General features: G+C 37.6%; 2 protein-coding genes across 4 annotated transcripts; one reads left to right on the top strand and one right to left on the bottom strand.

Annotated features, from left to right (window-relative positions):
- The first annotated feature begins 7,162 nt into the window (after positions 1-7,162).
- On the top strand, positions 7,163-27,911 carry GUF1 (GTP binding elongation factor GUF1). Of its 3 annotated transcripts, XR_010606096.1 has the most exons (18): positions 7,163-7,570; positions 8,596-8,707; positions 10,285-10,433; positions 10,641-10,721; positions 11,929-12,006; positions 12,247-12,330; positions 12,828-12,892; positions 13,898-14,101; positions 15,650-15,789; positions 17,060-17,183; positions 17,563-17,695; positions 19,211-19,354; positions 20,374-20,507; positions 23,499-23,600; positions 25,569-25,688; positions 26,595-26,631; positions 27,019-27,221; positions 27,613-27,700. XR_010606096.1 is itself a non-coding variant. In XM_065633353.1 (17 exons), the coding sequence occupies exons 1-17, from the start codon at positions 7,433-7,435 to the stop codon at positions 27,748-27,750; spliced, it is 1,983 nt and encodes a 660-aa protein (XP_065489425.1). In that variant the 5' UTR covers positions 7,163-7,432; the 3' UTR covers positions 27,751-27,911. The 3 variants fall into 3 exon arrangements, 2 of the variants coding, with proteins under 2 accessions (XP_065489425.1, XP_065489426.1); XM_065633353.1 differs by lacking the exon at positions 27,019-27,221 and having other exon boundaries at positions 27,613-27,911; XM_065633354.1 differs by lacking the exons at positions 10,641-10,721; positions 27,019-27,221 and having other exon boundaries at positions 27,613-27,911.
- A 4,721-nt stretch (positions 27,912-32,632) lies between these two features.
- On the bottom strand, positions 32,633-40,634 carry GNPDA2 (glucosamine-6-phosphate deaminase 2). The gene is made up of 7 exons (XM_065633355.1): positions 40,490-40,634; positions 38,837-39,004; positions 38,430-38,527; positions 37,753-37,935; positions 37,235-37,419; positions 36,965-37,139; positions 32,633-33,593 (listed from the first exon to the last, which is right to left on the bottom strand). The coding sequence occupies exons 2-7, from the start codon at positions 38,962-38,964 to the stop codon at positions 33,535-33,537; spliced, it is 828 nt and encodes a 275-aa protein (XP_065489427.1). The 5' UTR covers positions 38,965-39,004; positions 40,490-40,634; the 3' UTR covers positions 32,633-33,534.
- Positions 40,635-54,003: the final 13,369 nt, after the last annotated feature.

The following is a 54,003-nucleotide window of genomic DNA, read 5'->3' as shown; positions in this document are numbered from 1 at the left end:
TACTTACAAATTTGTAAAATCTTAAGTATTTGGGCTTAGACTCTCCATGCCTTTTATTTTCAAGTGAAGAAAATTCAGCGGAAAAAAATGCTAGCTGTTTTCTGAAAATCATTTTAGGGGAAGAAAAAAAAAAAGAATATATATATATATATATATGGTTTACAAAAGTATTTGATCAAGTATGAAAATGAATGAGCAGAACTAACTCAAGTGATAGTTGTAAAGAGAATCTCACTCCCAATGCTTTCAAACTTTTCAGACTTCACAGTTAGCATTTGCTTAGCCCAGGTTTTATGTGTTGTTATGCTATATCACAGTAGGCATTATAAGAGCTGGATATAGAAATAAGATAAAATTTATTGGCTAAAAGCCAACAGCTGAAGTTCAACAAACATGGGGTCAAGGAATTTTTTCTTCTCAACATAGAAAAGATCCATGGTAGAATAAATAAATAGCAAATAAATACTACAACTATAGGTGTACAAATATCAGAGCCCAAAATGCTAATGGGTGAATTGCTTTTGGAAGTTCTTACTAAAATGGTGCTATTCATTATTAACTTTATTTTAGCATTAAGTTAAGGAGAAAAAGAAAAAAAAATTAAAACAGTTTTGCTAGGATAACTAAGAAAAGAAAAAATGTAAAAGTTTTATGGCAAGGTTTACCAGAACACTTGCTGTGTATCAGTTTATTTCTTCAAAAAAAAAAACCTTTCTGAAAGACAAAAAAGCCTGTCATGAATTGTATTGTTAAACAGTTCTTACTTATTGCTATAGATTGAAGAAGTACCCAGAAATATATAATGTAATTTTCAAACAGAGACATTCATTTATCTGGCTGGACAAGTCATACAACATAGATATTGCTAGCTCATGGGAAACTTATATAGACTCAAAAGTTAAGCACAATGCTAGAGAAGGCACGTATCCTTCAATTGCCATTGAAACGAAAAAGTAGGGATACAACTGTCATTCACAAGATACAGTGTTTTAAAACCCAAATCCTCAAAGCTGTCCTTCTGGAATACTTTAATACTTATGTATAATATAAGCAATCCTTTCTGCTCTGCTCAGAAACATTTTCTTGCAACTCTTCTTAGGCAATAACCATCAAAAAGATTTAATTGTCCTTTCTCCACAGCTGGATGGATCTAGCTTTCTAATACAGACATATTAATGAGAGAGAAGAGCAATTAAAATTTGGATTTATCACCTGATCTATGTCTGGAGGGAATTTAATAGAAATAGCAAGGAACATGGATTTTGTTCCTCCAGCTATGGTTCATATGCCCTGCTGAATTACTGTTTTCATCTTCAGGACTGTCCCATATTTTGGGACCTCATGTTTAAACACCTACAAAGTGCTAAATCACCTTTTTTGCTTCCAGTAAATAAGTTAAGAAGAGATCGTGAGGCACTAGAGTTAAAGAGGATGTAACAAATGGCAACAAAAACTATGAAAGGGATGGAGGCTGGGGTTGTTCATGCTGGAGAGAAGACAAAGAGGGGCAGGACCAAAGGCGAGGGGAATACACTGCCAGTCCCGCATGCTCCCAGAAATAGCACCTCCTGCTACTGCTGCTGAAGGAAAAGCACTGGGCTGGGCAAACCACTCATCTCACCCAATGAAGTGTCATTTATGTTCCTAATGCTTTCAGCTACTGTGGTAAGTTATCTTACAGTATACATTTAATCAATGGAAAGATAGAAGTGAGATATGTCTATTGAGTTATGTAAGGTTTTATTCTATTAGATGTATGTGGAAATTAAAATGAGGTCATTTTTTGTGGATAATGCAATTAGCTATATTAACCCATACATATGTCTTCTTTGATTTTCTCAACTTTAAGAAATACTAGTGTTCCCATAAATCTCCAGCTTCCTGATACCACTGTATGCTATGTTTACAAAGTATGAACTACTCTGCAAGGTTTCACAGATGCTTTTCTGAGAGAAAAACCTAGCAGCCCCCAGTTCACTGTAGTGTTGACGTATATTATATGGTTGTGAGAGTGTCTGAGATGGCAGCAAGGCAACGATGAAACTTAAGATTTGCACTACAGAAATCCATCAGATATGTCCTGCATGGGTAACCGCATTGCCAAGCGCACAGGCCATGCAAACACAGGTTGGCTAGCCTTCCCTTTTCTAGAAGAACCTAAACTCATTCACCTTACACTTTGGCAAAGCTATTTTCTAAACGTCTTAGTATTATTGTTCCTGTCCTCTGGAGTTTCTACATTTGGTCAGAAACCTTTTGAAGCTGTGCTGCTTAATCAGAACACAAGTTATGAGAAAATGTTATTTCTTTGTGAGGCCTGTCATAGGAAAGTACTGAGTCCTTGAGACATCCGTATTGAGGGAAGCAGAATGACTGCAGTATTGCATTTCTACAATACTCCTAGTTAATGCAATTGTGACTCTGACTGTTTTTGTAACTACCAAATATGAAGGAAGAGTTAATCTCAGGTAGCAGTTGGGCAGCAGAATGGAATGGACTCAACTATATAAGACAAAAGACATTGGAGTGGGGAGAAAAGGGGAGAAGAAAAAAATGGGCCTATGATACAGAGCTCTGCAATCCAGAACACCAACAAACATCGTGCTTGCTGTCCAAAGAGCCACAGGGCAGTCAATGAAGTCAGAAGCCATGCTGGTTAAACAAACCATGAGTCATAGAAGGGAAGGTATAAGAAACAAATAATCCAGAAATGAAAAAAAAAAAACCCAAGCAAGTAGAGATACTTGCTCAGAGCGTTGTTTAGCAGAGTTAAAAATGGTACATGCGGACTTTTTAATGTTTTCAGGGAATGAAATCCAGTCCTTAGGAGAAAAAACCTCCAATCATATCAATCCATTAGGTGATTACATTAAAAATAATATTTATTATACAGAAGTTAATTTCTGTCAAAATACAAACCAGAAATATTTATGTATGTATGTTACATGATAACATGGGTTGAGTTCTTTACATTCTAATAGCAATACCAGAAAAATGTTGCAGACTTAGATATTAAAATCACTGTCCCCAGATAATTTGCATACAAAACTTTAAGGAGTGCTGCCTAAAAAGCTCTGTGCACCACTGGCACTGTTTTTCAGTAACTCTGGAAACACTCTGTCAGTTCCAGAACAGTGATAGAGAGCAAATGTGTTTTAGTTTTTAAAGGGGGCAATTATAGACCTGTCAGCTGGATGTCGATCATTTGCAAAATAATAGAATGGATGCTACAGGATTATAATGAAGAATTAAGGAGGATAATGTTGTTAATGCCAATCAATCTGGATGTGTGAAAAAATATATCCCATCTCAGTAACTTCATTTCTTATTTAAAATGAGGTTACAAGTTAGATTGACATGTGGTAGATAACACTCTCAATATAAAATATGTAGATTTCTATATGGTATGTGACTTTGATATCAAACATGCGATATTTGATGAAGTTGCAACAAAACAACTTTTACACTGCAAATCAAATGGATTAGTCTACTTGTTCAGTCTCAGCCAGTAGAAGTCTGGCAGAATTTTTCCTTGGCTATATACATTTCCTTGGCTGTATACATTTTAAGAATTCTGCCTGGTACCTCTGGGAAACAAAGTTATTTGTAATAGACTTAAAAATAAGGTAAAGATTGAGGATTTTTTAGATAATGAAAAGGACAAGTCACTGATGCAAAGCAATCTGACTTGTATAATATTGTAAGGTGGGCATAATAAAACCAAGTATTTATGATGTAGCCAAAGTCAAGTCACATATTTTGGAACAAAGAAAGCAATCTCTGCTTACATGGTGGCAGCATCAGCTTCAGAAACCTTGCAGAAAAGCAATTATTTTTGGACACATAAATAGGTAAATAATGAGAAAAGGGAAGGCTCTGCTACTAGCCTTCTCATTAAAAACCATTTGTAGAGAATAACAAGAATATCACGGGAAAATAAATTAATTGGGAAATAAAGAAAGAAAAACAATAAAAGAAATGTAATTCTACCCACCCAACCTCAGGGAATTTAGCCTGGCTTACAAAGAGATTAAGGGAGGCCTACGGATCAGGTAAGAATTTACACAGGACAGAAACTTTCATGATGGTCTTTTAAGTCTTGGCAACGGGCAGCTGATAAGCGAGTAATTCAGAACAGAAATAAATCCACTTTTTTAAAGATTTAAAACTTGGCAGCTCTTAAGAGTCATCGTCCCATGTGAAAAAAGATTCTGCATCACTGACAGCCTTCTAAATCAAGACTCCTTGCTTTTTATTAATAATCATATTCTAGTGCAAAGAAGAATTCAATCCAGAAAGTCTTAAAAAATCTATTACACACATGTGAATCATAAAGGGCATCTTCCATTTTTTGGTCTTTCTGTCCAGATACATAAGACACTTTTTCAGTGTTTCAAAATGTCTAGACTGAATTTTAGTTCAAGGTCATACCTCCTGTAAGAAAACGTACATTATTAAATATATGCTTTATCTATTCAGCATGCTATAATAGATCACTTACAAAATATCCTCGAAAATTTGGAACATTCCTGTAAAACTAATTTGATAATACAAGGGTGAAAACACACTTTAAAATGCCATGTTTCTATGCAGAAGATATTTCATTAGAAATAAAACTCATCTCATCATTAATCTCTACTGTTCAAGCATTTTTGTTAATATGTAGTTTGTTAAAATGATGCAACCTGTTAAATATGTTTGAACTATTTTGTAAACACAAATGCTAACAGAATGTAAACAAAAGCTAACAGAAATCTATCTAATATTCATTAAGCCTTCTCAATAAAATCTTAAAATAGGCAATTTTCCATTAGACTGGTAAACTCAGGCAAAGCTGCTAATCACAGTCTGTATACTGAGAATTTATAACAATGTGGGGGAGAGGAAGGGAATTAAATATTCTTGATCACTGCTTATTAAAATATGTTGGAATTATGAACCCAGGGAAGTAAACAGAATATAGTTCTAAAATACTGGCATTCTAGCAAGTAGAATATAGAAGATGTCTTAGCAACAAAGTTTCCACTACAAAGAAAATTAGCAATTCTTCTGTTTTGTATTTCATTATATACTCTTTTTCTTCTGCAGGCCATGGCCTAGGAACATGGAATTGGGCATCACTTACAGAAAAAAGGAAACATTCTGTTTTTTTCTTCTTATTATACAGACTATAATAATCTCAGGCGTTTTCTTTCACAGACTAAATCACCGCTCTTTCACTCTGTTTCTGCTGTTGCTTTTGAAGATTAGACAGGAAGATTCTACATACCTTTTCTGCTCTATTTTTAAGGCAAGAAATACATATGTGTCTTCTATTATGTCAGCTTGGCTACAACTGAAATGTTAGACCATCATCACAAGAAAGTGCCAAGAAATGAAAGTTTAAGCTGCATTTTCAAGCCAAATTGGAGAAGAGCTTGACATATTACAGTAACGTGAGCTTTCAAAGTCAAGGAAAGGCTCCAAAACAGAAACCCACCATCAGCCTGAAGCAAAATACTAACTGCAGCCACTGCTGTCCCTTTGGACCGTGCTCCTTTCATCGTAACTTTGGTTAAGAAAGGTCTAGAGCAGACACAATGGCAACGTGGACATCACACCTGGCATTTTTTGATTGTAAAAGAAAAAAAAAAGGGAAAAAAAGGGAGAAAAGGAAAAAAAGGTAAATAAGGGGAAAAAAAGAGATAAAAAGGAAAAGGATTTGCTAGTTTTTGTCCTCCCAAGAACAATAAGGGCTTGTCAAACTCAGATAATCTGAGGAAAACTGGATAACTCATATCCTGGCTAAGAAACAGGCAGACCAGGTTAGTTAACAGAGCTGTCTGTACAGGCAACTCACTCTGCCATGCAGACACATATTTAGAAGATGACTGTTGGGGACCTGTCCTATAATATGTTTAGTTTAGGAGTTCCAAGGCTGAAATTCATTAACCTTGGGTTTGGGTTGGATTTTTTTTCAGGGTAAATTTTGTCCTTTTAATTCAGTTCATTACTATGCAATGTAAAGTCTGTGAATTTGGCTTGGGAGAACAGATTTTACAGAAAGGGGAAATTTCTGCTAATGTTATATTAATGGAGTCACTCCTTTTCAGCATCTGCTGGCAGCAGCGCTTCTCAGTGACAGGAAGGGGTTTTGTCACGGATAGACCATTTCCACAGTAACTACTTGCAGAGAATACAAATCTGTGATTTCATTTAACCATGCTTGTGTAACAGAAATCCTCACAAATGAGATAAAGTAGACCACCCACCTCACCACCCACTTTTTTTTTTTTTTTTTATACCACCATGGAATCTTGTTCTATTTCTACATTTCCACAGTCTCACAGTGCTACCAAAAATTGCTTCCAAACGAGGTGCATTGCTGATGGAACAGCAAGTGGTACACTGCCTGCTGTGTTTCACAGACACCACGGATCACCGATCTGCTCAGCCTTGTGCATGCATACGTCTATAGATTAGACTGGCAAAATTTACCTGCATTTTATCAGCTCACATTTTACTATTGGGGAAATGTTTCTTTACCTTTTATATTATTCACTGCATTATGGTATGCCATTCCGTTCTGTGCAACTGTCACACTTAGGGAAGTTTAGCAGATGACTGCAGAATGCTCACTTGTACAGTTCTGTCAGTTTATGGAAACACGTACAGCATGTCAAGCAGGGAGCACGTTTGTTTTTATTGAACACAACTGCCAGGAAATAACACAGAGCACTGACTGATATGCAATTATGACAGAATTACATTGTCTGCAACTCAAATGATTATTGATATGACGTTTAATGTTGCGTCCAGGTGTAGCCATAAGATGACACTTGGGAATCAGAAAAGAAATTCACACTCACATTTTGTTTTCACATTTTCAGTCACGAATCTGTAAGTATTTGAATTCACCATTTTACGTGGTTTGCTTCCATGTTGCTAATGATGGGTACATTTAATTTATCCTCATTATACCTAATGGCTTTTGAAGTACATGAAACTTTAATTGTGCGCATACATCCATCACATTTTGACACATAAATGGATCACCTGGAAATTCATGGTTTTGGTACTGATTTGCTGCCCTGTAAGTGCTTCAACGCTTGTTATTCTGCTGGACTGGACAACCTCCCCACCGCGGAGCTCTGACCACTTCCGCCCTTGCGCGGGAGCGCTTCCGGCGCGTGAGGTGCTGCGTTTCACGGGGCGACTGCTCGTGTGCGCCTCGTGCCGTGGGAGTTCCCTCTCCTCCCGCGCGGGCGGCGGGTTGCTAGGCGACCCTGCGGCGGGATCGCGCGGGGAGCGCGGGAAGGGAAGAGGGGAGGGCGCCGTTGAGGGGCCGTTAGGGCCGCCCCGCGGTGAGGGGAGCGGAAGCGGGAGGCGATGGGGGCCGAGGCTGCCGAGCGCCCGTCCGCACAGTGAGCGGGTGACCTCAGCCCCGAGCACCATGGCTCTCGTCGGCAGGACGGCGACGTGGTGGGCCCGGCTGCGGAGCCCTCGCCCCGCTGCCGCCCCGCTCTGCCTTCCGCCCTGGCGGCCCGCGGGGCTGGCGGCGGGCGGGCGGCTGTACAGCTCCCGCGGCAGGGTGAGTCCGCGGGGTGCCCGGGAGGGGCGGGTGCGGGGAGTCGTTTCGCCTGCTCGCGGTTGGGCCGCAGGCAGTCCCCAGAGGCGGCGGTCAGGTGCGTGGGAGGTGGCCTCGCCGGACGGGCGGTGTCGCCCTGGAGTGGCCATGTCTCGCCGCAGGGGTGTTTGCGTCCCGTTGGCAGGAGGAGGACGTGCGGTTCCAAACTGAGGCATCCTGCCAGGGACACTGCAGATAGTGCTGCTTAATGCTGTGTATTGATGCTAGCAAAGAACTCCGAGGCTGCTTTTCTGCCTGGCCCGGAGCTGCTTGCATAGCTTGTGAGATGAGCTTTGTGTATCTCTTAACATTGGTGACCAGAGATTTTCAGTGTTGCTGATTGCTGTTAGAGGTCTCTGATGAGGTTCCTGATGCTGAAAGCTTTGAAAAGCAAAGAAGCCACTTCTTCAGAGTGTCATATTACTTGGAATGAGTAGTAATAACACAAGAAGTTTTTTACTGTTGGACCTTGCTGTGTGTGAACCACGGAAGCTGGGCTACTCTTCTGTTTTTTTTTTTTTAATTTAGCCAAAACACGTGTTACCTCTAGCTTCCTTTCCCAGAAAGTCTGCTTGTCCTTATGATAAGGTCACTGTTACCTGAGCTGCTGGGTAATGTATTCTTGTCAAGCTTGTGAAGAATAATGTCCTTAACTGTCCCCTGAATCCAGCTTTCTTAATCATTAGGTTTAGTAGTTTAACAAACTTGAAACTGTTTTAAGTTTTCCAACTCCCTATATTCATAAGAACATACTACCTTTCACAACACTTTCCAGCATACTTAGTGATTATTCAGAGTAATAAATACATACATGTGTATGACTAAAATGAAATGCTAGCATTTTAAACAGTGATGACAATTTAATTTTTTTATCTCTAGTCACTATGTCTCTTGCAGAGAAAAGAGTTAATTATTTTTTAAAATTATTTTTATCTATTATACACAGAGACTGTAACCATGGTTTATGAAGATAAATATCTGTTTTTCAGGAAAAATTAGATATGTCAATGTATCCTGTTGAAAGCATCAGAAACTTCAGTATTATAGCTCATGTAGATCATGGCAAAAGTACACTGGCAGACAGATTGTTGGAAATTACAGGTAAGTGTTCTAATTATGCTACCTTCTCTTGACACATAAGATGAAGTTTAAGTTTCTGTAGCTTTGATTATTACTAAAATGTCTAATACCTTTGCTCTTCTAGTAGCAGGTTGCTTATGCTTTTAGGCTGCCAGTTGTGTAGTGTTACGGATGTGAATATGATGGACTTTTTGATTGCAATCTGCCTACAAGTAGGGATAAGGAAGCGTGTAATTCACTCAAGCAAGTATATATTTTAGAGAGAGACTGAAAAGGGGTGTACTTCCTTGGACAAGATGGTACTCCTTTCATTCCTGACCAATCATCCATTAGACCAGTGCACAGCAAATTCATGATGTCTACTGCTGCTGTTTGGGGTGGAGAGAAGGAGACTGTCATGACCTAGGAGTTCTGCCAGAGTAGTTTTCAAAAGTGTTATTTAAACAGAGAGGAACTTCAGCTGCTTTTGCTTAGATGAAGGTAAAGATAGGTCTGCTTGTGAGCAAGCCATAAGCAACTGCCTTTCATGGTGGTGAGGCTCGCTGGTACCAAACTTGATATGATGCTGCATAGTAAGTTTTAGAAATGTACAGCCCTGTGTTGGTTTAGATTTAGTGTGTAGAATAATTTCTAGTAATTCAGTGTAAATTCCATGGATTATACTATATGGACTTGCTTTTTCCTTCACTCTAAGTATTGGTGAAGTTGGCTACTTTCATCTTCAGCAGTATTTATTTTGTGCTCACAGGAGTGCTGCTTGGACTTCAGTGTTTTTATTTCTGTGTTATTGTTGAGGATCAGGAAAACTTTCCCCCTTTAAAGTGAAAGCGAGAAACTGAAGTGCTAAAGGGTATTCGTAACTATAAGTGACTCTGAAACTAGGGTTTCCTTGGAAGAGAGAGACAGGAGTTGTCTTAGAAGGTTCTCTAAGGTGAGCTGTAAAGCGATTGTTCTGTCTCCCAAGAGGAGACTAATTTCAGGGCACATCTTAAATTGCTACTCAGAAATACTCTTTGGAAGGATCTTGCTTTTTTTACTTAAGGGGTGCTGTGGTGGATGCACTCAACAGGTGAGCAAAACAAAACCTGGGAGACAAGCTTTTGATCAAAGTTATTCTTTAGAGTTACCTCCTGTGTGTCACTAGGAGCAATTTTACCTGATGGAGTTTTGAATGGGGGTCTGTCAAGCTCTGTGATAATGCTCTTTTTGTACTTGAGTTTGGCACTGGTTGGAGCCATGGGCTATAGAGCTGCTCTCCAGTGATAAGAGGTGAAGTTTCTCTAAAGATCAAAATTATTTAGCAGTGAATGGAATCCTTACTACTTCTTAATTTCTGATTTAGACTTACAAGATGTTCTGTATCCTGCTTATTCAGTAAAGTATTTTATATAACTTCATATGTAAAAAATTATTTAACAAACATTGAGTTGAAGCATAATTTTATTTTTAAATTAAAATCTAAATTTAACTTAAAAAAAATGGAAAAGCTTCATTTGCAGCTGCAAGTCCCATGTTCTCCTGGTTAATGGCATTTTCAAGAATTATTTATTTTGAGAGCTAATGTACTAAATGAGGTAATAAAACCTTTTTTGTCTTAGGAACAATTGCTAAGACTGACTATAATAAACAAGTGCTGGATAAACTGCAAGTGGAACGCGAAAGAGGAATTACAGTTAAAGCACAATCTGCATCTCTCTTTTACAATCATGAAGGAGTTAACTACCTCTTAAATCTTATTGACACACCGGTAAGTTAAGTATAAACAGTCTTTAAATCATAGGAAGCTAAATGTATTTATATTTAAAAGTAGGAGATTTATGGCTTCTTGTCTTTATTAAATTTCTTTTTTTTTAAGAGTTATAAACAGATACACAAATTAAAACATCATAGTATAGAAATCTTTGCAAAAGATTCTAGAAGTAGCTGAAATTGTAAACATTTATTTTCTCCACAGGGCCATGTAGATTTCAGCTATGAAGTGTCACGATCACTGTCTGCCTGTCAAGGTGTCATACTTGTAGTGGATGCAAATGAGGTGGAGTTCTCAATTCTTATTTTCTACTTAGAATTTCAGCAATTTCTTTAAGCAAGCTACAGAGATGAATAAGTTTGTTTTGTTTTTTTTAATTTTTCCATCAGTGTTTTTGCGTCTCATCTATCCACATAAAAGTACTATATTATGTTGCAAAAGAAGAGTAATGGGAGTTTTAAAAAAATTCTAGAGACAAATACTTGTGTGTTGATAGATAGATACTGCAGTTCCCTGATAAAGCAATAAAAGCATAGCATTAATAAGAATCAGATTCTACTTTTTTACAGTGTATGAACTTTGCAAATATCAGTCTGGAGAACTTTTGGCTATAGTGCAAATACCCAGTTGAGTACCTTCAGTTTCTTCTTGGAAAGCTTAATGATCAGTTCAGCCAACCACATTGTTAGTTATAAATAATTGCTTTTGTGGTTTTGATTGTCTGTAATATAGATACTGGCCACATTAAAGCTAAAGGACACTATAAGCCAAACATGAATAAATTTATTCTGGAAACTTGAGAAGTTTTGTATCTACTAGATCAAGGGTGTTAAACTCATTTTCACGGGGCGGGGTGGGCATCAGCCTCGTGGCTGCCTTCGAAGGGCTGAGTGTAATTTTAGGACTGTATAAATGTAACTATTCCTACATTTCAAAGAAATGCATATAGAAACCTTATACTTTGTTTTCTTTTCTGAATATAACTGTAAGGTAAGTTGAAGGTATGTTCCTGCCCTCTTGAGTAACTACAGTTTTATTACCATGATAAATATCCCTTTGTCTTACTCTATTTGTGAATAGTTTGTTGTGGACAAATAATCTATGTTTGAAGGTACCTATTATGATCTTGGCTATTCAGAAATAAATAGCATACGCAAAAATACTTACATGGTGCATAGCATATGCATAATACTGTGTTATATATAAATAATTCCATGTAAGTGATCACACATAGAACATTATTAGTTTGTTTACTTATATTCAGATTATGAGAAATGCTAATTAGGAATGTTGTTTTGTTTCTCAGCAATGTTTATAATTAATAACTTTTACTTCTTTTCCATCCCTCAAATGAAGGAGTGGTTAGAATAGCGAAGTAATCTTATATTGTATACTATGCCTAGGGAAAAAAAACAAACCAAAACAAAAAAACAACAACACACCTAAAATGAAGAAGGTTCCATGTTAAATTTTTTTAATGCTTATTTTCCAGGGTATTCAGGCTCAGACGGTGGCAAACTTCTACCTTGCTTTTGAAGCACAGCTTACAATAATTCCTGTCATAAATAAGGTAATAAAGGCTTTAGAGTTTCATATTAAATACTTGGGTTGTTTAAATGTATAGAAGATTTATAAGAAATGTATCCTTAAATAGAAATATATAATGAAGAAATAGCTAGAATATAATAAGAACTTTGTGTTCTACTTATAAATACAGTAAGGATCCTTGGCTTGTATATTTGGAAACAACAGTGCTGGATCGTGTGGAAGATGTGATTGCCTGTATATTTAGCAGTTTGTTGTTCTTCAGATTGACTTGAAGAATGCAGACCCTGAAAGAGTTGAAAAACAAATTGAGAAGCTGTTTGATATCCCTGCAGATGAATGTGTAAGGGTAAGATCACTTGAAATTTTATAGCATGGCTGATGTTATGTCTGTATCTACTTTGTAGCTAATGAAAGACTTGTACACATAGTTAATCAACAGGGTGTCATCTGTCTGTCTCTCTTTGTCTGACATACATGAATTTCTTTAAAGACTGTACCCTGGAAAACAGGAGTGGAGAACTCCCTTCTCAGTTAAAAATTCTAGTATGTCTTGATGAATGGCATCAGATAGATTTTTAAATTATTTCTCATTGTGGGTCCATAAGTTGTTTTCATTTTTACCATAACAATAATTGCCATTCAGTAGAGGAAAAAAGGTAACAGAATAATTTATAATCAAATAAGCATCGCAGAGTAATAGCATTCTAAAGTGTGCTTCAGAATGCTTTTATGAGTAGTAGTATTTGTGGCCACCAAAACTGTCTAAGTAAATGTGACACTTTCATAGATACTTTGTGAGTGTAAGACACACGTCCTATAAAATTGTCGTTGGACTTGTTTTAGATTTCTGCTAAACAAGGAACAAATGTTGAAAAAGTTCTTCAAAAGGTCATTGAGAAGATTCCGCCGTAAGTCTGTATTTAACTATGAAACCTTTAAGTTTAATTAGGAAACCATGAGTTGCATGTGTGCAGTATTGGCAGTAGTTTTGCGCCTAACATTCATCTGATTTAAAGTCAATCCTTTCTAAAGAGAGGTGAGACAAATCTAATGTCGAAACTGGTTAAGTCAATTCCAAATTGCAAATCAGAAAAAATGACACCAGATTAGAGAGACTTTTTATAAAATGACTGTGTGAATATTAGCTGAAGAGACTTCTTTATTCTTAAGAAGTGGGAGAGGAAAATTAGTTCAGTCTGAAATGAAAGAGATGAACCACTGAAGGTGATACTTTTATGACAGTTAATGTAGCTTCCATGAGACTCAGTGTTTGAGGATGTGTGCTGTTACTCCCTTTGAACATTGCATTGTTAAAATGATAAAGGTAATTGATATCCACTGTGTTTAGAGTTTCATATCCTGAACCCAACCTTTAAAATATACCTTTATGTAAGAACTTGATGACAAAGCTGCTAAATTACAGTTGTTTCAATGAGCATATTGGTTTTCATTCTTTTTTCCTATTATTAGCTAATAATTGTGGTCCTTATATTAGTTAATAATTATAGTTTAAAAAACTGCAATGGAAATCTGAGATCAGGTTTCTGTGAAAGATGGCAAAACCAAAATAACAGGGGACTTACATTTTTAAACTCAGCTGTTGGAATGTAACTGTTGAATTTTTCTTGTCCCACATAATACAATATTTTAAGCATCAGTGTCACCTGTTGTGAAATGAATATGATGGCTGTGCGTACTACTGTTGCACATGGAGGAAATAAAATGTCAAGATTTTTTGTATAATACATAGTGAAACACTAATTATGTCTCGTATGTGTTTACTGAAAATTACTTGATTGTTTTATCTATATTAATATATATCTGTATAAATATTTTGTGGTGAGGGTGCTTGCTCATTCAGTGTTCACTGAAATCACACTGCTTAATTTATTGTTTTAATTTTTTTGTGACAGACCTCAGTGTAATACTGCTGATCCATTGAAAGCCTTAGTATTTGACTCTACCTTTGACCACTACCGAGGTGTCATAGCTAACATTGCACTCTTTGGTGGGGAGATTCAGAAAGGGCATAAAATTGTGTCTGCACACACAAAGAAAAGATACGAAGTTAATGAAGTTGGAATTCTGACTCCAAATGAACAGCCAACGCATAAGCTGTAAGTAAAAATTTTTTACAGTGGAACAAATCGTAAATTGGTGTAAGGTACAAAATCTTGCATTACTTTGCTTTTTGTTTTGGTTGGTAACGACTGGGAGATGTTTTGGGTTTTTGTTCTTTGTTGGTGGGGTTTTTATGATTATTATTTATAATTTAATGCTCAATGTCAGTCTTTTTCATTTTGAGCATGCTGAGGCAGGAGCTTTTGGGAACTGCTTTTTGGGCACTGCTAGAGGGAGGATGCCATTCTATAGTACATGGAATATCTGGACAGCTAGTATTTTAAGACTAGCATTTGATATTCTTATTCAGCTGTCCAATTTATTTCTAGGAACTACCTTGTTTGAGAGTGGAAGGGAATAGGGCTTCATCTTAGTTATTGCTGCATCATATTTTGAGGGTGGAAAACTTAAAATCCATGAATGCAACAGCTTCCAGAAACTGGCTCCTCATGGCAGCAGTGGGAAGAAAATCAGGTACTTAGAATTAGTGGAAAAGCTTTATCAGTTTTCATCCAAGTATGTTAATAATTTTCTTGGGAGACTCTCAGTGAGACTACATACTGTGTGTGGTGGGTTGGACCCAACCAGCAACTAAGCACCCAACCAGCCACTTGCTCACTCCCTCAACCCCAGTGGGACTGGGGAGACAACTGGGAGAGAAAAAGTGAGGAAAGACTTGTGGGTCGAGATAAAGACAGTTTAATAAGTGACAGAAAAAGAAAAGAAATAAAAACAAGTGATGCAAAGGCAATCAGTTACCATGGCCCACAGGCAGACTGATACCCTGCTAGTCTGCAAGTAACCGCCACCTTGGGAAGACTACACTCCTTGTTTTTTATTGCCAAGCATGTTGTTATATGGCATGGAATAGCCGTTTGGTCAGTTTGGGTCCTCCGTCCTGGCTTTGTCAGCTCCCAGCCTCTTGCCTACCTCTAGCCTATTTGCTGAGGGAGCAGAGTGAGAAGCAGAGAAAGCATTCATGCTGTGCAAGCACTATTCAGCAATAGCTAAAACATTGATATGTTATCAACATGGTTTTAGGCGCGAATCTAAAGTGCAGCACCATACAGGTCTGTTCTGGAGAGAGTTAACTCCATTCCATCCAAAACCAGTACCCTCTGGTTTTATCTGCTGTGGGTTCCTCTCCTAACAGCATTATGTGATGATGGAATGCATTTGTCTTTTGTTGTTTCTGGCACAATTAGCATATGAAACTTGCTGTGCTGGTAGCTGGGAACTGTTTTGGTTCTGTCTTAGATGCCTAATAACTTCCCCCTAGCTCCAGTTTTCAAACAGAGAGTAGCACAGAATTCAAAATCCAGAACTATAAATTTACTGTTTAACAGAAATAGAGGTACTTGAGTCAACAGATAGTTTGTCCTTTGAGACAAAGCTCATAACTCAGAGGAGAAACAACTTAAATCTGGCTTATGGGCTTTTAGGGAGGGTGCTTTATTTGAATTTCTGACTGAGCTAAGTGGGAAAAATAGGGGAAATACTGATAACGCCAAGAAGCATGTCTCTATAATGCCAATTTTATTTAGATATGCTGGACAGGTGGGCTACGTGATTGCTGGAATGAAAGAAGTAACAGAAGCCCAAATAGGAGACACACTGTTTTTTTATAAACAGCCAGTGGAGCCTTTGCCTGGTTTTAAGTCAGCAAAGCCAATGGTTTTTGCAGGTGAGGAGTAAACTCATATGAAGTGGAATTACTTCTTTCAGGTAACAAGAATAAGAGAGCTATTAAGCTTTTAAAATAATGTTTGGATATGTTAAGAGTTGTGAGGATTAGAATTTTAGCAAAGTTAAGCTAAAGAGGAATGTCGTTTTTATAACTCTGTAATTTTCCCTGTGACTGGACAGGATTCATAACAGGTGCAGACTGGTTTTATCTGAATACAAGACCGGCATGTATTTTTAGCCATGTTTATGGCTCCTGATGACAGTAAACTCTTGCCGGCTGGAAAAGAAGGGTTGAGGCTTTAAAAAAGTGACTCGATTTTTGACAATGCTTAATTTAGATAATCGGGTTTCCATAATTATTGTGATTCTTTTTTCTTTTGCAAATTAGTAGCTGTTTCTTTCTCATTAAACATGGAAAAATGCTACAGCTAATATTCAGAATGATTCTGTAAAATATTTGACTTTTTAAGTTTATATAGTTCTCTTGAGCTATTTCCACCAGCTTCAGTTATCTACTACAAATACTATGGAAGATGCTTTTGAAAGAAAGAAATTCTGGAAATTACTTTCTAGACTTGTGAGGGGATGTGTAAAAACTCACTTGAACTGTTTCATGGAGATTAGGTGGTCTGTCAGTGAACGCAGGGAAGTGTAATCCTGTCAATAATGTTTTTTTGGATGCACATGTGTTAACTTCTTGCTGTAGAACAATCAACATTTTCTGAACACATGGTGATGTGAAAAGTGATACAGTAGAAACTCTTTCAGGTAGTAATTATACAGGCTGCTGCTTGAATTAATTTCAAAAAATATAGAAACATTTGCAACTTTGTTAGACGTGGCACTTTTTTTGCCAATCACTCTTACCTTTGAAGGAACATCTCAGTGAAATTTGTCTGCTTCTCCAGTGACGCATAAGCTAAATGTTTACACTGCAGCCCTGCAAAAGAGTGGTTATAGTCAATTGTGCATCTTCCACAACCATGAAGGATTGATGGGTACAGTGTCCCTACCATTACGGTTTGAACGTTAATTCCTGTTTTTTATGAGGTGATCTAAAACTTTATTAGATTTTAACTAATTTTTGGGGAGGAAAAGAAAAAAGAAAAAAAAATCCTCATATTGTTTTTCCACATTTTAAAATTGCACCAGAAGGTAAGCTATTTCTGATTTTATTAGTGTTCACTGTAAAAGGCATCTTTGAGAGCTAAGTACACACTAGATAAAGCTCTGTTATCACCTCAATTTTATCTAATATGTTTTGACAGGAATGTATCCTGTAGATCAAACAGAATATAATAATCTCAAAAGTGCTTTGGAAAGGCTGACATTGAATGACTCCAGTGTAACTGTTCATCGTGACAGTAGCCTTGCCTTAGGAGCTGGATGGAGGTGAGGCTTTTATACTGCTTTTGTTTTTAGAATGGTATGTAAATTGAGAATGCAAGTTTAAGTGAGTCAACTGAAGATTGAATTAAAAGGAATTAAATATTAGGAGCTTTACTTCAGGTTGATGCCACTTAAAGATCAAAACCATGTGTTTTTCTTACCTTCTGCATTTGTGCAGAGTATGCAATTTGTCGTGATTGATAGTATTTGTTCACAAAGACTTATACTGTTCACCTACGGGATCATTTGGAGATTGTTTGCTGTGCCTGATATTGCCAGACTACCAGTGTAAACAGGCTGAAGGAGGGAAAAAAAAAAAAGCCCGCTGTGAAATTCCAGGGGATATACAAATACTTTTACCAGCAGGGTATTTTTTTCCCAGGTTGGGTTTCCTTGGTCTTTTACACATGGAAGTTTTTAATCAACGTTTGGAGCAGGAGTATAACATGTCTGTTATTTTGACTGCACCTACAGTTCCATATAAAGCTGTTCTTTCCTCAGCAAAGTTGATAAAGGTACGTTAAATTTATTACAGCTTTATGTAAATAGCAGCTTAAAAGCCTCCCATAAGAAACATATACACTTTTTTAATGTAGACTAGTACTTAATTTTATGTTAAACATTAGAAGCACCAATATTTAACTTCAAACATTTTTAATGGATTTTTTTTAAGAATGTTAACTTTCCTTCCCTCTTCCACTTCAAGCACTCTCTTTTTTATGTCTTATACCTGTCCATGAAAATGGTAATAAAAGACACATTTCTTGCTGTATTCTTTCCAGTGCATACTGACTGGACTGAGGTTAAAGCAGGTGAAATAGTCTTTTGTAAGGTTTTATCAGTCAAAAAACATTAATGTTTTTAGGAATAGCTTGTAATGCTACTGTAGACCAGCAGGGGCTGCTGAAGATAAGTGAGTTTTTGATCACAGTGAAATAGGCATGTGCAAACTTCATTGATTGGGTGCAAAAAAATTACTGTGTTTGAGTTTGAGAGAGAGAGAGAGGTGGACTTAGGAGCACTTGCTGAAAGGAGGCTGCAAATAGTCTGGCTCATTATTGTCTAACATGTACCTCTAAACACTACAGAAAATCTGTGAATTCCAAACAGCTTGTTTAAGAAAGGTTGCTGTGCTTGCAAAGTGTAAGACTTTTTCTCTCCTGTTGTTTTGGTTTCTTCCTTACGTAGTGTAGCAGCTATGAATGAAGTAGTTGATACCTTTGGTTTGTAAGTGATTCTGGATTGGTGTGGGACACTCTTCAAGCAGTGCTGGAAGTTGGGTCATTTTTCAAGAATGCTGCCTTGTCAGTGGAAGTGATAGAATCATTTGCTTTGGAGCGTGGGGGAAGTTGTATCTACATGATAAGAAGCTTGATCTTCCTTTTGTTCTTACTTCAGAAGGACAACTCCAGCCTCTCTCGAGATGTTGGACTACAACAAATAGATGATGAAAGCACTTGTACAGGAATCAAAAGCTTGATTTCTAAGCCCACTTCAGCCTATAAGGGAGCCTGAACCCAAGATTCTATTTAGAGAAGAATGTCCCCATCACCAAACTGCAGAATACTTGAAGCAGGTCTTTTGGTGAAGCTGTGCTTTCCACCTAAAAGGGTTAGGATGGAGTAAGAAGGAAGATCCTTACTCTACAGTCAAAAGAGTGATGGAAGATGGACAGAAAAGCTTTTTTATTTCTTTTGATAATCCTAGATTGTAGTCCTAATTCTAAGTACTTCTGTTTAAAATTCAGTGGATAAAATGCTTAAAAAAACCCCATTTTCCCAGTGAAAGTAATTACTATAATCTTTCTATATAATAATATTTAAAGATATGCCAACCAGGGACTTCGGTATGTGATGTAGAAGTCTCTCTTAAAATTGTGTTTGGTATAAATTTGGCTTGCACAATTCACAAATCTTTCCAAGCAATTAAAATGTTTTTTAGCATTTTTTTCAATGCTGTTTTTGTCTCCTTTGCTATTTAGTCTGCTTATTTATAAAATTACAGTATCTGTTTTATTTGTTTGTTTTCAGGAGTATGGTAAAAAAGAGATTACTATTATCAACCCTGCTCAGTTTCCTGATAAACTTTCAGTATCTGAATATTTAGAGCCAACTGTTCTTGGTACTATTGTAACACCTCATGAATATATTGGGAAAATAATTTCTTTGTGTCAGGTTGGTATATAGTTTTAGTTTTGTCATTTGTATTTTTAAGCTTTTCATATCATACTTAAAGTGAAGATACTAGATAGTAAGGTATCAGTACTTAAATAGTATCTTTGACAATAATTATTAAAATATTTTTTTATTTCAAGAGTATTTAAACTTTTTATATGTAAAATTACTACTGAACTACAAAGTCCTTATAGTGAGAGTTAGTAATGAAGCTCAGTGACAATGAAGTACCTAGTCAAGCATCCTGCAGTAGACAAATTAATAGCTACTGCTGTTTTCCTGAAAGAATGAAACCAGCAGCAGGGAAATAAGACCTATTGTTTTTAGACGTATATTCATGGAAATACAATTTATGTCAGCACTTTACTTTTTATATGTGTTTTCAAAACTTCACTGGAGTACATTTATGATAGTGATGGCCAATCATGTTTCCCCAGGTGTATTTGGAATACTTTTAACTAAAAATGTTTTAACTGCCATGTATATTGTCTTTATCTAATTTCCTCACAATATTTTTCTTAGCTTTTAACATTTCAAAATACATAATACAAGAGAGTACAGTGCTTGTGTGTTAGTACAGTGGAGTATAAGATCTATTTAAAAGAATTCCTAAAATAACTTCAAGAACACCCTCCTGGCAGGAAAGAAGATGAGCCTGCGAGTCCTACTGTGTAATACCCCGATGTGTGCAAAATATCCAATTTCAGTGAGATTTTATGGACAAATAATTATACACTTAAAAGGTAGCAGTAAGCAGAAGCTCTTAAGGATTTCAGAAATTGAGCTTCTAGAGAGGATAGATTTGAATAATTTTTCTAGTGAAGTTACAACCACTTCATTTATGATGGTGCTGCAATTTATTCAGGGACTTGAGCAAACTACCAATAGGATAGTTACTTTGTGGCTTGAAGTACCGGAGTTCCCTTGTGCAATTGGATAGTTGTTTATATTAGTTTGGTTTGTATTTATTTGTAGAAAACTTCTGTCAAGGGGAACTGAAACAATTTTTATTTGTCTAGGATTGTAGGGCAGTCCAGAAGGATATGTTGTACATGGATGAACACAGGGTTATGCTAAAATATCTCTTTCCACTGAATGAAATTGTGGTGGATTTTTATGATGCTCTTAAGTCTCTGTCTTCAGGTTATGCAAGGTAAGTACCTCCTTTGTACCCCGCTGCCCTCCCCACCATCCTGAGGGAGCGAACAAAAAAAGATCAGAGGAGAAGATATGGAAAGGCACAAGTGAAGAATATTCTTTTATGGTGGTGCTGCATATCAAGTCTTACTTCATCTTTAATGAATTAGATTCACTGTGAAAACTATGGAAATACATCTGAAAAACACGAAAAGTGCATCAATACCTAATCATAATTTTCTTTGATGCATGTATTTTTCAGCTGTGACATATAGAGCGGCACTCGCTTGTCTGAAGTGACAATGGGCATTTCCTACCAAAGGAATAACTGAAAATTTACTTCTTACTCTATTATAGTCTCTTGGTGGAAAAGGCAAAACAACCAGATACTGATTCTTTAAAGCTAGTAAAAACAATTAACAAACTGTATATAAAACAAACAACACTTACTTGACTTACATGCTTTATTATGGGAATAAGGTACATCATCTGTATTTTGAGACAAAATGTTCTGCTATGGGTGGATTTTGTAAATTCAGAGGCTAGAACAATGCTCAGCTGCTTGTGAAGAGCCTTTGTGAGTTGAATGGAAGGGCAAATTTTGTGTGGCAGATGGGCTTGTGCCACAGGAGACTCGATAGCTCTTACAAACCTCGTATGTAGACATGTTAGTTAGATACATTGCATTTTAACAGAAACCATTACACTTGTTAGGTTGGTGCAAAAGTAATTGCATTTTTGGACTGTGAATTTTAAATAATTATAACCAGGCTCAAACACATCTTTATTAATCAAAATAGGAACCATTACAATCAACATATTTTTGCCAACAAGAAATAAGTTTGTTTATTCCTGTAGCTTAAAAATCCATACTTCAGGATTCGACGAACTCTTGGAAAGCATTTTCTGCATCCTGCTGGTTGTAGAAGTATTTTCTCTGCCAAAAGTTGTCAAGATGCTTGAAGAAGTGGTAGTTGGTTGGTGAGAGGTCAGGTGAATATGGCGGATGAGGCAAAACGTCGTAGCCCAATTCGTTCAACTTTTTTAGCGTTGGTTGCATGATGTGTGGTCGGGTGTTGTTGTGGAGAAGAATTGGACCCTTTCTATTGACGAGTGCCAGCTACAGGTGTTGCAGTTTTTGGTGTATCTCGTTGATTTGCTGAGCACACTCCTTAGATGTCATGGTTTTGCCGGGATTCCGAAAGCTGTAGTGCACCAGACCAGCGGCAGACCACCAAACAGTGACCATGACCTTTTTTGGTGCAAGTTTGGCTTTGGAAAGTGCTTTGGAGGTTCTTCTCAGTCCAACCACTCAGCTGGTTGTTGCCAGTTGTTGTATAAAATCCACTTTTCGTCGCATGTCAAATCTGATTGAGAAATGGACAACACTTCAAAACAGTGATTTTTTGGATTGTTGGTCAGCTCACGAGGCACCCACTGATCGAGCTTTTTCACCTTTGCAATTTGCTTCAAATGCCGAATGACCGTAGAATGGTCATTTGGCAACTTCTCGTCAGAGGATCAGCTTCGATGATTGCTCTCAGTTGGTCCTTGTCAACTTCCGATGGCTGGCCACTACGCTCCTCATCTTCAAGGCTCTCATCTCCTTTGTGAAACTTCTAGAACCACTGCACTGTACGTTCATTAGCAGTTCCTGAGCCAAATGTGGTGGTGTTGTGAGTTGTCTCCGCTGCTTTATGACCCATTTTGAACTCAAATAAGAAAATTGCTCAAATTTGCTTTTTGTCTAACATCATTTCCATAGCCTAAAATAAATATAAAATAAACAGCAAGTAATAAGTTAGTAGCAAAAAAACATAAAGCGAGAAAAGTGTGTTAAAATAGTGTATAACATAACCACATCTATTTAAAAATGTATTCCAATATCAAGCGGCACATTTCAACAATGCAAAAACAGCAGTTCTTTTTGCACCAACCTAATAATTACATTATTAATTTAATGAGCATAAAAATGAATTTCATTGAAGGAGTGAATTTGGTTTGAGTCCGTGTTTTCTTAAATATGCCTTATAAAGGTAAGATGAGATGTGTTTTGCCTGGGTTTTTGTATTTGAAGTAGAAGCATAACCAAAAGTAGGGAGGCAAGGACAGGTAACAGAAACAGAGGAATGGAGATTTTGAGATTATTTCTTGATTTTCATTTCCTAATTGACTCCCTAATGTTGCTTGTGTATTTAATGCTCTCAATAATCATACTTCTGTTATGTTAATCTATTCACATAACTATGGTTTATTTAAGCTAATTAAGATAGACGTACTTTCAAATACTCTCAGAGGATTTTTCCCCTCTCTGTTTTGATATTTCAGATCTGACCAGTTTAGTGGTATTTGTATTCTCCACACTTACACATTCATACAAGATAGATAGATACATACATACATATATCTCTCTGTCTCCTCCATTTTAAGATTTGTTTTGCAAACTGACACACAGACAGCAAGGCCCATACCGACCAAAGGAGAAATATGCTTTGGAAATGAAGAGGAAAACTTTGTTGTCAGAGGGAATAATAGGGGTCATATAAAAAGTCTGTTAAATGAGAGGATGAAAAGAAAACAATCCAGTGTTAGTGTTTGATTTGTGTGACATCAAGGATGTTTGCTGTTCAAAAGCTGTGTTGAAGGGTTCTGTTTCTGGAGCTTTAAGGATCTTCCAGCTGATAGAAATGTTTGAATAAACTCTTCAAGAGATTGCAGTAAGAATGTAGATTTTTTTTTTCTTTATTTATTCACCTGGCTCAATAGCTGGAAGACAGGATGATGCCTTCTGCTGCCTTGGAGATGAGATTTATTTGCAGTAAATTTCTAGTCCAGCCTTGCATAAGGGAAATGGACTGAGAAACCATGAAAACCTGTGCTCCTATTTTAATAAAAAGTTGGAGTCTTTTATTAAGAAATATGTCTAAAACTTATAAATTATGGAACAAAGAACGCAGAATATAATTTTTACAAAATCATCACTAATTTTTAACCTGCTTTCATTTAGTTTTGATTATGAAGATGCAGGATACCAGGCAGCAGACCTTATCAAAATGGATATTCTCCTAAATGGAAATCCAGTTGAAGAGCTGGCAACAATCATACACAAGTAAGTTGACTGGATTCTGTGTTCCAAAGAAATAAGACTTGCTATTAATATACAATGCAAATATATTTGTTATATATTATATAATGTGTATATATACATATATATGAAAACAGTATTGAGGATTTCACTACATCACCACTTTTGGAGATGATCTGAAAAAGAGGCACTTAAGTGCTAGGTAATAATGGTTTTTTGGTAATGTATGACAAGGAGGAGAAGGAAATGCAAAATGCCAGTCTTTTAAGGGGCTGAAAAAAATTAAATTTTGACCAGTCTAGGAGATGCCAGATGAATCGTTTATGGCACTTATTATTTACTACTGAAAAACATGAAAAAAATTATTTGATGTTCCAAATAATTAATATTCTATAGAAGTTTGTTGTTATCTTGTCTCCAGCCAGAATACCAGGAGAATGTAAATATTTACTGGATGTAATTACCTCAGATTTTTTTTTTCTAAAATGATTCACTTTCTAGAAGTTTCTCAGGAATAACTGGTTTTCAGGTGAGAATAGTGCCTTCCTGTTTCCAGCCTCTGCCCGTGCTTTCTTCTCAGAAAGTCTTTATAAGGCTCCCTTCTGTAACTTCAGCATCCCTTTCTAGTAATTCTGAGATCAGCTTTTTCAGGTTTTTCTTTTTGTGGTTTGTTTGGTTTTCCTTCTTAAAATACAAACTTGTAGTTGCTAAAAATTTGTATATTTTCATTTTTTTTTACATGACTGTGATCCCGAAATCCTTGGGAATGTCTTAACTTCAGAAGGTTGATGTAGGAAAATGAAACCCTTACTTTATCCAGAAAGATCCTGGGGCTGGAGTGGAATAACTCTTTCGTATACATTTGCTACTTACTGTGTTTTTCATAAATAAGCCGTGTTTAGCAATCTACCTGCATCTCCTTACTTTGAAATCATGGAAAATGGAGTGGCCGACCTTGCAAAAGTTACTTATTGCTAGAACATGTGTTTCTTGATCAATTTAGCTTGCACTCCAGAGCTGCTTCACTCACTGAAACTAATTATAGCTTTTCTTTTAGCTTTAGATTACAAATAAATTTTTCAACTTGTAGACAGCATTCATTCTACTCCTGCTTTGGTTATCCTGAGTCCTCTCACTGTAAATAGACTATGTATCTATATAACAATAATTATTCTGAATTACATTCATAGCGAAAGAATTACTGAGATTACTGTAAGATCAGTAGTAAGATAACCATTATTATTTGTCCTAATTATACAAATAAATATCTCTGTGTTCTAAAACGAATGCTTAATGAACATTACTTAAGTACTTCAACCTTAAGCCATTTGCTTTTTACAGGTAGCAAGGAATCATGTTGTTGCTACGTGAATACATGTAAAACTATTTTCAGCTGTATGTTGCTAAAATATATTTGCTAAATATGAATTTTTTTTCAATGGCTTATGAAAGTATCTGTTTAGTAGTTTCTTCAGCTCTTTTGTCATTTTCTCTTTCAAAAATATGAAGCATATGCAGATGCTAAATATAGTTGGATAATTTTTATTAGCAGATGACAAGAGTACATTAAAATGTTTTTGGTTTTTTTTCCTGCTTTATAAAAATCGATGTTTTAAAAGTATTTCTGTAATATGTAGATCTTCTGACCTGTCGAGCCTACAATCAATGAAAATCCTCCTTGACCACCTAGTTTAAAATTGCATTTGAAGCTGTGACAGTTTTCAAAATGGCTTCGGTGTGATAGATAATCAGGGTGCTTATCATAAATATTTTAAATTTATTTGAAGACCTTTTGTTAGTAAAATCTTATCACCTGTTTGTATGAAACAGGTAACATAGAGAGACCACTCAGATGTAAAATTATTCTCTGATCAGCTTATCTTTTGAGTTAAAAACCTTTACTAAAATCTTTCTATCAAACGATTTGTTCTATGGATATATTTTTGGGGTTGTATTAGTCTTCCTGAAAACGCTGGTAACTTTCTTTTTCAGTGATAAGGCGTATACTACTGGTAAACTTATTTGTGAACGTTTAAAAGATGCTATTCCTAGACAGTTGTTTGAAATAGCCATCCAGGCTGCTATTGGCAAGAAAATCATTGCAAGAGAAACGTAAGTGAAGCCCTTTTGTTTCCCTTTTTTTTCCCTTCCTTACTTTAAGCTACTTAAAATACGTACTTTCAATGTCTTACCTACTAGTTTTATACATTACAGTACCTGCAGTTTACTGTAAAGTCATATTTTTCTTGTGTATGCTACTGGACCTCTTGGGGAAACAAAACCAAAACATTTGAGCTGTGACTATGACTAAGGACTTTATATAAATTTAATTGAAAAAAAAGTATTTTTATTTTAAATAGCTTGTGGTCAGCATTGCGCTTAGTGCGTAGAGTATAACTTGCAAAACCCATGTGTCCACTTCCTGTTTGGCACTGGAAAAACTTTCTTACTGCTGAAAAAAACTAGCTAGTTGTGGAATAGCTTAACCTCTGGGAGAATCAGCAAAACAAAAAAAAAAAAAAAAAAAAGAAAATAACTGAACTGCTTTTCCAAAGGAAGTGTGTTGCAAACTGAACACACAACTATTTCTTAGCAGCACACGCTTCTTTTAGAGCAAACTGTTTCCTTGATGTTGTGTTTGTTGTTGCACTTTTGCTCCTTAAATAAGATTCAGGGTAGGGATCCAAGCAGAGGTGCTGTAAGAATTTGTGTGTACATACCTATATACACACTTAGGTAACACTGTGAATCATAGCAGAAATCCTAGATAAAAATGCAAGATTGTAATTTTTATGTACATATTGTACACCTTGAGGGATATTTCTAGAATTGAGAAATGTGAATTAAGTCTTCTGTTTAGAAGCTTGTTTTCTGTATACAAAATATAATGCATAATTCCAATGAGTTTTACCAAACCAGAAGAAAAGCAATGCTTAGTATTTTGACAACTTAGTATTTAGCTTCACATATAGGAGATGTTCTGATGTGTTGAAGTACATATATTATTTTATTTTACAGGCTGAAAGCTTACAGAAAAAATGTTGTGGCAAAATGTGTAGGTATTTTTTTCATTTTTTGATGTTTCTGATGTGTGTAAACCTAAGAGTCTTGCTAATGTGATAGGCCTATCTTTTCGTAGAAACCCAGCAAAGACACGTTCTGCTTGTGCTCCAACGTTTCACTGGGATATTAACAGATACTTTTTTTTTTTTTAAATTTTAAAATTCAACTCATATAACCTCTATTTGCAGTAAGAGTGGATCAGAAAGAGTAATGGCTTTTTCAAAATTACACACCTAGACTGAACTCAACAGAGCTGTGGCTGTGCTCACTCCCATCTCACCATTTTCTCATAGTTTTAGACATATAGTAAGTGTATGTGTGTGTGTACACACACATTTGTGTAACTTCATGTTTCCTGATTTTTTTTTTTTTTTTCCAGGTGTGATTTAAGAAACTATAAAAGTGCTTCTTTAGAGACTGGCTGTGATTAGACATTTACCTGCGTTTTCAGTAATACATCATGACAAGGCCTTAAATATGCAATAGTTGACTATGAACAAGACTGGACAAAGCTATAGGAAAAACGTGATGGCTCTTACTTGTCTTTAGCTCTCTGAAGCGAAGACGTTGGCAAAAAATTAAGCAAGTGTCCCTTTCTCACAACTATTATAGAATTCTTCTGCTAGGCGCATACATCAGATGGTGTTTGTTCAACATATAGAAAGATTCAGTTAACTTACCTAGATGTAAGCACCTAGTGCTAGTCAAGGTGCCCCAGTTGGATAGCCTATAGGTTGTGTCTAATGTCAGCCGTGCTTATGTAAATTTATATGTTTAGGTAACTCGGTTCAACCCTCAATGAACATGTTCTTTTTAACTATTGGCCTTTTGCGATAACTACATGGAGTATAAAACAATCTTTTGTCATAATATAACTAGCATTTCTGACTATTTGTAAGCGCTTGAGTTTAGTGTTGCTGAAATTTACTGTAGTTGCATTTAAGCTTACTAAAACGCTTTTTCATTTTCATAGTATGGTGGAGACATTACAAGAAGAATGAAGCTTTTAAAGCGGCAGGCAGAAGGGAAGAAGTTGATGAGAAAAATTGGCAATGTGGAAGTACCAAGAGATGCCTTTATACGTGTTTTGAAGAGACAAAATGACAAATAGAGATCAGTGACATGCAGGTGATTATTCTCTCAACTTTTTGTAGATAGTAGCATGATGAGCTAATGTATAATTTATCACTGTGAGAGGGAACATATTTGACTTTAAATGGTGTAAATTAACAATATGTGGGAACATAAATTGAAAGGACTATGTACTTAAAATGTACAGATACTTGTAGATTTTTATGAAATTAAAGTTATTTGACTTAAACTGAATGTAAGTCTTCATTGTTTTCCGTTGTGTTTCATTATTTTCATACTTCTAACACTTAAAACATAATGATGTTAAATTTTATTTTTGCATTGCAAGTCTTTGCATGAGAGAACAGCAGCTATGTGGCAAAGAGTTTATAAAAATAATTGAAAGGTATGTATAGACAATGCAAAAAAAAACCCAGTTTGAACTGTTGCCACAAAAATATCAAACTATTTCCTGTTTTACTTTCTAAAGTTGCTGTTGTCAGGAAATCACATCAGGAAAAACGAATCCTATCTTTTTTTAATGTACCACACTATTTATTTTAAACTTGTTAAAGTGTGTCAGTTTACCATGAGTACAGCCTAGCTGTGCTAATCTCCAAAGAAATTATAAGGTTTTTATATATTAAAATACAAGATACTTAACTTCTCCACCAATAAGACCAATTCCAGCCTTAAAGAATTCCTTTGGCATGAAGATTTGGTTAGAACATATGTCTTAGTGTACTTGCTGATGTTTTACTTATATTGTTCACATACTAAAGTTTGTCAGTGAGTTCTCACTTGAAAGCTGTAGTTATGTGTGCTTGATATAAGTTGTTGCTTTTGCAACCGTAAACAAAACAATCATTAACACAAGTCAGTGACCATGCTAAATACTGTGGTCACAACTGCATGCCAACCTCCAAAAGCTTTGTCGTGGTTTAACCCGAGCTAGCAATACAACCATGATGGCCACTCACTCACCCCCTCTCCCAACGCCCCCCCTCCCAATAGGGGAAAGAATCAAAAGGGAAGGGAGAAACTTGGATTGAGATAAACACAGTTTAATAAAATAACAAAGTACTAATACACTACTAGTAAATATATATATAAAATAGAAATAAAGATGCTCAAGGCCATTCCCCACGAACTCCGTCCGCACTAAGCAGCCAGTCCCAGTAAGCGATACCCCAGTCCTGAACAGCTGATCAAAAAGAGAGAAAAAAGAAAGAAAAGGAAAAAGGCAGAAAGGCCCAGAGGTCTCTGCAAAACAGCAAAAGGCTGAACTAAAACTCCTGATCCAAACTCCCCTGGCTACGCCCCAGAGCAAGCAAGAGCGAGAAAGAGCGGAAGAGCTATCTGAAAGGTCCCGACTCTGCTTAAATACAAAGCATGACGCTAATGGGATGGAATACTCTTATTGATCAGTCTGGATGTCAGTCAAGCTCTGCCCCATCCCTGCCCCCTTCCTCGATGCCTCACACCTGTGGGCAGAGTGCTCAGAATGTCCTTGGCTCTCAGACCAGAGCAATTAAAAACATCAGCTCTGTGCTGGGATGTTACCTTTTGTTCTTAAACTAAGTCCAAATGAGCATGCTAGCTATGGAAAAGAAAGGTTTCTAACTGCATGAAGAAAATTAACCCATTTTCAGTCAAACCAGCACAAGCTTTTAAGCTGCTTTTATTTTTCACATCTTCAGGGACTAATTTGTGTCTTCACAGATCTTTGCTTCTTGTTACTGAATATGTTTTAGAAAACAAATTCCTAGTAATACCTGCTAAAGTACTCAATCACCAGGAAAGCCTGCTCTTAAGTTTAGACTTGTAACTATAATTTGAGATGTATTAATCATAAGCTAGTTCTTTTATTTCAACCTGAGTACAAGGATTAATTGGGAAAATCCTTGGAGGGATGGAATTGAACTGGACACCTTCAGAGGTCCCTTTCAACCTACATTACTCTCAGAGTCTATAGAAAAAGGAGGGAGGGAATTTTGATACTTCAGTGGTTTGTGGTTTGTTGTGGCTGTGTTGTGTTTTTATTGTTTGAAGCTGTTGCAGCTGTACTGAAAAAACAGAGATCTGGATGTGAATAAGATATCCCGTAACTCCAATAAAGGTACATAAGCTGCTGCTGCTACTACTGATCCTGAAGATAGGAAAGATGCTGTGGACAAAGACTCACTTTCATTAATATCATTATTAAGTTTGCAGTAATGCCATCTTAAAAGATAGCAGTTGAGAACGTACAGAGATATCGTTAGAAAGTACAGATATAGTAATATCTGCTAAGAGCAAAGGAACTAAAGCATTTTTTTTTATATTTCCCCCCCCTTTAAACAGACATAAAAGAGAGAAAGTACTGGGTCTGTACTGAGGAATAAGGCAGAGGCTAAAGGTAAGCTAGAGATTATCCAAGTAGGAAATCTTTCATAAAGTAGCTGAGTATGACACATCAAATATATTTTACCTAATTAAAGGAAAGTTACATGCATGGATAAAGCTGCCTTGGGAATGAGACTAGAACTCAGTCTTTTTGCCTTATTATATACCTCTGAAACAGAAAGAATACAAATCTGTAATCCAATTCCAAGAGGACTTGTACGTACTGTCAGTTTTGGGATGAAGGACTTTAAATTAACTCATTAGTACTGTTACTGTTAGAACAGTAAATGAAGTATTAGTTTTTGATACAAAATGACCTATCTAGTTACATCCCTCCCCTCCCCTTCCCCCCCCCCCCCCCAACTTTGCGACATACTTGAAAATCCTGCTGAGAAAAAGGAGAATAAAATGCTAAAGTAGATGTGCCAGGCTAAGTTTGAATTTACTCATTTACCCAAGAACCCATAACTTAAGACTTGCTGAACTTGGAAATGCTTGCGTTGCCATTTACATATTAACAAGGAACTGCACAGTAACAGGTAAAGCTTAATATAACTTACAGGGTTGACTTATTTTTAGTAGTTTACAAGTTCGGAATGTACTATGGAAGAACTGGCATTTCTTAAGAAAGCAATTGGAAGTATCTCAGAGACTGAAATTATAGAAACACTGTAGCAATCATTAATTTATAGGGTATAGAGTAGAACTCTACATTCATTAGATTTCATAACTTAGAAAAAAGTTTAACAATAACAGAAAGTAATTGGAGAACAACTGAAGATTCTTCATGAAAAGAGTCCCACTCAGACAAGTATTGGTACTACTGTAACAGTATTTAAACTGGCCTGTGTTTAGAGAAATTCCAATGTTTACGTGTGAGAAAAGATACTAATTCTGTGGTCTCACATGTCTTGAGAGAAGGCACTTTAGTTAATGAGCTTGGCAAGAAGAGGCAGAAGACTGAAAGGTGATCTGGAATAAAGAACAAACTAAGCTGCAAGGAAGAACAGCTTTTAGAAGTAGAGGCATATAAGACCTATGGATTTCCACTCATGCTTGAGTCTAAATTCTGTTGTTTCAACAGGATTCTCAATTTTGCCACAAGATAGATCATGATCATTTATATAAAAGCATACTTGAACGCCTTTAATAGTAACTTAAATTCAAGATTATTTTAGTCTGATGCTTTTTGTAATACATGTGTTTATTTTATAAAGTGAAGTCTTCACTGAGCTGTAAAGACTAAGAATGGCAAGCCTAACAATGCACTTTGTGTGTCATATGCTACATGTAAGTACAAAAGTTGAGTCTAAAGCCTGAAAGCCTGTTTTGTATCTGTGCTTGTTCAATCTACTGTTAAGAACTGAAACATTACACCTGCTTCCTAGCCTGCTTGAGACAGACTCTTCCATCCATTTGTAATTTCATAGAATCAGAGTCTAGGTTTGAAGGGACCTTAAAAGACCATCTGGTCCAACCCTTTAGGTGAGCCTAGATGAAACTACCTGGCACTGTGTCCAATCACGTCTTGAAAACCTCCAGGAGTGGGCCTCTACCACATTCCCAGGGAGATTGTTCTAGTGCTCCTTGCTTCTTCCATGAGAAAAGGTGTTCCCTGTGAAGATGAGCCTCTCTTCTCTTTGTAGTCACCCTTTAAATACTGGAATACTGTGATGAGGTGCTCCTAAGCCTTCATTTTTCTAGGGAGAACACTCCAGGTAGAAAAGACCTGACTGACTTCTTATGCAGCAGATTCTCCAGCTCTTTGATCAGCTTTGTGGCCTTCCCTTGGACCCTCTCCAGTCTGTCCCTATCTTTCTTGAATTGTGGACATGGTAGTCCAGGTGCAGCCTAACACCAAGTGGGATGATCACATCTCTCTCTTTGCCAGCAATGCCCCTGTGGATGCAGCCCAGGATCAAATTTGCCTTTGCTGCTGCACCTGCACACTGCTGCCTCATGTTCACCTTGCTGTGCACCAGGTCCCAGCAAGGCTGCTCCCCAGGTGCACAGCTCAGGCTCTTTGCTTATTCCACCCCAGGGATTTAGGCCAAATTCATGCTAGTGCAGCCCTTGGGCCCATAGGATCAGTATTCTCAACTATAAAGTAGGATTAATGTGGTTTGTGATAAAGACTATCCAACTATCATCCACCTCTGTTAAATTACTAGGGATTACGCTTTGTTGCACTTTTATTATTGGGTGTTACAGTTTGTTGCACTTTCTCCCAGTAAGTATGTTACACAAGGGCATGCTCCTCACCACACCCTCCCCCACTCCCAACAACAACAAAAACAACCAACACAACAAAAAACCACAACCACTTCAGTCTATATCAATAAACTCTTAACTTCCTCCTTAGGTGGATGGAGGCACAAAATTCCTAATATCTGCATGAAGCCCTGAAGTATTTATTCATGTCAATTTATATTCAGAACAAAACAATTTTGAAATGATAGATTTATATTTAAGTTTTACTTATATTCAAAGTAGGAAATAACATTCCTTGCAACAGCTCAATTTTTATAATGATACAATGAGAGGTAACTATTACAAAGTGATTAACAGTTGACTTTACATGATCATGTATTAAACTTGCAGACATTATATTCCTGTAAATTAACATAATTTCAGGCATTTAATAGTAACATCAATGGTACAACTAAACAGGTACCTCCAGAAAGGAACATTTAGATTTTTCCTTATGTATAAAGCTCAATTACCAAAAATATAAAAATCCTAAAGTAATTTGAAATACATGAAAGGAAAAAGTGCTATGGCAGAAGTTTAATATTTTTATCTGTGGAATAAGTTATAACTTTCAAGAATTTGGTGCATTTTTAGGCACTGTTTTTGTATTTTTATTTGCCTGAATTGTACAGCAGGACTTGAGATGCCCAAAAACTGTTTAAGATAAATTTAAGGCAACCAAGTGCAGAAGCTCAGTGTACATTAGATATATGTAAACAGAACATTTCATAGTAGAAATTCTACAACTATTACAAGTCCATACTATTGACAAAGGCCAAACCATTCTGCCTAGCAACACAAATGCAAAATGCAGTTACACTAATCAAGCCAAAAACTACACATTCCTGGAAATAAAATACCATTTTCTTTAACACAAGCCAGGTGCATTACATTGCTGTGCTAAAAGTGCTCTGCTTTTCCCCCCTACGTAACATGCAGTCTCTCACAGGTTTGTTCCGTTCCATTTAGCTATGTACCAGCCAACAAGAGAGCTCCCAAAGTTAAAGCAAAATGCACAACACAGCAAAGATGGAATGTGAATGTACAGATATTGGACCTTTTTAAAAAAAATACAGTACCTAGGATTCCTCATTCTAAACAGTTTTCAGCATATTGCATAGCAGTGAACTCATCTGCTACCTAAAACTGTTGTTGTTGACCCACATGGAGTTCCTCTTCGATTCTTCTTTCAGTTTTCTTTCATACTGTACAGTGGGTCCACAAGCTTATTGTGCACATGCATTAAACCTTGGGGGGAAAGCAACAATGCCAGCTTTACATTAGTTATACTTTGTCAACATCTCTTTCTAGCCACATTTTTATTTGGAGTTTGCCTCAAAGTATACTTTTAAAATTGTTCACTGAAGAGACTAACAATAGCTATTTAAAATAGTTTAAAATAAGAAGTCAAAGACAGCATCTATATTGTTGCATCACCTGAATACTATTGACATGTTCAGTGTTAGGGCAGCAGGGATGAGTTAACAGACCCATCAAAAAGCAGATCTGGAATACTTCCAAATGATTTGAATACATGAGATCCACCCATGTTTCCTTCGTATTAAAAACTGCATTACAGCAACATAAAATTTCCTCATACCACAGTTTCTCGTAAAAATCAGATGTACACATACTAATACTTTTACAGCTTGAATTACAATGTTCTAGTATTGTGGTATTACTGTCTTTGTAATTAATATTGTATGTGTGGTCCCGGGCAGGCAAAACCAAACTCAAAGTATCCAGACTGTTAATGCAGATTCAGAACTCCAGTAATTGACCTGTTTTCTATTCTAGCTGGGCTTTTTTTGGTCACATATACAAATCATCCATAGCTGTGATTAGGGAAGTTGTTGGGTTTTTTCCTATTCAGATACATTAATTTTGGAAAGTGCTAAAGAGAAGAGCAATTAAAAAAAAAAAAGGTGCTACTTTCTGTACTTAGTTACAATTTAGTAATACTGTTACCTATATCTAGGCATGTATGACAGTCAGTCACTGGTATGTTCTTAACCTCATTCCACCTTAAGGACTAATAACAGTAACTGATGTGTGTTCACCGTCTGCAAAGTCCGTTTTAGCACCAAGCTAAAGATTTAATTTCTAAAATTACACATTTAAGTAATATGCAACCTTAACAGTAGATAAATTTTCTTAAAAACCACAAAAGAAGTCTGACAGTAGTGCACATTTTAGTGGTTATCTATGGCAAAGAATATTCAAATACCTTTGCTATATGATGGATCTGATGGCAAACCTAGTGTCACTGTTTAGTTATTCAAATTTCATGTTGCTGGAATCTCATGCCATTACTGTAGGTGACCATAAGACATTTTATGCAGCATCGATTTCTAATCAGTGATTATTTTAAATGCAGATGTTACTATTTTCTTCTCCACCTGGTGTCACAGCCATACCAAACTACCAAAACACCTATAACTGACTCAAGAATCCAGCTCATTCTGTCTCTAGAGGTAATGATGTCACTTCAGATATTTTTGCAAAAAAACCCCCTCAAACCTTAGAAGGCAAAATAACCGAAGAAAAGAGTTTCTTAGATTTCATGAAGGTTAACTATTAGGATGATGTACATAGGAAAGATCAAGTTAATACTTTTCAGGCATTTAACAGTAAGCATGAAAATATTAAGTGTACAGCTGCATGCACTACTAAAACTAGAACCATGTCTTGAACTTTAAAGCATTCTATTTCCTAGTGTTCTTCTCTTCTAAAAAAGGGAAATATAATCGCCCCCTTCCTAGAGGCACAAAAAATGCTTACTAAGTATTGCCTCTGCCATATGTAATGAAGGATATTTAAATCCTGTTAGTGAAATTGTTTCAGGAAATAGAAACAAAAGCTTTTTTTAAAGGTATGCAGAGTCCTTACTTGATAGATGCCAAAACAATTATTTCAAAAGGAAAGTCTCACTGTATGTTCTAGTATGCTCTAGATTTCTGCATACAGTTTTAAGAGCATGCACCAGTATGGAAAAACTATCCTGAATTAACTAATTCATAAATTCAAAAGTAATTTTCTACTTCATTCTGCAAGAAAGTTAGCTTTCCCTTTTCCAATAAGAATATTTACATACACTTGATAATTTTACCTTCTGATAGTTTTTTCAGAAAGTTGGAAAAAAGTGGAGAGTTATTCTAGTTACCAGCCAGTGTGGTACTTGATTATCGAAAGTATTTGAAGTTTCTTGTAGTACCTTGAGACTTTTAAATGGTGAAAAAAATCGCAGTAAATAGCTGCCATAATTAGCAGTCATTAAGAACTACCTAGCTTACTAAGAAGTCTAACCTGAAGATCAAGATCCAGAAATAATTCCAAATCTGACCCACACTGATTTCTCCACCATCTTAAAAGCGGTAAATCTGACTGATTTAAGAATAGGTAAAATTAAGCAAGTTTAAGGTAAACAAACTTTTAAAGAATTCTATTGCTCTGTATTACAGGGTAATTAAATACAGTGTGACACAACAGCACACATTCATATACTGTAGCCCTTGATTTTTTAAAGCAACATTCAGTGTCATTCATACCTAGTAATTCTGCATTAGGTTTATATATTTCCCAAGCAAAGCTTTTGTTTATATGAAATACAGGATTGAAGTTTAAAATTTACCCAAGCAGTTAAGTAAGTTTGTCTTTGAAAACAACAATAAGTACTATCTAGCAGTGTGATACAAGTGAAGACTAACACACTCCACCCCCCCAGTACATAGCAGAGAACAGCATGCTGAAAGAATCCAAAATTAACAAGTTGGCCACAAATTATATCAGGATAAAAATCACATTAATGCCAGAATTGCAATCTAATACATATATGGACACTGGTGATATAAAGGTCTAAATAATAACTTATGAAATTACAATCTTGATCTCAGATGCCTCAACTATCATAAGTATCCATGCTAGTGAGAAAGGTGACGGATTTACACAATTACATTTGCTGCGCCAATATAGTTAGGAGAAAACTACTTTTCTCAGCTTCTACAGTCTTAGTGAAACAGAAGTCACAACTGGGAACCCTCAATGACTACCAAAAATCCCAGCCTACTTTAGGCTTGCCTCAATATACCTACTGCAAATATGAAAAGCACAGTAAAAGGCTGCAATGTATTAAGTCAGTATAGATTGTTATGCCAATCACACTGTACAACAAATGTCCTCAGGTGGTTTCAAAGTCTGTATCACACATTTCGAGCTTACTAGACAGCACATTATAGCACATAGCAAAAGCAGCATGAAAATATATCAGGATTAATAAATGCATGAAGTTTTCTTTAAATGAAACTTTCCAGTGTATTTAAGACAAGTATTCTGGAGCACCAGACTGCTTCTCTTTTAGATATAGATAAAGATTACTAAACTATCATTTCAAATTGGAAGCAAATGAAATATTTTTCCAAAGCAAATTTGTCAGGAATGTAAGAAACACAAGTTATGCCTCCTAGCACTTTTCCATTCACAAGAAATAAGTTAACAGTAAGTATTTTGAATATATAACATTATACATTAGCTACTGTAAAATGTTGAAAGGCTCAGACTTAAATGAATCTAATTTATTTTTTTTATTTTTAAATATGTTTAACCTCCGATTCAGTGCTCACCTTTAAAGTACTTCACAGTTTTAACTCTTAGTTCTAAAGTAGCATCTTCATCACACACAAAGATAGTACGAGGGTGTTGCTGGAAAGCAGAAACTGTCCACATGTGATTGACTCCTTCTTCAATTGCTTTGTACAGTGCAAAAGCCTTATGTGCACCTGTTATAAGAATCATCACCTGCAGAAAAAAAAATTCTTTACTTTCAGTCCCAGTATCAGTACCAACTAGTCTTGAAAACAGACACATGCAACTAGAACTAAATGAGTTCTTACTTCTCTAGCATCCATCACTGTACCCACACCAACTGTTAGCGCCATAGTTGGTACTTTAGACAAGTCTCCATCAAAGTATTTAGCATTTGCCAAAATGGTGTCCATTGCTAAAGTCTTTAATCTTGTTCTTGAAGACAAACTTGATCCGGGTTCATTGAATGCAATGTGGCCATCTGGACCAATGCCTTTTCAAAGTTAAAAAAAGTAAATCATTCCAGACCTGTGAGTCAACAAATATCCTTAAACATTGTAAATGAATAAAGAAGTTTTAGGACTCATTCTTTCCTTTTGGTTCCCAGTTTTCAATAAAAAGCATTCAAAACTTACTTGAAATTAAGTTACTAGAAACTTGGACACCAACCATTCTCTTTTGGTATTCATACAGATTCTTTGTTAGTCACAGAACTTTCTTAAATCATAAGTGAAAAAAAAAAAGGGGGTTAAACCAAGATATGAAAACAGTGATTAAACAGTGTATTTGTTGTAATCACGGCCAACCATAGAGCATTTCCTCATACCTCCAACAAACAGATCAATCCCCCCTGCTTCTTCAATTTTCTTTTCAAATGCATCACATTCCGCCTGTAAGTCTGGAGCATTCCCATCAAGGATATGAGCATTATTTGGATCTATGTCAATGTGCTTAAAGAAGTTATTCCACATATAGGAATGATAGCTCTCTGGATGATTTCTGGGAAGCCCTGAAATAATTTAGAGTGAAATTAACATTTTACAAGATTTAACCAAACAGGCTTAATTCTAGTCTATGTGTCACCAATGTAGGGCATGCAAGACAAACTTAAGAAGTCAGATAAAGCAATATTTGAAATCACAGTGAGAAGAAAAATTTCCTGTTGGCATGCACAAGGCGAATGGTTTAATATTTACAAGTGTAAAGTCTTTAAAAGAAATGCAGTCACAATACTATGTGACAAAATACTTTCTACAGAAATACTGTAAAGTAATTCACAAGCACTGAATTTAACCCAGGATCCACCTGGACTAGTTTATTATTTGCATTTTTGCAGATAAAGGAATAGAGAAAAATGCTTAAGATGAACTCACGGACATAAGTCAAACTTAGAAGTACAAACATACTAGACTGATCTTGTGCTTTGTCCAGTATTTAACAGTTTTAATAAAGGAAGAAAAAAATTGAAGTATAGTGTGTTCTCAAACAATTAGCACATCTTACCTACATATTCATCCATGTTGAAAGTCTTTACATATTTGAAAGAGAGATCTCCATTTCTGTGATATTCTATCAGCTTTTTGTAGCATCCCAAAGGTGTACTTCCTGTTAAATATAAGTTTTTCTACTGTTCTATTTATCTGCATAACCTTTTCAGTGTATTTAAATCTCTTCATAGTCAGATATTGCTACAATGCTTTTCAACATAAAAGAAATGTTATTTCTCATTTAGTATTTCTGAGCTTCTCAAACTTTACCACAACTTTTTACACAAATCAAATCCATATTTAAATAGAAATATGTTGGAATATTACAAAAAATACATTTGAGCTCTTTTAAATACTGTATCTGTTAGCAAGGATATAAACATAGTTCTAGGTTTAATCATTTACATAGGCTTTAAGTAAGACTTGCCTGTTGGTAGACCAAGTGTGAAGTATCTTCCTTGACTTGGCTTGAATTGGATAATACGATTACAGATGTATTTTGCTGCCCATTCACTAGCCTGGTCATAATCTTCAAGAATTACTAGCCTCATTATGGCTGTGAGGAACTTGTATGATAAAATAAACTCAAACCTGGAGAAAATGTCAGAGTTTTAAAAATAAGCACCCCATGAATAGTTGTAAAATGTTTAGATTAGAGAGGAGATAAAAAATAGCCTTTTATATTGGTGAAGTATTACACTAAATAACATATTTTACTTGCATAAGCATATTGCACTCTTGCACTCCTAGTTCAAGCTGGACTGCGGGACAATCAAAAGAAAAGCTACAGAATCCAAGTGATTACAAACAAAATATTTATTAAAATTCACAAACTAATTTAAAGTAACTTGTAGGAAAAAACTACAACAAAGAAAGAACAAGCCATTTTGAATTTCAATCTTTTAATTAGTTATTATTGTTAGAAAAGAGGAAATACTCTGCTTTAAATAAAAACAAACAAATAAGTAAACAAATATTGAAATTAACTCCGGTTTCTCAGGAGCATCTGATTGCCTGAAATTTGAAAAACAAGGCCCAGAATTACCCCATTATTCCATCTTCAAAATAGATAATTGAAAGTAAACAATTTAAACTCCTTTCACTCCTGTTCTAGCCCCATAACAATGCTTCAGCAAGTTTATTAATCTGCAAAAATAGGATAATGCATTAGAGAGAATTTGAAATCTCTACAATTCAAAGACAAAATACCTATGAGATCTCATTTTTTTATTTTCAACATAAGTTTAAACAGAAGTCAGTCACTCTTTAAAGGCTCCAATTTTGACTGCAAGTATATCAACCATTAAGATGAATAGTTAGAAAACAAGCTTGGCTGTTAAAAGTACATGAGCATCTCCTGCATTTACATAAAACTAATTTTTCCATGAGTTTCTGCTTAAGTCAGGTAATTATCCGAAAGACTGAGGCTCTTTAGCCAGTTCACAGTGCATTACTCTTCTCTTCCCAAGTCTGAGCGTTCTTGGCATTAGCCAGAAAACAACCTGTCAGAAGCAAAGGCCAATTAAGTGCCAAACGACCACTAGCATACACTGCTCTTAGTTAACCCAAAATGAGATACCAGTTTTAGCAGAAATAAGAAACAAACTACAATTGTGTTGAACAGGGTGATATCTGTACCTCCCACCCAACAAGGAAGGAAACAAACACCACGTTCTGCTGACTCTGCTGCTTCCTCTCCCGGACAGTGAACTCGTGACAAGTCCAACTTACCCTTGCAGGGGAAACGCTATGGCACAAGTCCGGAAAAACTGAACGCATTTCCTCGAGGAGAAGAGAGACAGAGACCCCGCGGCTTTAGGGCAGCACCGTAAAGCTTTAATAACTTCACCCCCAGAACACGGTGATGCCAACGGGCACCACAGCGACCGCGAAACTTTGGCTGAGGCTACTTTTTAGAGTGGGGCTGGCGAGTCTACGTTGTCAGAGGAAGAGCCCTACTGCCGAACCGCCTCCACCCCCCGCCCGGGGCCCTACGGCACCGCCGCACCCGCTGGGCTGGCAGCAGGGCCCAGCCTCACCCCGCCAACCAGCGCGACGCTGCCCGGCCCCACTCACCCCCAGGAGACCCCCACGGCGGTCACCAACAGCACCAGGGCTGGCAAGCCAGTGCGGAAGGAGGACAGACCCAGGACAGGACCAGCACCCGGCAGAGCGCCCCACAGCACTCGCTCCTCCGCTGCTAACAGTACCCGGAAGCACCTGGCGAGGACCGGAAATAGCCTCCCGGGGGGCGGTGCCACGCATGCGCGGGGCAGCGGCCTCGTAAAGGCGGGTTTGGGGCAGCCGGGTGTTGTTGTGGGAGGGGGGTTTGTGTGTGTGTGTTGCTGCTTGTTGTTGGGGTAGGGCACGAGTGACGGAGGTGTTGAGCCTCGGAGGAGAGTCTATGAAGCAGCTAGCAGGGTGGGTAGGGGCGGCTGCAGAGGTACCGATCTGTTTTATAGGCTGGAGTAGCGTGTCTATGTGAGGCCTTTTCTCAGAGCCCCACTACGGCGAAAGTAGGTGGCACAGTGAGATTTTAATGAGAAAAGTTTGTATTTAAGTATTTATTTAAAGCGGCTACAAAAGAGCCTGTTTATAGTTATTGCAAAATAGTAAAGCATTAATTTCTTTCTCTTTTTGCTTTAAAAGCAGCCAAATAATTTTATAGATGTAGCTAGGCTGTAATCTAATATGGATATGGTACGATAGATCTTACTGATTAGGAAAGGGTTAGTAGTCCTAAAGGGTATTTCTTCAGAATTCAGTGGTGGAAATGCAAAAGAGCAAGCTATGGAATTCTGAATATATGTGCATGAATATGCTGTAGCCTTCACTGGGGCCTTGCTGTATTAAAGACCAGGGTAAATCTCTTTACTGGGAATCACTATGACTGATGAAAAACATTGTAATTGAAGACTGCATGGAGAGGTGGTAAAAAAAAGAAATCTGGAGTTACACTCGCATGAACATAATATGTTTTCTGATAAGCTGATTAGAACTACTGCAAGGTAGTTTAGAAAGATTGAGTAATACTTTGCCAAGGGCATGAAGGGTGCATTTGCAACCTTGTGAGAAAAAACATATCTTACTGGAGTCTTTGAGGCTTAGCAGGCAACCAAAAAATATCATTTTTTTCAAAATCTGCCTTTTGTTTGAATTTACCTTTCAAATATCAGCAACTTGATTTAGCTCATGCCTGTTCTACCTATAAAGTCTTTATCTCCTAAGTTTTATTAGGTCTTAAAGGATATTGTTTTCTCTTGATTAATGTTCTGAACCTCTACTGCTCTTATTGTTGCAGAGGATGCTGCAGTAGAGGTTGTGATTTTCAGATCTCATATAGTAACCAAAGCTTTGCCTCTGGAGTTACATTCTGTTTTTCCCTACCTGTATGAACCATGTGTAACACTTCAGTGGTAAACTAGTTTTGTGTATAGCAGTCTAGTTGACACATTTCTTTGGTATTACTACATGCCTAGGTCACCAGAATTGTAGGTAAGGTCCTCTTATTCTCATGGTGTGCCCTGTTCTCTGAAATGAAAGGTCAATGTAAGAGACTACTTACTAGTTTTCTCATGGCCCAGTATCTATCTGTGCTTCTCTCTTCATCAGCTCCCTGCTGTCCTGCTAATATTGTCTGTTCACTTTCTTTGCCTCATTAGTGTTGCCAGCTTGTAGCTGAAGGTAGCAGCAATGGGCTTCTCTACTCCCCTAGAATCTTTACCAGCTACCCAGATCTAAAGAGGGTAAATTGTTTCTGAGGATTTTTAATTTAGTGTACACTTGCTACCTGCTGCCTTGACAAGGTAAGAGTGGTGCATGCCCAAATGGGTGGTACAGCAGTAACAGGAGTTTGCATTATCCCCTTTTCCCTTGGCAGAACAGTGTCACTCAACTTTGAGGCTTCCCACCTCTGATCCCATTCCTAGTTCTACCCTCTAGATGTGGCCCTACCATATATTACTTGTCCTGCTGTAGTTCATTGGCTTTGTTCATCATTGTACACAAAATTGTGTCACACAAGTTTTGTTGGTATCCACAACTTGAAAATTCACTTCATTCATTGCTAATGAAAAACTCTTAAAATTCAGATAATAGGCTCTCCCATGTTGCATATTCTCCAGGAGATCTGTGAATATGTGATGTACTGTTCTATACCCAGTGGAACTTCCTGCACTTTTTCCTGCTGCCTCTAAATTCTGGACAACCTTCTGTGTCTGTTGCCTTTTAGCAAACTTGGCAATATTATCAACTACTTATATTTGACTTACTCTTAGACAAACACCCTGTCTTCTGTGAGCACGTTCAGTTCTACCTTTCCTTGTTAGTTTGCAAATGCATAGGGTATGATTTTCCCATGTCATTCTTCAGATTTTCCTTTCTAACTAGTAGCATATGCAAAATGCTCTATATGCACTGAATGTTGTTGCTAGCATTTAGGTGAAATCTTAATTCCTTATGAGGTTTTATTGAGTAGCATGGCTAGTTTTTTTAAAACCTCACAGTCATAGCATTTAAAATCCCTATGTCTTTCTGTTGCTTCTGGGAGCAGTGTTTCTGTGATTTTTTTTTTTTTTTAATTGCCCTTTCTGTTAAGTATTAATTCATTTACTCTAGTTATGGGGATCTGATTTTTACAAGTCTGCTATGATCAGGTGGCTTTTGTGCTGCTTTTTTTAAAACCTGTGTTTAAGCAACCAGGAATTTAAACTGGATGTACTTTGATAGTAACCAAGCCGCATTGAATTTTACCCAAGGAGGCCCACCTGAACTTCAGCTGAATCAATTTTTTTAACAAGGTAGCTATTCCTTCAGGTTCACTCCTTTTTAGTTTGAAGAGTAAAGGATCCTGCCCAAAGTTGGGACCCATGAAGGAGAATTACTTGAATGGATGTTGACATGTAGGAAAGACTGAGAAGCAGCCAAAAAGGTTGAAATGAAGGTATTTGCCAAGGCATTAAATGTAGAGGTTGAGAAACAAATAATTGATGAAAAGACTTAAAAAAGAGCTACCTTCTACCACCTTGCTGAATTAAGCTCTGCTGTGTAACAAGTGTGCGATTCAAGAAAAAGGACACAATAAAACAGCAACTGGAACCTTTTAGAGAGTGATACCAGTATGGGGAGAAGGAGGAAAACTGCAGTGGAGAGAAGATTTTTGAGGTTTTTTTGTGCGAGTGTTTTTTTGTGTGTGGGGTTTTTTTTTTAATTTTCAGGGCTCTGAAAGAATGTGAAGACAGTGGTAATTAACTCTGCTACTCCATTCCATGCCACAGGGTCAATAGCCTCCTGTTTTCCTGTGACTAAAGCATGCTGAATTTCTGGTAACCTCATTTGTCTTCTGGACATAAGCCTGAAATGACTGAATCCACTTGGCAGCTTTGCTTACTGCTTGCAAAGACTGAAGATATTTTCACATACTCATGCATCCCTGTACTTGTCAACAGCTCTCTTCAAAGCTTCCTTGGTTAGATCTCACCATGTGTCTGTAAGCTGGGGAGTACCTGGCATATGATGTCTCATGGTTTTATGTTTTATGCAACAATCCCATTGGAACCATTTTCCAGTAAAATAGGAAACATCAGATTCTGTGACGCCAGAAATATGCCAACACAGACACAAATGAAACATCTAGATAGTATTTAGCACCATCTTAATTTTCACAGGCTAGGCTTTGTGGCACATTGTGAAACTATGCACGGTAACAGATAAGCACCCTGTGCTTTCGTTTTCCATTTCTGTTCTTGCCATGTGCTGGTGCTTCCTACATAGATTCTGTTAGAAGCTGTGCCAAAACAGTTACCGAGTACCAGCTGGTTCTGAACATCAGAGTCGATCACTACAGAGTAAGCAATAAAGGCAGTGGGGGAGAGGCACATGACAAATGTTGTTCCATCACCCTATTACCTAATTGCTGGTAAAACTCTTCAGTTTTTTGGAGTAGTGGCTCAGTGTTGGAGTTTGTTAATCAGGACTGCTTTGTTCTGCCATGTAGAGAGAGCTGATGCAGATAATTTATGTGTGTGTCTCTGAAGTGGCAGGATATTTCTCCACAAGTGATTCTGCCTGAACCAACAGGCAGAGCTGCCTCCTGCATTCCCTCCAGATAAGATCTCTTCCTCGTTATGATGCAAGTGTCAGCTGCCCTGTAGATATGAGTGCATAAACTGATGGTTGGCTTTGCCCCTGTAGTGGGGAGCGTTCTTGATGTATGCAGATGTGTTGTGGAGACAGTGCTCTCAGCTGCTGTTTAAGCCTGTTCCTTTCTGGGTGCACAGATTAGGTGTTCATCATTTCTGCCCTTACTTACCTGTCTCCCCTCGCCTAATCCACTCCTCCCCCAGGCTGAGTGAGCCTTTCCAGCCCTTCCAGGAATATGTCTGGGCTGAAATGTGTACAACAGGTTGTTCACTTGGCAACCTGTTGTCTGCTGTATGTTCTGTGAAATGAAGCTGTTTCTAAAGGTAGAAATAAAGGGCATCGATCACAAGGTCCTTTGCAGGCTTAGGACAAAAGCTGTGCCCCTATTTCAAGCATTGTGTGATGAGGGACCACTTTTTTTTTTTTTTTTTTTGAAAAACAAACAACAAACCCACAGATAATCCCTGGTCTAGTGCTTCATGTAATTTTTATAAGTCAAGAAGACCAATTGAGGTGTTTTTGCAAGGGTTGCTGTGTTAGCTGTTAAGGAACGAGAGTGAATGGCAAGGGATATGAGTATTTGCTCAGCGTGCTGACTCTTGTCTGCCCAGTTATGCAGCCTGATGAAAGCGTGGGTGGGCTGATTCACACTAGCTGCAGGACCATCGCCAGAATGCGGTCAGCTGAGTGATGGAGGGAGTGAGACATCTGTCTTGGGTGGTTGAATTCTAGCTAATCTTAAGCATCTCTCTTAGAAAAATGTGAATAGCCTGAATATGGAAGTTTGTAGAGAGTGAATATATGGAGTCAGCTGAATTGCAGCTCAGGTGGCAGTGTTTCAACATTTAGCTAGCGGTGGTCATTTCAGATTCTTACATGAATAGACTTCCTATTTTAACTGCACATGTGTTGGGAAATCAATTTTCTGATTATCTTTTCTCAGGAAGCCACCATGCAGGCACACAGTATATCTGTAGTCCTGTGTCACAATGTCCTGTCAGGCAAATGGACAGCTGCTTGCTCTTCTCTGCCTCCTCTACCATTGTGCTTTGACAGGGTATGGAGGCCATGGTGAAGAAGAACAGGAGGGCCTGACTCTGATGTTAACTGCTCCATCTAGAATGTTACATTGCCATGTGCTACACAAAGCCAGTGAGAAAGCAGCAGAGGTAGTAGGTGTTTCTGTAAAGATATTAATGAGATCGGGCACAAAAATATGCATGATATGTTTAAAACTCTACCCTATTCCAGCTATGCACATGGAAATAGCTTCCCTGGTTTTGCAACCAGCAAACTTTTTACTAGCTTATCTGCAGGCCATCCTGTGCCAGTCAGCTCAGTGTTTGGGAATGTTTCTGGGTATATGTCATTTATAAGTATCAAGAAACTCCATGACTCCCTAGTGCTCGTGAAAATTTTGTGTATCCCCACACAAAACTAATGCATAACAAAGAAAACCTTCATATAGTTGCTAAAGCAATATTACAGCTTCTACTTCTGCAGCCACTAGGTAGACATCATTTACATTTCAATTCCACTGTTACTTAAAACTTGAAAGATACAGAAAATTAACTGGAAGAGTTTCCACTTCAAAATTCCCTTTTAAATATTTCTGCCTGTAAAGTTTGTCATTTCTCAGAGTTCTCACTTCTGCAAATGCATGAGAAAACACTAAACAGATACTTATGGACAGTAAACTGGATGAAGTTTCTCTAGTCTAGAAGGACGAAAGAGGAATTAGAAAGTGTCTCAATTCTTCTCAGTTTGTTTCAAAAGCAGCTGACAAATTTTTATGTGGGAAATTAAACTTGTTAGTTGGCAGGCCATGATGTATTCAAATGTTCATGTCAAAAACTCCTTTGACAGTGTTCGTGCAAAACTAAACCAGGATTAAAAGTTTAATGCTAGGCTTTCAAAGATGATGGGAGATAAGAAACATCATGCTCAGTGTTTTTTATTATTACTTATAGCGAGAAGAATTTAGCATCTCACTTGATATTGCTCCTTTTATTGAAAAAGACTTTGCCTTTTCTTAGAAAAGCTTGGAAAGAGCAGAGTTGTAGAACAGCTTCAAGAAATGTAGTTTGGACTTATTATCTCTCTCCTTATTGAATAAACCTTTCAAATATCAGCCTTTGTGTTTGTTTGGTTGGTTTTATTTTTGGTTTTGTTTTTTCCTTAACATGTCATTATTTCAGCAGACTGAGTTGATGCGAAATGAACGGCACTGTTCACCGGCCGTAGGGCTGACGGCGCGGGGCGCTGCCGCGCCGTGTCCGGCAGGTGGCAGCAGAGGGCCGCCGCTGAGCCCAGCCTAGCTGGGCCTTGCCTAGCTGGGCCGAGTCGAGCCCCGCGGAGCCCTGCCGGACCGGGCAGGGCCAGGCGGAGGGAAGCAGGGCTGGTTTTGTGCGTTATTCTCTTTTCAGATGACTCCCTTCCCTTACCGGCCGTTTCAGCTTCTGTTGTGGTTTTGTCATCATCTTAACCTCTGAATTCAGCGTTGCGAATTGTTTGTTTGTTAAATATTCCATGTTAAATACCTTATGTTCTTTGTAGTCTGTCATACTGCCTTGTTTCTTTGGTTCAACTGTTGGCATGAAATGAGAATCAACTTTACACTCCTTTCAAAAAACAAATCATATTTATAAAAAAAACCCAGACTCCAGTAAAATGGAATTCATATATTATTTTTCCAAGGTAATTTCTTTCAATATACAGAACTATTTTTGGAAACTCCGATGGAGTCCTTTGCCATGTCAGCCATTTGGTCAGGCTAGACTGAGGCATGGCTTAAGCAGATCAGAACTATATTTGCACCTAGTTTGCAGAATGTGCAGCAAACTACTGATGGATGTTTATCTGGATTGACTTTGTATTTATTATGCTGCCATTTTAACCATAGGTTTTCTGAATCTACCCTACACTTAGCTGCAATAACCCTCTGTCAGGTAGATCTTAGAAAATGGTTATCGTCCAGGGGAGTTGCTGAAGCTTATGTCCCACCTGGGTCATTATTTCCTGAAAGGGAAGACAATAGTTCTTGCCCCACCTGCAGGTATTACAAGTGAACTGAGAAGATAGAGAATGCTTAAGCAAATTCTTCCCCCTGGAGAATTCTTTATTAATCCCTACAAACAGGAGCAGTTGCCTGTCCCCAGAGGGCAGGCTGTTCTCACTGTACCTTTTGTGGTTGTGTACCTGCCTGCTTTGTCCAGTTCTGGAGACAAAACAGTGGATTACCGGGTGGGACTCAATTACAAAACGTTTTTCTCTCTTAATGCATAGCTGACTTTTTTTTTTTTTTTTTTTGTTCTCATGTGAGGACTCCACAGAAATAGCCCCATTATTTTGTTTGATTCATCTGATTTCTATTGCCACCTGTCAAGCTAAAAGGGTGGTGATCAGCAGGCAGAGGAGTTGAAAGACCTGAGGACAGAATTGTCCCTGACTCTCTAACACTGCATCCTTTATTTCTTTAACAAAGTCCTTGTAAAGCCAGGTTTTCCAAATATCTTTTCTTTTTTGGAAGATCTAAAAATATATAGAATGCAACCCATTTACTTCAAAACCTATAAAATCTATTCAGATTCTACAGGTGGGATAACACTGGTACAAAAGACAGAATATGAAAAAATGTGCATGTCTTAATTCACCTCAAGGTTAGTGCAGTTTGAGAAGGGAAAGAAATTTGTGGTTGACATTACTTTAAATGTTGTTTTTAGCAGGCAGATGGGGAAGCTTGAAATTATGCCAGGATCTGGATTAGGTAGGCAGAACAGGCAGAAAGAATCTGCCACTCCAGAATCTCCTGCCTCTCCTTGGAGCACAGGGAGGCAAATCCCATAGTTACAAAGTAGGAAAGGCCATAAGATAGTGAATAGAAAATGAGGGGCAGACTCAGGCCAGATCTGAACACAAGGTAGACCTGTCCATACTGATTACTTGAATTAGCATATTCAGCATTTTTGATTTTTTTTTTCCACTTTTCACCTGTGCAGAAGAGATGTGAATTAAAAAGGGTGCACATTTGTGAATGACAAAAACACAAAACTTGCAGAAAGATTTCTTGCCATGTGCTTTAAAATTCCATAGATTTAAAAAACCCAAAATCTACCAATACAATTAATCTCAACATTTTATTAACCTTATTGCAAGAATGACTGTCCTCCTCTAATAGGAATGAATCTGTGTTTCTAATTGCTTGTTGTCACATCTCCACCTCCCTGCTTTACATACCTCTGGTAAGGTTCTAAAACTTGACTAGGAAATAATAAAAAAAAAATTCATACTGCGATATGTGTGTGATTCCACGAAGCAAATGAAGGTAGGGGGTGCTCTGAATGTAAATGATGGTTGCAAACTGTGATTTTTGGCTGTTGGTCTGATTTGTGGCCAGAGCTGTTGGAACTTACACGTGGCACATTGGGCTGCTTGCGCAATGTAAGTCAGTCTCATGCCTGTGTTGCTACAACTGACATCTGTTTCGGTAACCTGCAGCCAATGTTCCCTGTGAGTTTCTGTAATTGCTGTTGGCAACTGACACAGCCAGATTATGTCTAGGAGTAGATGCTCCTGCTGATTTCAATTTAGGCAAGGCATGAATCCACAAACAAGAAGCCACAAACAGTTGGAAGGAGTCAGCTCTTGACTGATTCACTGAGTAAGAGTGTACTGATAACGAATTATATGGACTTTTTGTGTATACAGATGACCACTCTTGTTTAATAAAGGCCTTCTCTCTCCATTCTGGGGATATGTCAAATGCTCTTTGACCAAGAGACAGTTGCCTCCATCCTTTCAGCTGCTTCCAATTCAAAAACAAATGGCACCCACAATGCTAAAATTGTTTTCCCATCATAAAACCTTCTGCTGGGCTAGATGGACCTTTTCTTTGACCTGGTACAGTTGTTCTTCTGTTCTTATTAAAAAAAATAATAAAAATTTCTGGCTTGCAACCTTTTCTACAGAGGGGAAGCATTCCTGAACTCAACAGAAGCCATGTGAGAAGAACATGCTGTTGGGTCAATGCTGTGGAAAAACAGTGTAAGCTGAAAATATAAAGAAAAGGTGAGAGATCCTCAGAGAAAAGTGAAGATGGGCTTGCAAGACATAACCACTGGAGAGAGGAGGTGATATGGAGAAGAAGAATGGTTGTGCTGCCTCCAGAACAGAGAACCCACCATGTATGGGTTGGGTGTCACCTCTGTGCACATAGTCCACAAAGAAGTTTGTGTCAGTGTGTAAGTTACATGTTGGCCTCTTACAGGTTTTCAGTCATGCACATGCATTTAATTTGCAAAGCCTTTATCTGCACAAGTTTTATTGTACTTCTTGTGCTACCCCACCTCATTTTGTGAATTTCTCCAAGAGAGATTGCCTGACCTTGTCTTTTTCCAGTTCACCCTTCTGTTTCCTCATCAAAGCCCAAATGTAGTGGTTTAATTTTCTTCCCCAGTTCCCAGTTCAAGTGCCTCCTAGCTCCGCCCCTACCCCAATTCATAGGGCAGCTGCTCTGCACAACCAGATTGGTTTTTGGGTCAGTAGATGTACACAAGAAGCTGTGTATGTCCCTCACTTCAGTGAGAGGTAACGGGCTGGGCAAGAGACCATCTGAATCTGGTACTCCTCACTTGAGTCCCAGCTGCTGACATCCTGGTAAAACAATGTATTTAGGGTAAGCAGAACCTAAACAGTTACATATTTTGCCACGTAGTCCCCAAAGGTGTTCTGAAAGGCAGGGCACTTGGTTGAAGTGTACATCTTTCCTGCAAGTCTCCCAAGCTGGGAGACCCCAAGCTTTTGGCTTGGAATTTCTGATGGTCTTCCTGTGCAAAGGATCACAAAGAAATGTTATGCCATGGTATCTAGGCCTGAAAGTTTAATTTGGACAGTAATTGTAAAGTAAAATTCTGAGTCAGAGGAAGGCTTGTCAAACCATTTGTAATCCACATTTCCTAGCCTACATGTTGTTCATATGGAAATGAGCAGGAAAAAAGAGGAACTGTTGATTTCCACACCCCCCCCCCCTCCTTGGGCCTAATTACTGTCATCTGGGAAAATATGCATTTTTCTTCTGTGAATAATTTATAGAAATTGCCTGTGCATCTCATTTTTCTGATTTCCTAATTCTGGCAGTTGGTGACCTGAAAGATGTTGCAGAAAAGGACATTTTGTCTCTTGTGGCCTCTTACAGTCGTTGGCTACTGTTTCCTGGCAGTTGCATGGACGCAACTTTTTGACAATTTCTCCTCAAAATACGTCATTTTCTTTCTCTTCCACTTATACACTTTCCCTCTTCCTTTCTGTCTAGCTCTTCAGCTAGTAAGGTGCAATATCATGCAATATATATCATACCAAAGATGTTTTATTAACTATCTGAGGGTGCATGGTATTTTTTACAACAACTGAGCCACCTCCATGGTAGCTTTAGGAGTTTGAAGGCTTCACAGAGCACATGGCTTTGCATACATGAGGGAAATGTTCTTTGGCATCAGATATGCAAAGTACTACTGTGTCGAGAACTAGGATTAAAGGGTTTGCCCTGCCATCTGTCAGGCTGTCATTTTCAATAAATGCTATGTCATGGAGATGTTATTATGGCACAGACATTGGCTGAAAGTAGGATTCATGCATCACTCTAGAAGGGTATTTCTGAACTGGAAAAAAAAAATACAAAAAATGAAGAAAACAATGTGGTATTTAAAAAAATAGAGAGGTTTGTTTTGTTTTTTCACAGCTGTGAGAGAGAAAAATGGCCGGAACCTGAGAACTTCTGTGGAAACACATATTGGACAATGAGCAACTAAAACCCTCTTTTTGACCCAGTTGCATGTCATACACATGATAAGTGTCAGTCGTTCAAGACTATCAGCATATTGATGCAAGCTTTGGTCTTTTGTCTCTGCTGACATGTTCTCATAGCTGTGAAAGCCACAGCCCAGTGAAAACAGTCACATAATTGCATACCAGCATTCCTACTGCTTTGCAGGTAGAAGGGAAAAAACTGGAGAGTTTTTTCTTATTCTTCTCGAAGCTACAGGTTTCTTGGCCATGTGTATGTGAGGATCAGCAGAAATTCCAAGAGAAGCTCTGACCTGTAATTGATAAAAGTGGTATGCCTGGAAATGGCAAAATCACTGCAAAGGAAATTACAGAGCCTGCTGTGGGCAGTTGCTCTTGAACTCATGTGGACATAAGTGGTCTGTGCAAAGCAGTTCAGGGTTTTCACCAGGACTTGACCTGCTGTGCCCAAATCCCTCCATCTCCCAGTAATGCACAAGTTATGGGGTGATCTCTCATTAATATCCTAGGCTCCTTTCTACAGTAGGGTAAAATTGTACCAACTTTATCACAAATAATTACTTTGTGGTTGGTTTCAAAGGAGGTCAGTTGGGCTTTTTCTGTATGTGTTATGGCCAATCAAGAGTCCATCAGCAATGCAAGTGCACAGACAGATGTGTGCCCAGCAAACTGGACACTTAGGAGATCTAGCTTCTGAAGGCTGACTTTCTGGCTTGGAAACAACTCCAGCCAGAAAATGAACAGGAAGACATTAGAAAGCTGTGCTCTGCCGTTCTCAAGAACCAAGGCAAGAATGGCAGAGATTTTCTGGGTTGTTCTTGTGAACATGGGTGTCTGTGTTGTTTCTAAATGCTTTTTGTACCTACAGATTTTTACGTGAACCTTTTGTGCAAACTCAGTGTATGAAAGCTCTGCATGGTTCTTTCAGAGTGCTTTTTTAGCCCACTGTTTTTTGCTGCCAGTGCTGGCTTACGTAAGTTGCAGTGTGATAAGGATCCCTTCAGACAACAGCAACCCAACCGTGAAATCAAGATATTCTGATTATGTTTCAAGGAAGTGCTTGTTTTAATTCTTTTGCCATTGTGTTGTACTGCCCTTTCTCTTCTGGTGTCATTGCAGCTATGCAGTCATAAGTACAATTGCATAATATGCGAGATAAAACACTCATATAATCATTAATAAAATGGCTTAATTGTTGACTGCTGCTGTCTCTGTCACTTGCCTCATGTTCCATACCAGGAACAAATTTGGACCATTTGAGGCTAAATGAGACATTCTGGAAAATGCAGTGATAGGTCTTCATGACAAAAAATTTGTAGTACACTGCCGGTGCTGCAGGTGAGCAACAAGAGGAAAGGTACTTGCTGGTACCTCCTGGTGGAAAACACGAATCAAGGTTTCCTGCTTGTGGTTTTGATCAGGAGGAAAATTTGCAGTACATAAATCTCTGTGGAATCACAAAGTCATTTAAAAGTATTGGACTGCGAGGGACCTTAAGAGACCATTTAGTCCATTACTCAGCTTCGGGTATAGCCATATCTTTCCAGACTGTTTCTTGTCTAGCCTGTTTTTTAAAACTTTCTCTGATGGGCATTTCGTAGTCTCCTCCAGTGCTCAATTATCCTTGCTATTGTAATGTCTGTTCTGATGTCCAACTTAAATTTCCACTTTGTGTGATTTGATACAATTACGTTTTCTCCTTACACAAAGGTCATGGCATCGAGGATTCCTTTTGTCACTGCAGAAGCCTTTCTTCTGTTTGAAGACCACTGTGATATTTCCTCTCAGTTCTCCCATCCCCAGACAAAACAGCTCTCAGTCTTTCAGTCTTGGTGATAACATTTTTTTCTCCTTGCTTCTGTGTAAGAGAAGAAAAACAGCTTTTTTTCCCCATTTCTCTGGCTAGCTGCATGTTGAGAATATTAAGCACATTTCGCCTTTTCTGTTCAATAACCAATTGGCATAACTTTCTGAGTGGGCCCATGACCAGTCAAACAAAGACGGGATAGAGGCAGAAACTGCTTCAAAATCGTAGTAAAAGAAAGTAGGACATACAAGCTTTCAACGTAGAGTTCAGTTTAATACCTAAGAAGGAGTTGTGTGTGAAGTGAAAAGTGCATGGGATATCTCAGAGGGAGGTAGCTTCTGCCTCGGCACTGAAATTGTTCTCTCTCCCATCCCTCTCCTATCTTCTGTGGAGTTTTTTAAGAACCATTCTGGTTCTTGCAACATTTCTGCAAGTTCCGGTTGGAATACAGAAAGTTACAGCCACAAAAAGTTACTTGCAAATCTGTTATAGAGAATAAGAGAAAAATACTGTTCTTGACCTTGTGATGAAAAACTGCAATGGTTTTTCTTCCTCTCAAACTGCTGAAGAGTTAATAAAGATACGTCAGAAAGATGACAAAGCCAGAGCAGGAGGGAAGGAAGGAAAGAAACCTTAGTGCCGCTTCCTGCCAGAAAGAACTTTTCATGAGTGCCAAATAGAAAGCACAGTTATTTTTATAACCTTTGTAACTCTAAGCATCAGTGCAAGTGTCTTTAAGTTTGATACTTCAAAGCATTTCAATTTCTCTAATTTTGATGAAAGCACAGAATAGAAGGAAATGATCCAGGATAGCTACAAAGCTGAGGAAAGTAATGGATGA

The sequence above is a fragment of the Caloenas nicobarica genome, chromosome 4 (assembly GCF_036013445.1).
Source record: "Caloenas nicobarica isolate bCalNic1 chromosome 4, bCalNic1.hap1, whole genome shotgun sequence".
NCBI lineage: Eukaryota > Metazoa > Chordata > Aves > Columbiformes > Columbidae > Caloenas > Caloenas nicobarica.
This window is presented reverse-complemented; position numbering and strand designations above follow the sequence as displayed.

What these genes read in the sequence shown, in the direction of transcription:
- GUF1 (XM_065633353.1), top strand. Translation starts at nt 7,433, where the DNA reads ATGGCTCTCGTCGGCAGGACGGCGACGTGGTGGGCCCGGCTGCGGAGC. An exon ending in TGTACAGCTCCCGCGGCAGG is followed by an intron (nt 7,571 to 8,595) that starts GTGAGTCCGCGG and finishes TCTGTTTTTCAG; the next exon opens with GAAAAATTAGATATGTCAAT. An exon ending in GCCTTAGGAGCTGGATGGAG is followed by an intron (nt 17,184 to 17,562) that starts GTGAGGCTTTTA and finishes TTTTTTTCCCAG; the next exon opens with GTTGGGTTTCCTTGGTCTTT.
- GNPDA2 (XM_065633355.1), bottom strand. Translation starts at nt 38,964, where the DNA reads ATGAGGCTAGTAATTCTTGAAGATTATGACCAGGCTAGTGAATGGGCA. An exon ending in CAACATGGATGAATATGTAG is followed by an intron (nt 37,936 to 38,429) that starts GTAAGATGTGCT and finishes AAATTATTTCAG; the next exon opens with GGCTTCCCAGAAATCATCCA. An exon ending in AACTGTGAAGTACTTTAAAG is followed by an intron (nt 33,594 to 36,964) that starts GTGAGCACTGAA and finishes TTTCCCCCCAAG; the next exon opens with GTTTAATGCATGTGCACAAT.